The 72,089-nt window shown below is 34.2% G+C and overlaps 2 protein-coding genes and 1 long non-coding RNA gene across 4 annotated transcripts in view; 2 read left to right on the top strand and 1 right to left on the bottom strand.

Annotated features, from left to right (window-relative positions):
- The first annotated feature begins 12,483 nt into the window (after positions 1-12,483).
- LOC147398296 (uncharacterized) lies at positions 12,484-51,523 on the top strand. The gene is made up of 3 exons (XR_015180159.1): positions 12,484-12,634; positions 13,477-13,524; positions 51,280-51,523. It is a non-coding gene; the product is annotated as an uncharacterized LOC147398296 (long non-coding RNA).
- LOC147398295 (binding partner of ACD11 1-like) lies at positions 40,241-64,899 on the bottom strand. 2 transcript variants are annotated; one of them, XM_086448965.1, is made up of 4 exons: positions 64,740-64,899; positions 64,566-64,641; positions 62,950-63,042; positions 40,241-40,834 (listed from the first exon to the last, which is right to left on the bottom strand). In XM_086448965.1, exons 1-4 carry the CDS (start codon positions 64,853-64,855, stop codon positions 40,553-40,555), a joined length of 567 nt encoding a protein of 188 aa, XP_086305091.1. In that variant the 5' UTR covers positions 64,856-64,899; the 3' UTR covers positions 40,241-40,552. The 2 variants fall into 2 exon arrangements, with proteins under 2 accessions (XP_086305091.1, XP_086305092.1); XM_086448966.1 differs by lacking the exon at positions 62,950-63,042.
- A 6,314-nt stretch (positions 64,900-71,213) lies between these two features.
- The window catches only part of SNM1 (DNA repair metallo-beta-lactamase family protein), a 7,696-nt gene continuing 6,820 nt past the window's right edge, over positions 71,214-72,089 (top strand). Inside the window, exon 1 of the mRNA XM_086447456.1 lies at positions 71,214-71,690. Coding sequence (XP_086303582.1) covers positions 71,246-71,690 — 445 coding nt within the window. The 5' untranslated portion in view covers positions 71,214-71,245. The remainder of the gene's footprint in view (positions 71,691-72,089) is intronic.

Here is a 72,089-nt window from a genome sequence, read left to right as displayed (position 1 = left end):
TACCAGTTAATCGTAGTTTCTTCTGTAAAATTTTGTATATTATAAAATGATTCAGTATGCTTATTCGTTCATGTTAAGAGGGATTATTAGCAGAAATTGTTTGTTTCCCTACTGGGTAACCATTGTTACTCACCCTTTCCTTCTCCATTTTTTAGTTTCAGATCCGAAGTTTGGCGAGACAGGTATAGAGCACGAGTGAGAATCATCTGGTAGGTCAGATAGACAGCCAGAGTTCGTCACTTGGTGAGTATTGGGGTTATTATCCCTAGTGGTGTTGATTTATCCGAGAGTATTATAGATGTTGTTCTGAGTGTTAGGATTTCTGTTAGAGTGAGGAATTTTGTATAATCCTGTATCCTATTTATTCTTCCGCACTCTGATCTTTCGTACGTTATTAGACGTGTATAAGCTTCCGCTAGTATTATATTTTGTATATGTATGCAGGATTGTATGTCGTTTATCAGGTGCAGGTTGAACGCCTTGGAATGCTAACATAAACAGAGGAGACCATGCCGAAATTTCAAGGTGCCACCTAGTACCTCGAGATCTGACATGGGGATTTGTGTTAGCGTTCGGCGGGGCGCCATAGATGGTATCAGAACATAGTATTAGATCCGTATGGGATACAGATCTACTATGTTAATAGGAGTTAGCTAATACCACAGATATTAGAGTGATGATCATAAAGTGTCACTAGGAATTCGATATCCGATCTCATTTGTAATTCCGTATTGGAATTATGAGTTTTTCTGTGTCTAGAAGTCTATAGAGCCTTGTAAGCCTAAGATAGGATTCTAAGTTTATTCTGTTAGTAATGGAAATGGAGTCCATTACTAAGTTCCAAGCTATGATAATAATTCATAGTTACGTAAGAGTGATTTTGGCCGAATTCTGATAATTGCCTTGTTACGGATAAAAACAAGTAAGAGAAATGGACAAAGCAAAGGCCGAAACACAACAGAGACGAGACAGGTTATGGATCAAATCACTGATCCGATATCACAACTAATGTCATTTATCGGACAGATAGCTGAGTCTCACGTCAAGTATAGAGAAGAAATATGAATAACACAACCATCAATACCTCAAAGTCAAATAGAAGGAAGACAATTAGTATCTAAAAAGAGACAAATAATTACAAAACTAGCAAATTCATAGGAAAAATAATCATACTTGAGGAGCGAAATGATAAACATACCTACTCAATGGATGGAAGAATTTTATAAGAAACAACATATACTACTAAATCAGTTGAAAAGAAGAGTTGTGATATATTACGAATGTGGTAAATTGAGAAATAAAGGAGAACAATGTTTGAGTCAATATCAATTGATTGAGGATACGTGCCTCAAAAAGATGCTAGACAAACCAATTGAAGGAACAATAAGCCCACCAGATTTAAATAAAGTTGATAACGTATTCGTGCCATCCCGAACAGATAAGACTAGCGATCGAAAGTGAGAGATGGTACAAGACTTACCACGATTGTAAGGCATACCACTAAATCCAAGAAATGAGGAAGCGCTAGTCTTCTTCGCAAAAGGGAAATACTATTTCACCATAGAGACCATTACCACAAGGTCATGCCTTTGAAGAATAAGAGAATTCCCCAGCCCAAAGGACAAGTAAATCCAATGATGTGGTTGTAGAATTTTCAACGATTACGTTTATCAAGATTTGGAGATTTTTTCGATCTGATTGAGGTCAATAAGTGGGTTTTGAAGACCAGAAAGATTTTGAGTGACATGTAATGCCGAAGAGATCAATGGGTGACGGTGATTACATTCTAGTTGGACGAGGATACCAATCATTAGTAACGTTTTGATATGAATGTATTGGGAGATGGATTGTTTGAGTGGGTAGAATTCGAGATGATAGATTTATATCTGAGATTGCTCAAGAAATCAGCACTAAGAGTTTTTGAGATTAGTGCAGGGTAATCTATTGATTATCGACTATGATATGAGGTTCACTACGTTGTCACGATATGCGCCCGAGCTTATCCTGACAGATCTGTAGAAGGCCCGTAAATTCTTTAGAAGACTATAACCCTTACCTAAGGGCCAGGAGGTCGATGATTGAGACTACCAATTATGGAGATACGATGAGTCGAGTTTAAAGGGTAGAAAAAGGGGAGATGGAATTACAGATATCCCGGGGACATATTTAGTCAATCCCAGACGTCTCTTCCTTCTAGATCAGATCCAGCCAAAAGGCCGATGTATTCAAGGCCAATCTCCTCCGGATCAGTGTATCCATAATATAGAACTCCTCCACTATCAAGTTGTAAAGTTCCCTAATCGCCGAGTTATAAAGCAGTTGGAGCTCCAATGATGCCAACAAGGCCAAAGGAATCAACAAGGTAGGTTCAGAGCCTACAAACCCCAGTCTACCAACTGCCTACTCCACAGAGATCTACGAAGACAAAATCATTGACATTGTTACGCATATGGTCAGGTGGAACATATTAGGAAATAATGGTCTCATCACAGTCGCGAGCAATGATTGTGACCTAGGAGAAAGTACATGTCTCCGACGAAGTTTTGGAAAGTACGATTTCTAATTATAATGTTAGAAATTGAAATTATATTCAATACTGGTTCTTCTATATCATATAATTCTGTGAAGAGTTTGCACACTTGCTAGTATAAGGGTGAAAGGTTATATTAAAGAAAAATGCCCCTTGTATGAAAGTTTGAAATAATTGATTACCACACGCGCAATAAAGACTCAACTTTTAATTTTGATTAATTTTATTGAAGGTTTTGAGTCAGGCTCAAGAGTACAAAATTATTTCCTTTCGAGACTCATCATAGAATTCACCCTTATCTCCCTTGGTTCACTTGGGGGAGTAAACATTTTCAGATCGATCGTAGACAAGATACTTGTGACTTCTGAGTCTATGCCTGGTTTAAGCTAAGTATTGAACTTGGTTATTCGGACTTTTGATGTTTCAGCTCGGACCACTCTCAGCTTGGGATTTTCTTCTATTTTTTCTTTGTTGCTCTAATTTTTACCTAGATCGTCTTTTCAGATTTTCAATCTATCGAGTTTGCTCTAACTTTTGCTTAGATCGCCTTTTCAGATTTTCGATCTAACGAGCTTTTTTTCTTCTTTTTTCTCAGCTCTGATTGTTGCCAAAGTTGTCCTTTCAGATTTTCAACCTTGCAAGCTTGCCTTAATTTTTGCCTAAGTCGCCCTTTTCGAGTTTTCAACCTAGCAGGCCTTATCATTTTTTTATCTTTTTCTTCTCCTCTGAACTTCTAAAGTTATTGTCTGATCATGCTTTGCTATCTTCCTTGACTTTTCGCATGGTAATTAGGAGGACTTTCATGAGTAGGCTTACGATTGGGTATAAAAAGAAAGGAATCTTGAGGCTCAAAACCCAAATGCCCCTTATGTGGCATTTCTTTTTATTTGACTTTGAATTTTCTTCCCCATTTTGAAGATATTTGTCTTTTTTTTTTTTGTAAATTTTTTTTTCTTTGATTTTTTATTGTGTGGGGAAATAGATTTTTTTTTTATGTGGTCGGGCCTGAAGTAATTTCTCAGGTTGCCTACATACCCTAGAATTTTGGGATCAGACCAAAACGTAGTTCAATTTTTCCCTCCCCTAGGTTAGGTGAACGGGCTGAGAAAGAAAAAGGCATCATTTTTTTTGAAAAGGCTGCAAAGGGGTTGAGAAATGATATGTTGAGCTAGGTAACTGGGTAATATGAGGATTGATTTGGCCAAAGATGGCCTCCTTAAATGTAGTACCGTTTAATTTGGTCAAGGTTGGTTAGTTCTGGTAATTCGATTCCATCATGATCTTGAAGTCTGACAGCTTTTCCTGGTAATATTTCCTTGACGATTAATGAACCTCCCCAATTTGGTTTGAACTTTCCTCTAGGGTCAAAGATAGGTGCCTGATTCTCTTTGAGTACTAAGTCCCCGACTTGTAAATGATGGGCCTTGATTTTCTTGTCAAATGCACGGGCGACTCATCTTTGATAAGCTTGCACGTGATACAACGCTCTTAGTCTTTTTTCTTCGATAAAATTCAATTCTTCGTACTGTTGGCGAATCCAATCTGCTTCTGACAACTGACTTTCTAACAAAACCCTGAGAGATGGAATCTCCATTTCAACTGGTAAGACTGCTTCCATGCCATACACTGAGGAGTAGGGAGTAGCTCCGGTGGAGGATCGAATTGAGGTTCGATATGCCCATAATGCAAATGGCAATTTTTTTGACCAATCTCGATGTGATTGACACATTTTTCTGAGGAGTCTTAATATTCTTATTAGCTGCTTCTACTGCTTCGTTAGCCTGAGGGCGGTAAGGAGATGATTTGTGGTGTGAGATTTTGAACTTTAAACACAATTTAATGACCTCAGCTTTGAAGTGTGACCCATTATCAGAGATCAAAACTGCTTCAACTGTTTCATTAATCTGAGAATGGTAATCTATTTTGGTAGCTCTACCATTTTGAGAAATGTAGCACTAATACATTTTGTAACATCTTCCTTGATCTCATTTTCTCAAGCCAGTATCTATCTTGTGCCAGACAACACCCAAGCTTGCACCAACATATCCTCATAGGCCCACACGAACAAGTTTTTTGAAATTTCTGAGAAAATTTATTATCCCCTTATGTTCCTCTAGGGATAGGATGGTTTCTATTTGAATCTCTTTAGGAATTATTTTCTGTTCCAAGCCTGACTTTTATCTTCTTATTCTTGAAGCTAGATTATTAGTTGATTCGTTAATGCGCTCGAGGTAAAAAATTTTCTTTATCCAATCAAATTCGGAATGGGCGACAGACACCTTTATAAACTTGATAAATTAACTTGACTCAGTAGAAAAAGAGTAGACTCGATTTAAAGAAAATATGACATTGAAAAATTGGACTCGAGCTAACTCAAATAACTCATGAAAACCCAAGACAAGTACCTACACGAATTTGATTAGGACTGAGGGCTGAGATATTGCTTACAACCGGTAGGATTGAAACACTATGATCTTCAAAGAACAATGGACGATGTTGAGAAATTTTGAGGTCATTTCTGACTGTTGACTTGATATTGACGATTACTCTAACTGACCGGATTTACAACCCTACCTAGACGATGAACGATTGAACTTAAATACAATGATAACACTTACACCTCTTTGAGGTGAATTTAACCAATTTCAGTATCACCCCCTTAATAACATTTTAAATGAACCTTGAGATTTTATTGAATTTTGTGCACCAAACCATTAAACAATTCATCCATTCAATGATTATTCAGAAGGAAAATAATTTTATTGCACTCTATAAAATAATGTTTTTATTGAATAACAATTTTCACAATTCTGATTTTTTTTTGCAAACATTTTCTTTTTAGAAAAACATATTCTGATAATTTTACAAGGTCTATGCAAAAAACAGATTTTTGGTAAAAAACCTATTTCAAAAATTTTCCATGCAAAAATAAATCTTTTGTAAATCATTTTTCTTTTATTTTCTTTTCTTTTGGAAACATTTTCTTCTGGAAAACATTTTTTCTCTGAAAAATAGTTTTTTATTTGGAAAGCATTTTCTCTTGAAAAATCTTGTTCTTATGGAAAATATTTTTTGGAAAATGTTTTTTCTTAGAAAATATTTTTTCTAGAGAATAACACTTTTTCTGGAAAGTACTTATTTTGGAAAACATTTTTTTCTGAAAAATACTTTGCCTTTGTAAACTATTTTTCTTCTTTGAAAATTTGATTTTTATTTCGATTTAAATGGCCCAGTCCATCAGGATTGTTGGATCGAGATGGACTGAGTCATTACGAATTATTGCCAAAAATGAATTTTTTATTGGGTCGGTGCACTCATTTTAATTTTCAAAACAAAATTTTTAATCCTTGAGGACAATCATACACTCTGATCTCATCCTTCACATCATTCGCATACATTCACCAATCGAAAGGTTCCATTCAATAACAACCCGGGAATACTCACGATAAGTTCGAGTCGTGACTTACAAGGAAGGTTTCTAGACTCTATGCTTATTACATGCAATGCATTTTTATCTGGCCACCCTTGCCAAGCACACCTATATACCTCTCGATACGTGGTGAGTTGGTTTGATATACCGTATAGATGATAATCTAAAACCTCAATTCACTTCTCTGAAGCCAAAAACAGCCAGTTCGATCTCCAATTGAGAGGTGACGTACGATGCTGAGCAAGGGCCTACTTAAATACCTCTCGTTTAGAATAGACGTAGTCTATCCCCCTCGTACAATAGGGTACAACGGGGCAAGATCTTGCTTAGGCACTGGTTTTGACCAAGAAGTGCAATTGATATACTTAGATTATCTTTTATATACCTATGGGTACGATGTCAAGGGTTGTAGCTTTCATAAATGGTTTGGCATCCCACGAGGGGACCGACCACGTACTAGTACTACGTTGGCAATCGGGACATGTGACTGTATGGCTTACAATAGGTCAAAGGCTCAGGTCACTCCAGCCTGGGTGCATCAATATATCTCTCAGAATCACCTGATCAGACGGTATTAATGCCCCCAGTTTGATATACCCTAAGGTACGTGACTGGAGTTGTGGTTTTCATGAATGACGTTGCATCTCCGAAAAGACCGGGCCACGCACTAGTGTCACGTTGGCTATATGGGACGTGTAAGTGAATAAAACAGTAAACGTGCGTATGGTGTGTGCAAAACAAGGTGGGGTGTGCCCGGGGCCTTTTTCAAATAAATAGGCCCATGGGTCCAATTAAACCATCAAAATATGGATATTAGAAAAAATATGATCATAAAGCATAACAATCCAAAACAATCAAGATCAAGATTAAAGCATGCACATCAAAAATATATATCAATCAAGATCATGGCATGTTAGATAGGCAATCAATGGGTACAACACCAAAACTAATAATTAGATTCAATATTGGAACCAACACACAATTTTTAATCGAAGCCAAAAGAATTTTCCTTATTTTTTATGGTCTAATCAAGGGTCACTTTGGGTGACCCAAAATAATTCAAGATTTAAATGAATATTGAATTGAGAATAGAATGGTAATTGTTGAGAAGATAAGAAGTTAAGATCCCCCCTTTTCTTTTTGATTTTTTCAAAGAAAATAAACTTTTTTTTTTTAAACAAATTGATTTTTTTTTCCCACGTGGAGAGGTCCACAACAAATTACCTAAGAAACTTTGGGATAAGCAATTGGCTAGCTTGACTAATCCAATAAGATTTCAAAATTACTAAAGGTCATTATGCCACGTGGTTCATCATGTGGGCAATCCAATATCACAACCTTATAGATTTCAATGGAAAAGTTTAGATCCGAAAATAAAATGCACATTATTTTTTTTTTTTTAAACTTTGATCCAAGGAGCGGCCATGAAATCAAATTTAAAATCAAAATTCAAAATGAAAATCAATTTTTAAGAATTTCTTTGAATATATATATATATATATAAATTCTTAGAATTTCATTCGCCATAAACACATGGCATTGGATCATTTTTTTCGGGTGCCACGTGACAAAGTCAATGACTCTTAGTAAGAAAGTAAATCTTACTTAGTTAGTAAGACTAGCCCCACTCTTGCTGTCTTTTCAAATTAAAAAAAATAAAATAAATAAATAAATTTATAAAATGGCCTAAAACCGTCATAATTTGTGATGTTTCCTAGATTTGACAACTATCGCATTTCTCCCATCCTCCATTAATTTGATTGTTTCTGCCCGTACTGTGGCGCCCCGCCAAACACTAACACAAAATCCCATGTCAAAACTCGAGGTACTAGGTGGTATCTCGAAATCTCGGCATGATCTCCTCTGTTTATGTTAGCATTCCAAGGCATTCAACCTACACCTAATAAACAACATACATTCCTGCATATATACATTCAAAATATAATACTAGCGGAAGCCTATATACATCTAATAATGTACAAAAATCAGAGTGCGGAAGAAGAAGTTTATATACATGATTATAAATGAATTCTTCACTCTAACAAAATTCCTAACGCTCAAAATCAAAATCTATATTACTCTCAGATAAATCAACACCACTAGGGGTAATAAGCCCAATACTCACCAGGTAATGGACTCTGGTCGTCTATCTGACCCACCAGATGGTCCTCACTCATTGGTTTTATGCCCGCCTTGCCAACTGCAGGCTTTGAAGCTAAAAAAAATAGGAAGGAACGAGTGAGTAACAATGGTTATTCAGTAAATAAACAAACAATTTCTGCCAATAACCTCTTCTAGCATAAACAAATAAGCATACTGAATCATTTTAACATATGCAAAGTTTTACAAAGTAAACTACGATTAACCGGTACATATAGTCACGGATGAGCAACTAAATATTTTAAAACTGACATTACATCAATCAGCATTACTCACTATAACATTATCTTTTTATACAAATCTAATTTTGATCAAATGGAAACATTAAACATGCATTTCATTATATATATATATATCAAAATAAGCAACAGATACATAATATATAATGGTGGAGTATTTCCCTTGGGATTCACGACTGGATCGCTCCCAGTCGGGACATGATGTTACAATTCTTCTCTAGCTTTTAGTTCCTGATTTTGTGGCCGGTCGTTGCATTTATCACATTTGGTTGACCATTTATCCAGCTCAGGCTGGCCGTTTGACGTGACCATAAGCAATGGGTCTCTTTTCGATGTGTCAGAACGTTCGACTACTATACATTGTTAGTGATCACTGACTAATCATCTTCGTTTATGCCTATTAGGCGTACATGTGATTCCCAAATATACAAACCATTCGTATAGGAGCACCTTTACATTATAAGTTTACTGGTAAAGATAGAGAGGAATATCTCGAATTTCAGTTGTGACTCCACTCTCATATGCGTCACATACCACGTATGAGCCTGGTGGTCCCTACCGTACATCCCAGGATAGTACACCACTCCGGACGATATGACGCACTATCCCTTCAGGCATTCACAGACTCTTTAACAGCTCACACAATAGTATATATATAGATTATCTTAATTTGAAAACAAAAGAGAAATTAACAATACAAGGTTGTGAATGGATATCCAGTTTCCTATTATGCAAGTGTGGCCACTCGGCCTAAAATAAATAACATAACAGAAAAGTAAACAGCGCCTCGCGCTAACAGAAATTTAAATAAATATGCAACCATCAATATTATCCTTGGATATCTGTTCACCAATCTACACAAAACACAACAACGTAAAATGCAGACATCACCCCTCGGGTGTGACTCTGACATTTTATCGTTTCATACCCTTTTTCCCTTTTTCTGATTTTTACAGTTTTCAATCTCTTTAATAAAGTATTTATTTTCTGATATTCATCAACTCAATATGAGTTCATTGAATATTAAATCACATTTTCCAACTAAAGAATTTATTTTTATCAATAATATTGAAAAATAATACAAATTTTATATCAAAACAGGGTCCGAGCAGTGCACAAGACCCAATTAATGGAAATAACCCTTTAAAATATCCTACCCACGTATAATTTGTTGAAAAATACAATTAAACATATCAAACATGCAATTTCTAGCGTGAATTTTTAAATAACAAAAAAATTCTATATTTTGGAAATACATCAAAATATTTTCGATAAAATCTTAAATGCAATTTTCACAATCTATGATTACTAATAGAAATTAGAAGTTCTTTACTATCTCTATGCGAAGGAATTGAAACATGTGCACAAAAATCGAGGAAAATGTCACGGAAATCGAGGTGATTTCAAAGATCTCATGTCGTCGTCCTTTCTCCCTTCTACGACGGAGGATGGTTTGACCCCGAAATGGATGAAATCCGAGGTGGAAGTTTTGAAATCTCTGTATATACGTACGGTAGATTTTTGATGATACGGGGTAAAAAATATGAGAAAATAGAAGGAATTTGGGTGGGTTTTGTAGAGAATGAGGTTGCGGATGTTTCTCCCTTCTGTATCGGTCAACGACGGTAAGCCGTTTGTCGTAGATCTGCGGTTGAAATTTCAAGAAAAAATGAATTTTTTTTCGTTTAATTTTCGTTGGCTGTTGGACGGTTGGAGAAGACGAGTTAAAAAAAAATTTTAATTTTATTTATATAAAATTTGGGACGAAATCGGTATTTCGCATATTGTTTCGATCGACGATAACTTGATCGTCCGGATTCCAAAAATGACGAATGAATACTTTATTTCGCCTAATTTTTCATTCCGGATCTAATGGTTTGGTTAATTTCTACAAATTTTATCTCTAAAAAAATTTATGTTTTTGACCTAAGGTGACTCTTAAAATTGATGTCGTTTTCGTTTTTGACGATAATTAGACTTTCTGATCTTCAAAAATGACAAATAAATAGTCCATGCTCAATAATTTTTCGTTACGAACCCAATGATATAATCAAATCTTAATAATTTTTACTCTAGCTAAAAGTCATTATTTTAGCATTGGTCCGACTCGGTAATCGAGGATTTTACAAATTTTATATTCAAACTTGCATTTGAGTGCTTACAGGCTAATGTATGTTTTTCGATCATTTTAAATCCAATGGTGAGGTCAAATTCCATTAAAAATGATCAGAAATATCCTAAAGTTTTACCCTAAGTCCCATTTTCAAGATTTTTCTTAAAATTCCAATATTTTATTTTTCCTCGAGATACGAATTGAAATCTCAGGGTTTTACACGTACAAAAAAAATTTGACGCTATGGTCTGTCAAATATTTTGAAATTCCACGGCCTTGGGCCGTCAAATATGAGCTTTTTTCATGTTGTGACTCTTCAAACTCTTGGGGAATTAATGATCAAAAATACATTGAGACTTCTATCTTCATTGCACGAGAATTGAAAATCATTGTAATCAAGAAATTCCTATTACAAATTAGTTTGAAGGAATTTAGCATGCACAAAGTATCATGCAATGGCATTGTGGTTTTCCACTTATTTCTGCTCAATTCTATGAGAAAGTTATATAGTCACGATGAGGAGTTGTTACTATCTTAATCCATTCGTGTTAATTATAAGTTTTAGTTATTCATAGATGTTGGTAAATTTCATTTCCTTTGTAACAGGTTTTTTTAACTTCCCCTTTCAAATTGTCCTTCATAAATTGATTGATGGTTTCATATGTTTCGTATCTTATATATATATGGGTTGGATCATGAGACATATGTAAAAACAATGTTTTTTCAAAATATGGGTTAGAAGTTTCAGACTGAGCTGATTTTTTGTGAGGATGGTCTCTATAACGAGATCATCTTCACAAAAAATCAGCTCAATCTGAAACTTCTAAGTCCACCTAAAGTGGTTTAGAAATTATTGGTAAAAGATCGATGGTCTACATTCTAAATCACTTTTGATGGGGTTAGAAGTTACAAATTGGACTGTTTTTTTAGGATGATCTTCTCATCTTGGATCCTCACAAAAAATCAGCTCAATCCGAAACTTCTAACCCATACTTTGAAAAATTATTATTATTACATATGTCCCATGATCCATTCCCTATATATATATAAGACACGAACACCATTCCGTTCTCAGCTCCAACTTGCCTTAGCGATTGAACATCGACTTATCTTATTACCGTTCAATCTATCTGCAAACTCTTTATATACTGATTGCCCATCGAACCTGTTTTGCCAGTTCCTCGAGTCGTGTTCAGTCACAGCCGTAAAACACATTCTAGAGGGTGTGTATATATATATATATATATATATATATATATATATATATATATATATATATATATATATATATATATACAGGGTCACGTTCAAGGGCCAACTTTTTGGTAAAACATTTTTCAAAACATGAGTTGGAAGTTTTGGAATGGGCTGATTTTTGGTGATGATGATCTCCTCACCATAGGAGATCATCATCACCAAAAATCAGCCCATTCCAAAACTTCTAACTCATGTTTTGAAAAATGTTTTGCCAAAAAGTTGGCCCTTGAACGCCACCCATATATATATATATAGGGGACGGTTCAGCAGCCCTAAAGTTTGCCAAGTTTGGTGCCAAACATTTTTCAAAATATAAGTTAGAAGCTTTGGAATGAGCTGATTTTTTATGAGGATGATATCTATGATGAGGAGATCATCCTCACCAAAAATCAGCCTATTTCAAAACTTCTAACCCCATCAAAAGTGATTTACAAAAATTAGAAAGTCCACGTTTCTTCAACTTGTAAACTAGGGTTAGAAGTTTTGGAATAGGCTGATTTTTTGTGAGGATGATCTCTTCACCGAAGAGATCATCCTCACAAAAAATCAGCCTATTCCAAAACTTCTAACCCCATCAAAAGTGATTTACAAAAAATGTTTGGCACCAAACTTGGCAAACTTTAGGGCTGCCATATATATATATTTGTTGTTGTTTTACAATCCTTTTAATTTGTCTCCTCATTCAGTGCCTAGTCCACCACATCCTGAGCATGTGTGTATACTTGAAAGTTTGAAAATTTGCTTGTTTAACAGTGTTCTTCGATGATTCTCAGATTGTGCACTGGAGGAATCACTTAAAATTTTCAAAAGATTCGAGGTTGACACCCGAGGCGAAAGATCTTATTTGTAGGTTGCTATGTGATGTTGACCACAGGCTAGGTACTGGAGCAACACATCAAATAAAAGTATGGTGCTGAATCTATTGTATCATGTATCCCTTTGCTTGCAATTAACTTTTTTCGTCCTTCTGCTAATTTTAATTGGACTATGTCTGACCTATCCTTGGTTCAAGAATGTTTTATGGGATAAACTCTATGAAACAGAGGCAGGGTTTAAACTAGAGATCAATGGGGAGCTAGATACTCAGAACTTTTTGAAGTTTGATGAAGTATGAACGTATGAGAATTCATGCTTCCCCTTATTTTTTGCAACCTTGGAGTGGGTTGTTACTTTGCAATTGAATGTTATTAACCTGGTGCATTGACAATTTGATTTTGTTTGTAATAAATGCCATATTGCTTTCTTTTTATGATGTTGTCTGATTTGTAATTGCTTCATGGGCACTACATGACATGTTTTGATATCCAAGGATTTGTGTGTTTAACAAAATCGAAGGCTTATATGCATAAATCATGCATGTTTTAATGGAGATTGAGAGCATGTATTTTTGCCTAGAGTTGTTTTTTGTTTTTGTTTTTGTTTTTCCAGTGATTTCCTTGAATCGGCCCTGTATTTTTTATTTTTATTTTATAAATTAAATATAATCATATAATTTTCCACAAATCCAATCGCCTTTTGGAAAATTCTTCCATCTTTTCTTTGATATCGGAGTACTGTTGTTGAAAGCTCAAACTTATCCTTGCTAGCTTGCTAATCACTACAGGTATTGTCATAATTCTGTAAATGAAGGCCCGAGGATGATGATCTTTTCCCTTGTACTAATTTGTTGTTTATGTTCTCTAGATGTATATTAACTGTGATTCCATTATTAATTGCTTTACTAATGAATTCTTTGATTGTTTTATAGTTGGATCCTCTAATACCTACAATAACTGTCTCAGGACCGTCTAGAAAGGTTTGCAACTAATTGATTTTGGAAATGATATATTTCTGATTTGCAATAATACATTCAGAATTTACTGTTTTTTGGTCATACTGTCTCTAACTTTTTCCCCTCCATACATTACGGTAAAAGAATATTTACATCCATCCAAGAAATAAGTTTATGATAAATTTTAGTCATTATGGTGTATAAATTAAGAAAAATGCAACATCTCATCGTCAACACATAAATCTGTTAAATCAGACTTGTGCAAGTGAAGATATTGTGCACCAAAGCTATTGTTACCAGTGTGCAGCGTTGCTGGAATAGCAATCGCTTTGGAGCCTTACAAATTTTTTTTGATCGATAAAGATAATTTTATTAAAAATAGAAAAAAAGGGGGTCGAGGTGACCAACCTAGAACAAGGGAACCAATTGGAAAAGAAAACAACACAACAAAAGGAGAAAAGAAGACAACAAAGTGTAAGTAGAAACTTTTATGGCATCGAACAAAGCCTATCCCACCAGACAACGAAATCTTCGAAGAAAACCCCCTTGAACTCTTTATAAAGCTTGCTCCAAGAGTACATAAACTCCAAGATAAAAAGGATTAGTCCTTCCAGCTTAACAACTCTCCCTTCAAAGATACACTGGTTGCGTTCTTTCCAGATGCCCCAACAAATTGCAAATGGAGCCAAAAACCACAGAATTCGTTTAGAAGTCAAGTAAGAACCTCACCACACCAACCAAGAATCCAAAATCACCTTAATTGAGCGAGGAAAACAACCTACTAACCCGAACAACGACAAGAAGTGCGACCATATGTGATGTGCCACTTGACAATGAATGAATAAATGATCCACTGTTTCACCCTGGGATTTACACATGCAGCATTGATTTGGAGAATTGAAACCTCTTCTAATAAGTTAGTCCAAAGTAACTAGTCTCCCTAAAGACACCAGCCAAAGGAAGACCGATATCTTAAGAGGAATTTTACCACCTAAGACTAGAGAGTGAGGAAATGCCGATGTACTCCTTGGGGCTATGTCAACATACAAAGATTTAACCGTGAACTTCCTGTCCCGCGTGCCTCCCCACAACTTTTTATCTTTCGAATGGTTTTGCACATAGCTGTTATCTACCAAAAAAATAAGCCTCCCTAACGTATCCAACTCCCAATCATTGAAGGTTCTTTTAAACCCAAAGTCCCAATTAAGCACATCATTAACATAACTTTTGAAAGCAGAAATAACTTGATTCTTCTTCAAAGATACTTTGTAAAGATTAGGGAATGAGTCCTTAAGGTCCGCTTCCACACCACCAATCCTCCTAGAATCCCATCTTAGTCCCATTCCCAATCTTGCAATGCACTTTGCTCTTAATTAAATAGTCTTTTGAGAATGCCCTTTCACATACCACATCCTGATGCCCCTCTCGTCGAGCTGCTTTCCCAACCATTCTCATTGATCCTGTATTTATCCACAATTACTTGCCTCCAAAGACTTTCCCCCTTCTCCCCAAACCTTTAAAGCCACTTCTCTAACAAAGTCGAATTCATAGGACCAAATTTACGAATACCCAAACCCCCATTATTCTTAGGCAAGCAAAGCTTGCTCCAACTCACCCAATGATATTTCCTCGAACCATCTTTGCCATGCCACAAAAAATCACGACAGATTCTTTCTATTTGCACTTCCACATGCCTAGGAAAGGAAAACAAAGAGAGAGTGTAGATGAGAATGCTAGCCAAAACACTTTTAAAAAGGATAACCTTCCCTCCTTTCGATAACAACTTCACTTTCCACGTACTGAGTTTCTTTCTCATCCTTTCGATCACTGGCTCCCAAATGCCTCTGCTAGTATATCCCATCCCCAGCGGGAGCCCAAGTATGTAGATGGAAGGACCCCTATCTGGAACCCAATCGAAACCGTTGCTACCTCAAAACCTTCTACCTTACCTACCGTGTACAATTTTCTCTTGCGAAAGTTAACTGGAATACCCGAGATTGCCTCAAAACACCCAAGAATGCCACTTAAGCAACTTAATTGTCTCGGAGAATAATCCAAAAAGATTAAGGTATTGTCTGCAAATTGTAGGTGGGACACCACATGTCCTCCCACCCTTGTAGAATAACCAGATAATTCCCCCTCAACCACCGCCTTGGATAGCATCCTACCCAAGGCCTCCATGATTATCACAAATAAAAAAAGCGACAATGGATTTCCTTGACAAAGACCCCTCGAACTTCTAAAGTACCCATTTAAAGATCCATTCACCAAGATTGAAAATATAGAAGTTGAAATGCACTTCATGACTTATCTAACCCACCACTCGCCAAACCCCATCATCCTCAACAGATACTTCACCAGATTCCAGTTGACATGATCATTGGCTTTCTCTAAATCAATTTTACAAACTAACCCCGAGATTTTCGCTTTTCTTCTCTAGTCAATGCATTCATTCGCAATAATAACCCCATCCAGGATTTGTCTCCCTGCTATAAAAGCTCCTTGAGCTGGACCAATGATATTACTTAACACAGTCTTAAACCTAGTAGTCAAAATCTGTGATATGATTTTATAAATTGAGCTCACCCAGCTGATCGGTCTAAGGTCTGTGATATCTTCCGTACCCAACACCTTGGGTATAAGAGCAAGGAAAGTACAATTAGAACCCAAATCTAAGTAACCTTCCCTATATAAATCCTTGATAGTCGCCATCACATCATTTCTTACTGTCTCCCAACAAGCTTTAAAGAAATCTAGAGAAAATCCAGCCTTAGTGCTTTGTCGCTAGCCAAACCACAAACCACTCCCCAGACCTCCTCTACATCAAACGGTCTTTCAAGCCACCTCTGTTGGTATAGGGAAATGCTATCAAGCTATAAAGAATTCAACGTCAGCCTATCTACGAACTCTTCCGAGTACAGGTTCTTGTAGAATTGAACCACACCCTCTGACACCTCCTCCTCTCCTACCTTCCAAGAATCATTCACTTTAAGCTTTGAGATGAAGTTTACCTGACTATTAAAATTCATCATGTGATGGAAGAAAGAAGTATTTTTGTCACTTTCCTTAAGCCACCGCACTTTCGACTTTTGTTTCCAACATATTTCCTTCATAGCAGTTATTCTTTGAAATTCAACCTTAAGATCTGCTCGTCTTAGCCGCTTCTCAGTGCCCAAACCTTCTCTTTCCTCTTTGCCCTCAATCTCTTGCAACTCCAGCAACGCAGCACTCTTCTTGTCATGCACAGACCCAAACGTTTCTTTATTCTAGATTTTCAACTTTTCTTTGATGGCTTTTAGCTTTAACTTCAACATTTTTCCTGGCCTACCATCAAATGAAAGCTCACTCCACTAGATTCTAATCATCTTCCCAAAACCTTGTTACTCCAACCACATATTCTCGAATCTAAAAGGTGTAGGCCGATTTCTTGACACTCATGCTATTAGAGAAATAGGACAATGGTCTAATACAGGATTTGGCCATTTGTCCTTAGTAAGTCTTCCGAAATGTTCTACCTACTGCAATGAAACGAGAAAATGGTCTAATCTGCTAAGCTTTAGGTTTTCCTGATTGTTAGACCATGTGAACCTACCCCCACAAAGCGATAGATCCACCAATGCATTCCGGTCAATAAACTCCAAGAATTTGCGCATTTTCGAAGTGACTCTTGATCCCCCACTCTTTTCGAACAAAATCGAATGACATTAAAGTCTCTCCCCAACACTCATGGTTTATCCCAACGCCCCTTGATGCCATCTAATTTTTCCCAGAAGTGACTCCTTTCTTTCTCTAAAGTTGGACCATACACCCCTGAGAGCACCCAGGTAAACTCCTCACCAATCAACCTGCATAAAAGTGACATCGAAAACGCCCCGATGAGGCTGTCCTCCACAACCACTGCCTTCTTATTTTACAAAAAAATGATGCCACCTGAAGCCTCCCAATAAGGGAGAGCGCACCACCCAACTGATCGAATCCCCCAAATATCCCTGACCAACCTGTTATCTTGCTTTGATTATTGCAGGACCACTAGATTCGGCTTATGTTGATGGAAAGCTTTGATTGCTTCTCTTTTTGAGGTCGTGTTCGACCCCTTGACGTTCTAAGACAAAATTCTAATTAACATTTAAAACGACTAAGCGCCCCCAGCCTCTCTTCTCGTTTCTACCCATAAGTGGAAAATACTTTATCGATCTTTTAAGTTGGATAATTTCCTTTTTTAGTCTTTTATTCTTGTCCTTTAACATCTTATCGCAGCACGATAAATGTTTCTTGATCTTCAACCTGGAAAATTCATATTGAAATTGATCCCTTGGCGGCATCTCCCCTCCCCTATTGTACGAAGGCGTCTCCCTTGAAAGAGGCTAATGTCCCACCGCCTTCTGAATGCAAAACTCCACCCCCTTGCTAGTTTTCAAGGCTACATTGACAAGCAATTTGGACATGCCACCTTCATTCCTGATGGACATACCTACTTTCAGTCTGGTTTCCAACATATTTGCCAAAATCTATTCTGTTAAGTTTCTTAATCTCGTCTGATTCTCTTTGTTATCAAACCCCGCCTTTAATGTCATTTGAGTATCCCTATGTCCTTGCATTAATCTAGAATCTGTCTTCTTATCAGACTTGTAGGAAAACATTTGATCCCTTCCCAACCGTTGCTTGCACCATTGCTTTTTCTGCTATGTTATAAATTTACCTCTTCTACAAAATGGGATCTTACAGCCCGTACGCCTTATACCCCTGAGATCTCCTAGGCTGGACAAGGAAATACTAATCCAAGGGATCTACGACTTTTCTAAGTTTTTCACCTCAGCAATAAGAAAATTCCCCTCTACCCTTATACCCATGGCCCACCTCCCAGTTGATAAACTGACCTTGAATTGCCCTTCTGTTACTACTACTCTAGAGTTTGTTGTAACCTCCAAGGAAAATGGGTGCGGCGCAACACACTGACCCCAAACCTCTTCCTGTCGGAAGCCCAGGTTGCAACCTACCAAGGGCCCGTCTCTTACCACTGAGACCAGACCACCGTAGTTCTACTTATTCCTACCCATAACTCCTTAATCGAGATGATCCCACCCAACCTCTCTCATCTTAGTTTCAAAATCTCCCTGTATCTTACCCTTTAGACTTGGATCTGTTACAGTTTCCAAACCCTTCCCATACCCGTTACGTTATCGAGGGAAATTTCTTTCTTATCCATCTTGATCACCGTCGAGTTCGAACCAAACGAAAAAGGCAATAGAGTTGCTATCGTTGTTTGCCTGTTTTCTATCCCCCTCTTATAAGCTTTGTTTCGTTGGAGAAGAAGACGAACCTTCTTAATTCTCAGCCCAACCAACTTCGTATTCCCTTTGGGCTTGTGATTCCCATTCCAATTTATGTTTGCCTGATTGGAGACTGGGCTTTTAACCAACGAACATCACTGTCCAGCCCAAACTTATCGCAATAGGCCTCGGTGTTGAGCCCATTGTGCCAAGGGTCCTCCCAAAGCTTAGTAAAATGGCCATTGCCTATGAGGTAAGAGATTAGAGGAGTAGCTTTCTCCCTAGCTTTGAGAATTTTCCTCCAACTCTATGAAGTCTCTCTTGGCATTTTTAAAGTCCAAAAGTTCTTGCCCTTTAGAAGGTGAGTTCTTACCCATCTAAGCCGTAAAGAGTCCTTATTGGCTGCTATCATCCAAGCATACTTTGTGATGGCAACATAATTTCAATCTTTGATGCTAACGATGCATAACCCACCCTCGAAGTACGATTTGCAAATCTCTTTCCAAATGACTGCGATATTGGATTTCTGGTTGTCAGGCCCAGATCACAGGAACCGTGCACATATCCTTTCCAACTCCTTCACAACCTTGGATGGAAGGATAAAGTAGTTGCACCAGTATACTTTGATACTGAAAAGCACTGATTAAACAAGCTCTAATCTGCTAGCGTAGGAGAAAAATCTCCCCTTCCTAGAAGAGATCCTCCTGGTTATTTGATCCACAAAGGGTTGGCAATGCCTGAAGGAGAGCCTAGTGAAAAGCAAAGGGAGTCCCAAGTATCTGATCGGAAGTGTGCCTTTCCAAACTCTAAGGATGGTGGCAATCTCATCTTCCAAATCTCTATCTCTGCCAGCCAGAAAGATGGAGCTCTTGTTGTGGTTCACTTCCAAACCGGTGAGATCCTTGAAGAGAATTAGATCATCATGTATGGGCCCAAGCACATTTATAGTTGGCTTTGGAGAAAATGAGGTCATTCGTAAAACACAAATGAGTAATGTTTTGCTTATTACATTTTGGATGGTAATGCAATGGTCGTGCCTGAACTTTCTCTTGAAACAAGGGGTTGAGAGCTTCCATGATGAGTACAAAGGGTATGGCGACAGAGAGTCCCTTTGCCTAGGTGCTCTTTTCCCTTCGAACCACCCAATAAATGAGTTATTGAAAGAGATGGTATAAGAAACACTAGTTACACATTTGAGGACCCAATTGATGTTTCTCTAGGGGAACTTGAAAATTGAGAGACACGCATGGACAACTCCCGAATCGATAGTGTCTTAAGCTTTCGTATGATCAACTTTGAATGTAATTTTCGGGCTCATGTTCTTCCTGTGGTAGTTTCTAACCAACTCGTGAGTAAGGAGTATGTTGTCCGTAATATTTCGACCTTTGATAAAGGCTGATTGATTCAGCCCCACTAATTTATGACTGACCTGGCTTAACCTGTAGGTAAGGATTTTCAAAATAATTTTGTAAATGACATTACTACAAGATATAGGTCTAAAATCGAAAAAACTCGTAGGCATAACAACCTTAGGAATCAAGGATATGGGTGTGGCATTGGTCTCCCTCAACAAATTGCCACTATGGAAAAAATACTTGATAGCCTCAATCAAGTCTGTTATGATGACGTCCCATGCTTTATGGTAGAAGCACGCATTGAAGCCATCAGTCCCCGGAGCCTTGAATGGGTTCATGTTAAATACGGCATAATGAATTTTGCTGTCGCACATGTAATCAACAAGGAGGTTTTGGTCCAAACTATCGAGTTGGCTTAGAAGGTTGAGTGTTGCCCAATTGGAGTGATATCTAGAAAGGGGAGGGGAGCCCATAAAATTCTTGAAGTGTCTACCAACTGCTTCTTCGAGCTTATTTTCATGGTGATAAGATACCCATTCCTGTTAAGAATATTACGGGCCCTTTTAGTTACGGTGGTTTCGAAACTTCAACCCTAGATTTCATTTGTTTTGAGGCCAAACCGTCTTCCATAGTAGAAGGGAGAAAAAATGACGGCATCGAGATCTTCTAAACCACCAGGCTAGATTCAAAAATCAGCAGGCTTGAAGTTCGATCCATCTCGATTTCGATATCGATCGTCTCGATTTTCGCGTACACGCTTCGATCCTATCTGATAGAGATAGAAAGGAACTCTCAATTTTTATTAGTAATCGTAGATTGTGAAAATTGTAGTTAGGATTTTATTAAAAATTTGTGATGTATTTCCAAAAATATAGAATTCAATTAGTTATTTCAAATTCACGTCAGAACTTGCATATTTGATATGTTTAATTGTATTTTATAAAAAATTATGTGGGTAGGATATTTCACTGGGTTATTTCCGTCAATTGGGTCCTATGCACCGCTTGGACCCCATTTTGATCTAAGGTTTATATTTTTTCAATGTTATTGAAAAAAATAAATTTAATAGTTGAAAAAATGATTTAATATTCAGTGATCTCATATCGAGTTAATGAATATTAAAAAGTAAATATTTTTTTGAAAGATTGAGAACTACAAAAATTGGATGAAACGGTAAAATGTGAGAGTCACACCCAATGGGTGATGTCTGTATTTTACATTGTAATGTTGTGTGTGAGTTGGTGAAGGGATATCCATAGATAATGATTAGTTGCATGTTTATTTAAATTATATCGGTGCAGAGGCTTCAAGTTCTATTATTTATTTTAGGCCGGATGGTAACAATTGTATGGTAGGAAACTGGATATCCATTCTCAATCTTGTATTGTTAATTTCTCCTTTATTTTTAAATGAAAATAATATATATATATATATATATATATATATATATATATATATGTGTGTGTGTGTGTGTGTGTGTGTGTGTGTGTGTTGTGTGTGTGTGTGTGTGTGTGTAGCTATTTTGTGAGCTGTTAAAAAGTCTATGAATGCCTGAAGGGATAGTCTGTCATATCATCTAGAGTGATATACTATCTTGGGATGTACGATAGGGACAATCAAAACTCATATGTGATATGGGACTCGTATGAGAGTGGAGTTACAACTAGAATCCGGGTTTATTCCTCTCTATCTTTACTAGTGAACTTGTAATGTAAAGGTGGTCGTATACGAATAGTTTGTATATTTGAGAATCAAATACATGCCTGATAGGCCTAGACGAGGATGATTAGTTCGTGATCACTAATAATCTATATTAGTCGATCGTTCTAACATATTGAAAAGATACCCATTGCTTACGGTCACGTTAAACGGCCAGTCCGAGTCGAATAAATTATCCTACAAGTATGGTAAACAACGACTAACTACAAAATCAAGAACTAATACTTTATTATGAAACATCATATCCTGATTAGGAACGATCCAGTCGTGAATCCCAACTATCTAATTTCACTATTGTGTATTATGTATATGTTGCCTTATTTTGATATATAAAATGAAATGCATGTTTAATATTTCCATTTGGTCAATTAGATTTGTATAAAAAGAAAATATATAGTGAGTACTGCTGATAATGAAATGTGAATTTTAAAATGTTTAGTTGCTCATCCCTGACTATATGTATCAGTTAATCATAGTTTATTCTATAAAATTTTGCATATGTTAAAATGATTCAGTATGTTTATTCGTTCATATTAGGAGAGGTTATTGACAAAAATTGTTTGCTTCCCTACTGGGTAATCATTGTTACTCACCATTTCCTTTTCCATTTTTTTAATTTCAAATTTAGACCTTGGCAAGGTAGGTATAAAACACAAGTGAGGATCATCTGGTGGATAAGATAGACAACCAGTGTCCGTCACCTGGTGAATATTGAGGTTATACTCGATTTGTCCAAGAGTATTATTGATTTTTGCTAAGTGTTAGGACTTTTGTTAGAGTTAGGAATTTTTTAATAATCCCGTATATAAATTTCTTCTTCTACACTCTGATTTATCGTATGTTATTATATGTATATATGCTTCCACTAGTATTATATTTTGTATGTACCTTGTGTCTCGAGATCTGACATGGGGTTTTATGTTAGCGTTTGGCAGGGCGCTACGAAATAGAAATTGCATTACAATTTGGAGGACAAATCAAGCATCCTAACCTAATTTTGAGAACCAAGGTTTCATCCCAACCATGGCATAGTGAGGTAGTTGGGCGACTTAATAGGTTTCCGTTGGAGCATCCTAAAATCACGGGAGTATGCTTTACATGTGATCTTATTCACGATAGTGAAGACAGCTAAGAATGAATCCTTTCAAAGCTCAGGATTTCTATAAATAGAACATTTCTCAATGTAAAAATGACCTTTTTCTTTGGCCTCTCTTCCTTTAACTTGAGGCCCTTGACATTTTTTTCCAATATTTTCTGTTTTAGCTTAGGTTTTCCTTTAAAATTTTGTAATTCTTATAAGTAAAAGTGATAAGAGATTATAATTATCTTTGTTTAATGAAGTAAGACTTGTTCTTCTCTATTCATCTTTCTCTATCACATACAATGACTTTAGGCTAATATTCCTCCATTGGAGAGTGGAAAAGCCTAGAGCAAGATTATTATGTTATATTTAATTTCTTTATCTCTTAATTTTCTTTAATGTTCAGGAGTACTCTTCAAGGCTTATCCAGTCCTATGGATTAAGGCTATAGATGAAGTTTTACACCTTTTATGCTTAATCTAAATGCTTCATACTTAGATAAGATCAAGATGTAGCATGTTTAATTTAGATATTTGATAATAAAAGATTCACATATTACAGAGTAAAGGAATTCTACTTTAGTGTTCTATAAATTTGATTTTATCTTGATAAATGTTCCGATCTAAGGAGTTAATATAAAGCATTTATGATTTAGTTACAAAGAGATTAGGAGCTAGATTTTGATTTAATAATTTGCTCTAGATGGATCCCTTTTTAATGATATTTCCCTCCATAATTTTGGCTTTATTTTATTTTTTATTAGTTTAATTTTCAACAAGTTTTATTTTTCATTTGGTTACTTCAAAAATACAAAAACAAATTTAGTTGTAGGTTTAAATTAATTTTGTAATCTTAACATGATTCTTCTACCCTTTTTCTTTAGGATTTGGTCCCTTATCCCACATGTCAAAAAAATTTATATATATTTTAACTTTTATAGGAATGACAACGATAGTCTCATCAATATGGAGTGGGCTTTACTTGATATTAAGAGGAAGAAGGACCACTACCAGACACACCCTACAAAAAAAATGAAAAAAATAAAGCAAAGAGAAAAAAAAAAAAAAAAAGAAGAATAAAAAATGGAAATTCAAAAAAACCAAGTGAGAAAAAAAAATCAAAGTAAATAAAAAGAAAAAATAAAATAAATAATTAAAGAAAAAGTCAAAAAGATAATAAAAAAAATTCTAAAATTCAGAATTCAATAGAAAATGAGAGGAAAAGTTCAAAAGAAGAAGAAAGTTGAGTAAATGTCACAAATATCCCCATAAGCTTTTTCAAGGGTACACTTTAATTTTTAGCTGCTTCAGTTCATTTGATTACTCATGCTTATTTGAAAGCATTATTACTTTTAGGATTTGGATCTATCAGATTCTCGAATAACACACAAGTACACACTTCAAGGAATTGATCTTAGAAACACTAGTAAGAAATGATTACAAAAGTCAAGTATCAAAGTACAAGAAATGTGACAGAATCAGACAGTAAGAATTTTTTGAATATAAATCCAAGATCATCTTACCCACCGAGGGTATAACATAGTGGTAAGAGCTTGAGGTGCCCCCAACGGGGCATGTGTTCAAACCACAGCCACCTTTACAAGAAAAGAAGATTATGATGATTTCGATACAAATATTCAAGAAGCCAATGTAGTCTTATTGAAAGCATGTAAGAACTGAAGTCATCTTTTCAACATTTACATCTCTTTTTCAAATGATCTCAAAGCCCTACATCATGCCAAAAGATCAATTCAAGATTTTCATAAGCCATACATCGAACCATAGAGCCAAGAATAAAGAGGTACCTCATTCTATAAGACCCAGAACTTAGGAAGATCATCTCTTACTCATACTTCAATGTTCCACTTCAATTTAAGTTTGCTTAAACAAGGTTGGAGAAACGTACATGCTCGAGCTTATCCGATCAAATAGGTGTTTGAGTCTACACATTTGTGGGTCATTGCTCACAACTCTCACAAATAAGGGTAATTATAGATACCCCAATTAATCGAAAGAACCTGAGAGCTCGTTCTAATCCAGTATCAAGGGTCAAATCGAAAGAACTTCGATCAATTAAGAAGACCCAAATCAAACCAATAAAAAATTATGAAAAAATTGATTTTTGTCGTATTTTGCTCAAAATCTTATCTTATATCTTTAAGCGCTTGGTTAAAAAATTGTAAATCAGTCTTTGGTTGGAAGCTTTCCTTTGGAGTCCCCATTAGTATTTTTCTTTAGAAAAATCTAGAACAAAGTTCTCTTAAGTTTTGAGTTAGTTCAAATAAGGTTATCGAGAGTTTAGGTTGTAATTAAGTGAGCTTTTCATCTTTTTTCCACCTAAAATATTATGAAAAAATTGGATTTGATGAACTTTGAATTCCTTGCTCATTTGGTTGGTTGGTTAAAAGAAAAATATAATTGGGTTGATTATATCTTAATAGAAACCATTGAATTACGCTAGGTACCTTGAAAAGAGCTGCCTACTTTTCCTTGAAAGTGTAAAAAAGAAATAGAAAAAAAATATATATAAAAAGAAAAAAGAGCAAGAAAATAAAAAATCCCTCTAAACGAGAAATAATTTTTTTTAAGAAAATCAAATTTTAAGAGTTTAGAGTTTCAATAGGGTGAAAGCTGTCAAATTTAAAAATGTGAGTACATTGGAATATCACAGATAAAGATCCTTAGAATACTAGAGTGAACATCTACACTTGTCACAACCCTAGATATGATGTTAAGTTTAGAATTGAACTCCCAAGTTAATTCAATTTTTCCTCGTTAGATTGAATGTTAGAACTCACTCTAGGAAACCAAATCTCTAAAAAAATTAAATTATAATTACCATTTCTCAAATGTCAATTTAAGTCTAATTTTTGTCATAGAGAAATAAAGGTTAGGACTCCATACAAGTATTACTTCCAATTGAGTGACAAATCAAAATTGACATGTGTATTTCAATATAAGTTTTGATTTTGATTATTTTTAATTTAAAGTTGTTTTGAATTTTGTGGGTATATTTTCTATAAACTCTCTCTTGTAAAACTTGTCCACTAGGAGAAATCTAGCGGTTTAAGGGCTTACTGCATTTGTTAAATGCAGTTGAGATGTAGGCAAAAGTGGTAATTTATTTTCTAAGGATTAGAAAAAGGTAAGTTTGAAGGTGTGATCAGTGTTTTGAAACATTGATTTATATGTACTTTTTCCAGACATTTATCTCGATTTTCATTCTTATTTTTGTAGATTAGATAATTAATAATGTTAAGTTTCAAAATATCACATTGCATGTTCTATCATATTTATTAGGCTTAATTGCATGAAAATATTTATAATTGTAGGAAATCCTGATTACGCACATGTTCACTGTGCAAGACAAAGATAAAATCACTAAAAGTGCACACAATATCAGAAACATATACCTTGCATTATCATATGGAAGTCAAAAGAAGCAAGTCAGCCATGTTTTAGCACAAAAGGAGCCAAAAGACCTATGACAAAGGTAGCTCTGCCTACGGTGAACATAAAGTTGCTTGAATCGCCCTAATTTTTTGGGAATAGTTCCCTCATGTGCTCTTATGCATAATCACGATGGCTACTCGAAATGGATCCTTCCATAATGTCATTTTTCTATAAATTACCTCTTTCCCAATTAAAAAATGGTTCCTTTCCTTTGCTCCTCTTTCTTTACCTAAAGCCATTGACCTCTTTTCTTGTAATTTTTCATTTTTAGAAGTAGATTTCCATTAAAAGGTCCCTTGCCCTGGCTCTTTTTCCTTTAATCTAAGGTCCTTGGCCTATTCTCTTGTAATTTTCCATTTTTAGAAGTAGATTTTCTATTAAAGTTTTGTAAATTTATAAAGAGAATAGTGTAATCTTTGGTTTTCAATGAATACAAGTGTTGTTTCCTTTACTCATTCTTGTTTTCATGTAATGTTCATGGGCTAAACTCCCTCCATTAGTTAGTAGAGGAGCCTAGGAGCAAGTTGGTAATTGTTGTATTTTTATTCTTTATCATTCATTAATGATTTAATGTTTATTGGGTTTACTTCAAGGCATTGTCCAATTCCATTGGATCAAAATTTAAGTTGAACCCTTACACCTTTTATGCTTAAACTAGATATTTCACAAATGAAATATGCTAAACTTTGATAACTAGTTGTAGGAACCTCACACATCAGTGAGTAAAGGAACCCTAAACTCAATTGTTGTTTAAACTTCCATATTATATTTTCCAACCAAAGGAGCTAACACCAAGTCCTTTGAGTTGTGTTAAAAGAAGGATATGACATAGATTTAGCTTTGAGAATAGTGCTAGGGGACTCTAATCACTAATAGTAATTCTTTCCTTGTTTTTAGTCTATATTTCATTTCTATTAGTTTAAATTCCTATAAGTTTTATTTCCTTTTGGTTACTTCAAAAATACAAAAATAGATTTTAATAGTTGGTTTGATTTAACTCCATAATCATAGCTTGATTTTACCCCCTTTTCTAATATTTGACACTCACTTACCTCTCAAGTAAGATTTTTTAAATTTGAATTATGTCCCAATCCACCTTACACTTATATATGCATCACATAGCAAGAGTTTAAGACTTTAGTTCTACAAAAACAACCAACAATAGAGGTGAGGAACATCTATAGAGCATGCTACTTTGGTGTTCAAACTCCTCAAAAGCAAGCTACCTTTTTCTATGCGAGAGCACTGTACACATGCCCTCGGATCACATAAAGGCCATTAAAGGGGAATGAATATCGAGTAGAACCACTGTTCGAGAACAAAACCATAGTTTTCATGATATGTATCGACTAGTTGTATATATAGAAAATCAGAACACCTTGTTTCCTTATCGAGATCCCTCCATACCCCTTAACTATCTAGAACAAGAAGTTAAACTCTTCAACCCCATTGGTAGCATAAAAATGTCATTGAGTGGCAAGACAATTTAGGTATGATCAAGATGTACCCATTCAATGGCTTCCTAAGAATTTAGATCTTTGGAGAATGTCATTCGATCGATATTTCTTCAAATTCCTCTTAGCAAAAGTCTTTTAGTGGTGGATGAAGACATAAAAGATAGAACCATAGAAGAATATAATGTCTACTACACTCAACATGTTCAAGCAAGATGCGCAACCCTTACATAGATATTCTTGGAGTTATAAAGAAACAATTGAAATCATCAATGTATAAATCCGAAGAATAATCATGACATATGGTTAAGTTGGCTTAAAGAGGGAAAATATTTATCATTAGAACATTTACAGGGCAAAGCTTTTGATGTAATAAGTGTTGGAAAAGCGAGAAAAGCTTTGATACTGTAATACCTTGAGTTTTCAATTAGTATCTTGAGGAAATAAAATTGTAAAATTTGGAGGAAATTTTAAAAGAGAGACTTAGGGTAAAATCTCAAATTTTGTTCTGTTAATCTTTCATGAAATCTGATTTCATCATTAGATTCAAAATGATAGAAAACATACTTTAGCCTATAAGCAAGCTCGAATTCGAGTTCGGGTGAAAAAGTTATAAAATCCTCGAATTTTGAGTTGGATGGGACTTAAAAAGGTGAATTTTTGTTAGAGCAAGAATTAATAAAATTCGATTACACCAATAAGTCCGCAACGAAAAATTATTAAAAATAGAGTATTCATTTGTTAATTTTCGAGTTCGAGAAGTTGAAATATCGTTCATTATCGAAACAAATGGAAAAATACCAAAATACCCCTTCAACCTTTTTTATAAAAGAACAAACCCATTCTTTTATTTCATACTCTTCTTGTCTAAAGAACTAAACCCCAGTCGATTGAACCAAGGGTTTCCACTCTTTGTCATCAAGATTTGTCATAATGGAGTCATAGTTGAGCCTCGACGAAAGAAAGAAAGTTGTTGGCATCAATAAACTCTACAATTCTTCCACTTATGATCTTCTTTGTCTTTTCTTTCTTTCTATCACTCATCAAAAATAGCGAGTAGGTTTCGATACCACTCACTCGGAGTTTCATTGAGTTAGAGGAAAGATTGGTCTTCATCGTAGAAGGAGGAAGAACATTGTCACAGAAAGCTTCGCAAACCTTCGCTCGTTTTGCACTCAAGTCAGTCCAATCTCGAGATTTGTGCTATCCATCCTTGATTTTGATGCTAACTTTTTATGTCTGACAACCACGACCTTTGGTAGGGGACTCTCAATTCCAATTGGTAATCATAGATTTCGAAAATTGCATCTACGACTTTTAGCAAATGCGTTGTGTTTATAAATCATAAAAATTCTTTGTTGTTATTTTTAAATTCATGTTAGAGCTATTTATTTGATGTGTTTTTATTTTAACTTAACAATCGAATTATTGGTGGGATAATGGACTGAAGTATTGTCGAAAAAACCCAAAAATTTGACGGCACCACCGTCAAAATATTTTTTTGACAAAAAATGAGTTTTGCTTTTTGTTTTGTTTCCCCTAACACTTATATGCATTTTTGAACCATTTATTTCATTAAAAACATTTAAATACTTTAAGTTCTATAATGAAACTAAGGTTTTACCCCCCCCCCCATTTCGAAACAGTGTGAATGGTTTCAAAATCTAAATCTCAAAAGATTAAATTCTAATTTTTGATTTCAAGAACAAAACGTGAATTTTGACGTTTTTGTCAGATTTTAAAAAGTGAATATCTTTTGTGTTACTTTGAATTAAGCTATAAAAATTATATGATGTTGAATCTTATGTTCAAGACTTTTATTTTTAAAAATCTGTTTTCAATTTAAAGAACTTAGAACATTATGTTTCCGACATTTAGTTAAATTTCTACCAGCATTCCTAGTCTTGGCAATTTGACTTCGAGCATTTATTGAGACCTCATTTTGACTAAATTTTGATTGTTTTTCTATTGACTGATCAAAATGAATTTGAAAGTTTGAAAAAGAAATGTTGTGCTTGAAAAGTTGAAAGTGAAAATAATAGAAAAAGGAAAAATGGATGAAATGATAAAATGCTAAAATCACGCCTGAAGGGTGATGTCTGTATTTTACATTGTTGTGTTGTGTGTAGGTTGGTGAATTAATATCATAGGATAATGATATCGGTTGCATGTTTATTTAATTAATGTTAGTGTGAGGCGTTAGTTTATGTTTTCGCATTGTTATTTATTTTAGGTCGGTGGGCTACACTTGCATGACAGGAAACTGGAAATCCATTCTCAACCTTGTAATGTTAATTTCTTTTTTACTTAAAAATAAATAAAATATATATACCTATTTTTTGAGCTATTAGAGAGCTTGTGAATGCCTAAAAGGATAATGCATCATATCATCTAGAGTAATATGTTATCTTGAAATGTACGGTAGGGACAACTAAGCTCATACGTGGAATGAGATGCGTATAAGAGTGGAGTCACAACTGGAATTCAGGTTCATTCCTTTCTATCTTTATTAGTGAACTTATAATGTAAAGGTGGTCGTATATGAATGGGTTTGTATTTTGGGAATCACATACACGCCTGATAGGCATAGAAAAAAATGATTAGTCAATGATAACAAATAATTTAGAGTAATTGAACATTCTAACACATCGAAAAGAGACCCATTGCTTACGGTTACATCAAACTGTCAATCTAAGCTCAATAAATGGTCAACCACTATCGTAAATTGTAGTGAGTGGCTACAAAATCAGAAACTAAAAGCCAATAAAGTATTGTAACATCATGTCCTAACTATGAGCGATTTAGTCATGAATTCCAATTCTTTAATTCCACTATTCCACCATTGTGTATTATGTGTCTATTGTCTTATTTTGATATATGAAAAGATATGCATGTTTTAATGTTATAGTGACTACTTTTGATTAATGTAATGTGAGTTTTAAAATGTCTAGCCGTTCATCCCTGGTTATATGTACCAGTTAATCGTAGTTTATTTCGTAAAACTTTGCATGTGTTAAATTGATTCAATATGCTTATTCGTTCATATTAGGAGATGTTATTAGTAGGAATTATTTGTAGACCTATTGAGTAACTATTGTTACTTACCCTTTCCTTCTAATTTTTTAATTCTAGAACCAGTAATTGGTAATGTGGGTATAGAACCAGCAAGCGAGGAGCATCTGGTTGGTCAGATCGACGATCAGAGTCTGTTACATGGTGAGCATTAGGGCTATATCCACTAGGAGTCAATTTCGTCTATGATGTATATAAATTTTAGGGTCGAGTAGTAGGTTCATGTTAGGGTGATGGTATATTTTTGTAATCCTGTATATTATCACTCTTTTGTACTTTAATCAATCTACGTTGCTCGATGTATTTTCGCTACTATATTTTCTATTTTTATATATATAGGATATTGTGTTTATTTTTACTAGGTTTTCGAGTGCCTTGTAATGCTAATATAAACAAAAGAAATCATGTCAAAATTTTGAGGTGCCACCTAATATCTCGAGATTTGACATTAGGATTTGTATTAGTGTTTCGAGGGTACTACAAATGCACATTGACCCAATTATAGAAGCATTAATAAAAATTGATGAATAAGAAGAAAATCCCAGAAAAGGGAAAAGGGTCGTGATAGAAGAAAAATAAGTAGAAGTAAAAAAAGAAAAACTATGACTAACAATCCAATAACAAGATAGGTATCAAAAAAAACAAAATAAAGAAAAGACATCATCTCCAGAATCATCATCAGAAAGGTTAGAGAAACATACTAAGAGGAAGAACGAAATAGCACAATTGAGTGATGAAACAATTGAAGAAGGTAAGTAATAAGAACCTTAATGTAGGTTAAAGAGAAAAACTCTTAATTTCATTGTTTCATCAACATTTGTTTTGTGTAAGGCCAATAACTCTCTAGTTCTTGTTACTTTAGAAACCAAACTAAACAGGAAACCACGATTTTAGTTGGCATAAGTAGAAGAATAGGTTGACCTAGGGAAAGGAATGCAATGTCCCATAATTGATAAATCCTTATTTTAGTTGGAGAAGAAATGAAAATTTTTGTGGGAATAAATGAGGTGTTTGTTCCATACAAAGAAGAAGAGCGGATTTTAATAAGAATTCGATTATTGGTTCCACATTATGGGCTCTAGGGAATAAAAAATGGTAGAAAGAAGATGCATTTGGGATAAAACGCACTGAAACTCACACTCATACATACACAAGGCAATATTGAGTATATTTTTTGAAAAGGGGAAAAAGAACTTGAAAGAATCTCAATATTTCTAAGTCACGTAAAATAGAATTGGAAAAATATTATTTTACAAACTTAAGAATAAGCAATGTTGAATGAAAATGAAGAAGTTACATCCGTTAGAGGGGAAGAAAGCAAAGAAGAAGACATCTGGTAAACAATTTTTGGGACTGAAGTGGAAGAAAAAAAAATAATGAAGAGACAAATTCTAACAAAGAAGAAGAAAATGATGATGAAAACATCACGTAAGTATGAAGTAGAAGAAGAAGAAAAAGATGATGAAGAAGGAGTTGAAGCAATAAAGACAAATGAAAAAGATAGTGAAAGAAGTGATGACACAATATCGGAAGAAAACAAAAATAATATAAGGGGAGAATAAGACGAAAAAGATGAAAGGACAGAAACAAGAATAAAGGTGGCATCCCAAGATGGACAAAATATTGGTAAGTGAATTACAATTCTCATGAGTTATGCATGCATTATTATTATGGTTGACTGATGGATAAACCTAGTGTTAATGATTGGAATGGGGAAGAATGAACAAGCATGCTAGTCTTACCTATCCTTGGTACATCTAGACTAGAAAGCTATGATAGAGAATATCCATTTGGGTTGATGCCTTTAATTGAAAAATCAAAGAAAGTAGCAAGAAAAGCAAACAAAGTGAAAGAATAGAACAACATGCGATGGGTCAAGATGAGTTAAAGAAAATAGAAGTACATGACATCGATAAGATGAGTGCTTTGAAAATATGCATGGCCAACAAAGTGATATTTGAGCAAGATGATCCCTATAACCTGACTTTACTGACTTGTATCATACTTATAATTGAGAAACAGGAAACAATCGTCACAATGCACACATCTGCGATGATAATTACTAAGGAAATACCAATAATTTCAACTGCAAGTAGGATCCACTTTTGCAGAATAAAATGATCAATTGAACTTTGTATCTTACCAAAGTAATAATGTGCTTTCAAGTTCCATACAGGTGTTAAAGGGTAAAATTGGCACATGCATATTTGATATGTAATTTGTGTATTTTTACACTTTCCTTAATTGTTTTGGAGTTTATTTGTAAATAAAAGGGGTAATTCTATAATTTTTCTTGTATTTTGGGATATTTTTTAGATTAATTATAATTAAAAGTGAAAGGGTCTTATTTTGTAATAATTGTAATTGAGAGACAATGATTATTTTGTAATAATGGTAGAAGAAGAATTACAGAGGTTGTATTCTCTAATAAGTGAAAGTTGTAAGTAAGAGATGGAGTTTTCCCTATTAATTGTAAATTGTAAGTGATGGACCTAGTTGTAATTTCGAGATTCTCTCTCTATAAATAGAGTATAGGTCTTAGAAAATAGGTATAATTTATGGAGATATTTCATTCTCTAAGTTTGATAAAGTTCAAAGAGAGAGATTTGGAGAGAATGAGAAAGAAGAGAGAGAAAAAGTAGATCTAGGAGAGAAGAAAGGGAGAAGATGAAGAAAACTCTATTAACGGGGTCCAAATTTGTAAATTGCTTACTCTTTCTTGATGAAAATTTTCAATTCTAATTGCAAATCTCCTTCCCATTTAATTTTCTTCTTTCAATTTCTTTTTTCTTTGATTCTTTCTTTTTTATTTAAATTTGTCCATAAGGAACACCTAAAATAAGATTTAAATGTGTGTAAAATTAGAACCGATCCCCTTGTCGTATTATGAGGTTGGGTTCCCAACCCTTTTCGTTACGGTAGGGGCGAGTTCAACCAAAAATCATCACTGTTCCCCCAAATCAGACCTGAGAAACACCTAGAGTAAGCGCTTACCAATGATTCTAGATCCGAAAATCTAATAATCAATGTCCAACCTATTAATGGGAGAAGCAAAATGATGCTTTCATTGAGAAGATCTTGATTGTGGTTGGTTCTATTTTGAGTTTTGTTAGTTTTGTTTCAGGTCTGAATTGGTGGTTTTAAATCCATTCTACTTTTTTTTCCTTCAAATTTCTATTTTTATTTTATTTTGATCTGTTTTTCTTTTATTCTTTCCCATAATTTTACTTTAAACGAAGTTTGATTTATTTGTTCTTGTTGTGCTCTTTTAGTTATTATTCTTCAATTCATTCTCTTAGAGTTGTTTTTTATTTCAGATTTGTTTTGATTTCCAATTTTGTTTTGGTTTTCAATTTGTTTTTATTTTTAAGATTCATGATTTTGGATTTCTTCTGTGTTTTATTTTTATGACTCATCATTCTCATTATCCCATTCTCCCACCTCTCCATCTGCCTATTTCCACTTGTCCACTCGCTATTTTTTCTCTTCAAAACCGTTATTTTTTATCCCACAAATCCATATTGTTATTTTCTTACTCTAAGTCAACGTCGTTATTTTTCCAACTTATTCAATATCGCTGTAACTTAACAAATATTTTCTTCCAAAAATAACACTTTTGTTTGATACCTACATATCGCTCTCTCAATATCGTTCTTTCCTATTATCGCTCTCCCAATATCACTCTCTCAATATTAATCTTTCCCAATATCGCTCTTGCAATCTCGTTTTCTTCCAATATCGCTTGTCATTGCAATATATATATATATATATTATTTTAGAAAATGTGTTCAAAATATATATAGTGATTTTTCATATATCACACAAAGCAATTTTTCATGTGTAATTTTGAAGCGATGTTACCAACATTATTCTAAAGAGATTATTCATGTGTACTCATAAAGTGATTTTTCATGTCTTCCTTGCTCATATTTGTACTCCATTTCTTTCTTATGACCTATTTCATTTTCTTTTCTTCCCCAATTTCTTTTTGTTTATTGCTTTGTGATTTTGGTTTAGGGGACTATTGAAGATCGTCTAACACCCCATATTTTTCTTTGAAAAAATATTTTTACTTATCCCTGAGGAGTATATACTGTCAAAATTTCTAAAAAAAATGTGTTTTCAAAATAGAATTTTGAGTTCAGTTACACCTACATTTTTCTTTGGAAAAATATTTTTACACATCAATGTGAGGCATTATGCTGCTTAATTTTCCTAAATTTTTTTTTTCAAAATAAGACTTGAAGGATTGAGTAGAGTAATACCGCACATTTTTCTTTGAAAATAGTTTTTACACAGTAATGTGAGGCGTTATCTTGCTCAATTTTCTAAAAATATTATTCAAAATAAGACTTGAAGGATTGAGTAGAGTAATACACCACATTTTTCTTCGAAAAATGTTTTTCACACATGAATGTGAGGCGTTATACTGCCCAATTTTCCTAGCCATTTTGCATTTCAATGTTCTTTTATTCTTCAATTTTTTTTAAAAAAAATGTTGCTCTTACAATTTTGTTTGTTTCTTAATTTTTGTATGTTTAGAATTGGACAAAACTTTTTGTTGAAATATCATCATTGTCTATGATCACCTCTTTATGATTCTCATATTGTCTTTGTTTTGGCTCATTCATTGTCTTCGAAATATTTGGATTGTTGTTTAGACCAATTATTGCGCAATGTGTTAATGTTTTGTCATGTTGTCTTTGTTTTTGCTCATTCATTGTCTTTGGAATGTTTTGTTACTACACATGAATGTGAGGTGTTATGCTACCAAATTTTCTAAAAATATATGTTCAAACTAAGACTTGAAGGATTGAGTAGAGTAACATCAAACAGTTTTCTTTGAAAATATTTTTTACACATCAATGTTAGGTATTATGCTGTCCAATTTTTCCTTAGCCATTTTCCATTTCAATATTCTTTTATTCTTCGAATTTTAGAAAAAAAAAATGTTGCTCTCACAATTATGTTTGTTTCTTAACTTTTGTATGTTTAGAATTGGACACAACGTTTTGTTGAAATATCATCATTGTCTATGATCATCTCTCTATGATAATCATGTTGTCTTTGTTTTGGCTCATTCACTGTCTTTGGAATGTTTGGATTGTTGTTTAGATCAATTCTTGCATGATATGTTAACGTTTTGTCACTTGACTCAATGATATGACTTGTTCTATATCTTTGGAATATTTGGATTATTGATTCAAATAATTCTTGCATAATGTTTTATCGTAACATTTTCCTATCTTTATGATCACACTTATGATGTTTTCCCAATAAACATATATTTGCCCCACTAAGGGGCTTTTAAAAAAATTGAATTTCCTTCATTTTCATAAACAAAAAATTGCATGATTTTCAACATAAATTTTCAAACAAAAAAATTGCCCAATGGTTTTTTAATCATTTTTGTCCAAAACAAATTTTCATATCTTTCAAAATATTTCAAAAATAAAAATAAAAATTGTTGGTCATTTGTTGCATAGTATATTGTTCTGGCTTGTTCAATTTCTTTGAAATGTTTGGAACATTGATTAATTTGTTCTTCTGCAAAGTGTTTCAAAATAATTTTTACAAAAAATATTTCAAAATGAAATTTAAAAAAAAAATGTGTTTCAAAATGAATTTTTAGAAAAAAAATATTTCAAAATGTGTTGATGTCCTCAATGTATCTATTTCAAAATGATTTCAATGATTCGTGCACCTCAAATGTTCTGTCATAGCTGGGTGCATATGCAATGTATAGACTGCTAATGCCTGCAATGTATAGGACATTCCAACATTTGGCCAACACCATCAAAGGTGTCTCAAAATGAAAATGATTTGTTTAAGTAATGTTTTCAGCGTTTAAAATGTTATAACATAGTTGGACGCATCTATGTTGTACAAGAAGCTGGTACCTACAATCTATAGAGTATTCCTACAATTGGGCCAACATCATCAATGGTGCCCAAAATATTTGTTGAATATTGAAAAAAATGTGTTTGTTGAATTTTCAAAATGATTTTCCAAAAATTCGAATTTTCCAATGTGTTCAAAATTTTTTGAAAATAATTCAAAAATGAAAATGATTTGTTTTGGTTTTTCACTATTCTTTTAAAATAAAAATAAAAAATATTTTTTTTTTCTAAACAAATTTTATATTGAATGGGTTAATTTGTAAATTTTTTTGCTCCAACTATCTTATTATTTACCAATTTGAACCTGAGATGTTGATGCCATTAGGGGCTTTATGATCTTCTCTTTTCTTTGACAAGGGGTTTAGTGCCTCAATCCTGATTATGTTCAATTTTTCTTTCTTTTATGAGAAAGATATATCCCAAAACCCTTTAATGACAATCTTAGGGCATTGATATTTCTTAGTTGACATCCAAAAAGAAAAAAAATCTTTTGTTGAGTGAATTTGAAGCACACATACTGTGTTATACGTCCTGATCACTTCAATTCCTTAGTAGTAGTGGTATTAAAGAACGTTATCAGCCATAAACTGAATCTCCTTTTACAATTTGAAGCATTGATAATTTTGTCCTATTTTTCAAACCCCATTACCAAGTGTTAATTTATTCTACAATTCTACAATGGATATTTTGCCACAACGAGGGCATTATTTTAAATCCAATTTTTTCTTCAATTCAACTTTTTTTTTATCACCCATAAGAGCTTGCAATGTTGATGCTATGAGAGAAATCTTTATCTTCTTTTCCACTTTCTTCACAAGGGAATTTTATCTCCAAGTCCCCAATTTTCCATTATTTCAATTCACAAAAAGAAGGCACTCCTTATTTTATCTATAGCAATTTCTAGACATTGATGCTTCCCTTTTTGTACCCCCATGTTTCAAAAATATTGACAAATGAGGTTAAGGCGCATTTTTAATTCTTACTTATTTTGTTTATACTGGTATTGAGGATATTAGAATGCACTATTGACTTAAAACCTATCTTGATTTCACCTTTTGAGGCATAACTTTCAATTTTATTTTAAGAATCCTCAATACAATTTGATAATGTAAACATCGCCCACAACTTTAACCTTATTCCCTATTTTGGTATATTTTGGGCCATAAACATGAGTTTCAATATTAGCCTGCATAATTGCATTTTAGTGATTGTGTGTTCATATTGATCTATAATTGTTTTGCATAGATCAATTTTGAACCCCATTGATTGAACAAAATTTTTACCTTAGTTTGTATTTAAGTATTATATTTTTCTTGATTTTGCATTTTATTCTTAACACCCCTATGTAGCATATTCTTTCAAAAGCCAAATGCATGCATTTTGTATGGTTTCATTGTATATTACAGTATAATTTTTTGGATTTAATTGAATTTTCTTATTTTCCTCAAGAGCCAAGGTGTTGAAACTACAAAGGGTTCTATGTTTTTAACCTCACTTTCATTTTTTAGATAGTTTGATGCCTCAGATCTAATATTGTGTTTTTTCATTCTTTGAGGAAGAATCCGTCCCCTTCCTTAATTGTGGTGACCTCAGGACATTGAGAGCATCCCTGTTGAAAACCAAAAAAGTATTTCTCCTTTTTCATTTGAGTATCACTACTCACATGATTTCTTCGGTGATAAAGACATTAGATTGCGTTATTGGCTTGAAAATCTTTTTATTTTCATATATTGGAGGCATACCTTTTTATTCTATTTTATGAAGTCTTTATCACCATCTGTATTCCAATGTTTTCAACAATAACTGGCTTCATTGTGATGAAGATTGTTCTTATGAAGACTATATATAGTTTTGCCACCCCTTGAGCTACTCTCTAGCGGGGTAGCATCAAGAGGGGTTTTTACGTTATAAGGTCGAAATGGCACTCAATAGCCTTTGTCAATCTATTTGAAAAAACACATAGAGATCTAACCTAGGGATGCTACTGTGAAATTGTTGTAAAGAAGATGATTTTGTGATGATGATTGCTTTGATGCTAGTCCTTGAGTTTTACTTTGGCATGCCAACATTGAGGGGGCTTTATTGTTATATGATAAATTTGGAACATGCATATTGGATATGTAATTGGGGTGTTTTTATACTTACCTTAATTATTTTAGGGTTTGTTTATATATAAAGGGTGTAATTCTACAATTTTTCTTATATTTTGGGGTATTTTTGAAAATAATCGAAATTACAATTGCAAAGAATTTATTTGGTAACAAATGTAATTGAGAGAGAGAGAGAGAGAAAGAGAGAGAGAGGGACTATTTTGTAATAATGGTAGAAGAAGAATTACAGAGGAAATGCTCTATAATAAGTGAAAGTTGGAAGTGAGAGAAGGAGTTCTTCCTAATAATTGTAAATTCTAAGTGAGGGACCTAGTTGTAATTTCAAGATTCTCTCTATAAATAGAGGAGAGGTCTTAGAAAATAAATATAATTTATGGAGATTTTTATCATCTAATTTTGTTATAGATCAGAGAAGGAGATTTGGAGAGAATGAGAAAGAAGAGAGAAAATAGATCTAGAAGATCTAGAAGAGAGAGAAAGTAGATCCTGGAGATGATGAATAAAACTCCATTTATAGAATCAAGATTTGTAAATTTCTTACGCTTTCTTAATGAAAATTTTTAATTCCAATTGCAAATCTCCCTCCAATATAATTTTCTTCTTTCAATTTCTTTTTTCTTTGACTCTTTCTTTCTCTTTCAAATTAAATTTTTTTAAATTTATCCATCAAGAACACCTAAAATCATATCTAAATGTGTGTAAAATCGGAGTCAATTTTCTTACCGTATTGCGAGGTTGGGTTCTCGACCTTCTTCCTTACGGTGGGGACTAAATCAATCAAGAACTCATCAATATTCTCCCAAATCAGACTTGAGAAACACCTCGAGTAACTGCTCACCAATTGTTCTAGATCCAAAAACCTAAGAATCAATGTCTGACCATGAGAAGGGAAAACAGTTGGATGATTAGTAAGGGGTCGGGTCTCATAGGAGGCCAAACCTCCTTGGCTAGCCGATATGAAGGGGTAGGCACCTATAGGGAGCTCGATATGTAGGGGTTGGCTACCATAGGGAGGCCAAACCTCCTTGGCTAGACAATTTGAAGGGGCCGGCTCCCATAGGTAGTCTAAACCTCCTTGGATGAAAGGTTTTCATGGGTTGGATCTTCTAGGATGAACAAAATGGGTTATGGGTTGGATCCATTCAATTCGGTTTGGATCGTGTTGAAATGTTATCTTTACCAATCCCTAGGATTAAATATTTTTGGTTCCTACAGTAACCATCCAAAGTATATGGTTTGCATCTGTCTGTGTATTTTTGCCTAAAGTCTAAACAAGTATGTATCATATATAAGAATATTATTATAATTCAATCAAATTGAGTTTCCATTAAGTGGCTCATCAACATGTGTGCTCAGGCCCTCTTGACCCTTTACATAAGGCCTCACACAACTACTACAATTGTACGACCTAAGAAATTTATGTTTTGGACGATTCGAATTTAGAGTCAACCAAGTGGGTGGTTAGGATTGATTACAAGAACACATGCACATGATCACCTCAATTGAATGGTGTTCAAACCACTTTTCTAGCGAGTTGAACCTCTCCATCAAACACACAATTGATAATTTAACCAAACGGTACCATTAATACCACTAAGTTTGAGATAATTTAATAGACGTAATTAATTTTATTACGATTCATTTCTGCTTCCTTGAGTTGGGGTTATTTCTCTTGTTGTTGTGGTTACTAAGTTGGGCTGCACACTTGGTTGCCTTGTCAACTACACCTGATATCCAACGGGCACCAGCCGATACGTATTGGTTTGTCATCATCATCTCTCTTACACGCCCCACTGTCTGCTCAGCTGTGGAGATTGCCATTTTCATCTGTTGACTCAGCACCTTTCCTTTATCATCAAGCTCTTCTTTGGCTTTGTTCAATGTTTCATAACCTTTAGAAGTCATTGCTTGCACTGAAGACTGTGCCACAAGAATGAAACTAGGCTTTTCATATTTCTATTGAAGAGTAAAATAGTAAATATTCATCATCAGGAATTGATAAACACAAGAACTTTGCTTTACTTGATACACATACATAAGATCACATCCATATAAATATTGCAATGAAAATAAAAGAAGATTAGAGACGTTAAACACTAATTTTTTAAGGGATTCCTCTCAAATCCAGATAACATCCTTGCATAGGTTCTAACGAGCTATATTTCCAATATATTCAACACTACAATTACAACTGCATCACAGGCGGTCGAACAAATTTCAGGTCAAACCTCTTCAGAAGAAATAGTGAAAATATATAAGTTCGTTAATTTTTATCTACCAGCAATCAATCCCTGGAAGAGGGAATCCGCTCTTTGGCCATGCCTTTTTGAGGTTAGTGAACTTTATTCAGTACTATCATTATGTTTGAAATCTAGGTTGGGTACTACCTCCATAATGAATTCGACCTTTAGTAACTTCACCACTTCTTCCTTAACAGTTTTTCTCAGCCTTGGTGCTAACCTCCTAGGTTTCTGTTGCACATGTCAGGACCCAGGGTCCATGTGTAAGTTATGACTTGTGTCTGTGGCTCTATGCCGAGCATGTCTCCAATGACTATGCGAAGATATTCTTATTTATTCTTAAGAATTCTACCATATTTATTGTTTCTTCTTTCCCCATTCCCGACCTGATAAAGGTCTAGTTTATGCCTTTTTCCCCAAGTCTACATCCTTCATATGGTCTACTACGGATGCTCGTTCTACCAGCAACTCTTTCAATGCTTATTATTGATTCCCATCCTTAGATAGATCAACTTTCTCCTCCTCAATCTTATCTTGGTGTTCTTTTTTTCTTTCTTCTTTCACCGCATTAGCAAAGTAGTTCTGAGCTACTACCTAGTACCTTTTGATTTCCATAGGTGCCTCAATGGTCAAAAAACGTATGACTTGGTGGTACGTTAAAGGCATAACCTTCATGGCATGTATCCACCTCCTTCCCAGTATAGCATCGTATGCCGAATTACCTCTACTACCACAAACCTGGTCATTACTGTTAGTTCCATATTTTATCAATCTCGAGACTTAAGTTGAGTATCATATTGGTTTATACTTGAAGACGTATGAAGACTTCAGTAAAGTCACTCAACCTCAAACACCTCAAGCAAAACCTCCAATGTGTGCACAAAGCCTATAAGGTAATGAGACCACTTAGACCTGTCCCATACACTTAGATAACTATTAAGTAAGATCATATTTGGTAAGACCATCATTTTCCTCAATCATTTCTTTCATTAGAACTTTCGGGAGTCAAAAATGGATTGTGAGGGGTCAAAACGACTATAAGGGCATTTTGATAATTTTATCACCCCATGGTTCCTCTCCCATCCCTTGATGAGTGTTTGGGGATTTTATATTGGTAATATCTTCAAAACCTCCAAACCATTTGATTAGCGAACCTCCCGGGAGCTCAAAATGACCCAAAAGAGCATTTTGGTAATTTACCCGGCACCACCGGGTAAAATGACCAAGGCCCCCGGTAGCAAGTATCATGTTTCACCAGGGCCATCGAGGTGTCTACTAGGGCCACCAGTAGATTCACTCCAATTATCCAAAATTTTGAAAATAAGACCATTGGAGCTAACGGTTCATTCTTGGGTTAACTCAAATATGACCGTTCGAAAAATTTTGTTTCCCAAATGGCTTTAAAACTTTGTTCTTGAGTTCATTCTTGGGTAACTCAAACACTAGAGAAGACTTGCCCTCATACCATATTATCTAGAGAGTCTCCTCTAGCCATAGAGGGCTCAAACCTTAGTTTAACCCACCTTCAACCTAACTCCTTCCTTGTTTGACCTTCTTCATCTCTTTATCCTTGCCTTGCACACATATTGGAACACATTAATAAAGCTCGAAGCATCCTCTTGAAATAAGAAATACAAAGTAATGAAAAAGAAATCCTCAAGAACATAAAGAACTTAAGAACATAATTAGAAGATCAATCAAGTCCTTGTAAGTTCGTTTTTAGTTTTATTTCATTATATAAAGGTTCTTGGTTCCTAGTCATAACCAAGTTCTTGAGAAGACTTGAGGATTCTATATAATAGAACTAGGTTATGCATTCCTTAGGGACAAAATCTACAAGTTTGAGGAAGAAGCATTCTTCTCAAATCATAAGTTTAGATTTAGCCTAGAGAAAAATCTAAGTTGTAAGGTTTTGAGGTGAACCATAAACCTCATTTGTTAGTGGATCCCAAGACCCTAGAGTAGGGTACTTGGTAATAGATGTAGGCAAGGTGCCGAACCACCATAAATCTTGCGTCTCTTTTACGATTATGTTCTATGCTTTATTTTGATTGAATGACATGAATTCCTTGACTTGCATATCAAATGTTTGCTAAAATATGTACATCATATTTTAAAGTTGTATGTTTTGCCATGAATGACTTAAGTTGAGCTTGTGTTTCTCTATGTATTAACTTGCTTTAGCATAATCTTGAGACTTAGATTAGCTTCATGTGTGGTGTATTTATCTTGGTTTCTTAATCCCATCAATTGACTTACCTAGATAATCTAAGAGAATTAAAAGAATCCTATTTACCTCCCCTCTAGGTCTAGACAAGATGCAAAGCCTGAAATTTCAATTGGTATTAGAGCAGATTGTTTTAGAAAGGTCTAACAAGTTTGAGTTGACCCTATTGGCTTTAAATTATGTCTAAACCCAAGAATTGGATCTCCACTCACCCTCCCATGTTCGATGGTGCCAAGTACATTTTTTGGAAAAATAAAATGATAATATACATTAATTATCTAAGTAAGGATGTATAGAACATGATTGAGGAAGGTTGAGAACCTCTCGTTGACACCATAGAAGTAAATGGTGTTTCCACTATGATTTCGAGACCATCAAAGAATTGTTCCAAACAAGATAAAATCGACAGTAACAATAACTTCAAAGCTCTTAATGTCATAACTAGTGTCATTTTTTATGACGAATATCAAAGGATATGCATGTGTATGTTGGCCAAACAAGCCTGGGATATCTTAGAGACTTTAGATGAGGGAATTAGTATTGTGAAAAAGTATAAACTCTAATTCCTTAGAACTCAATTTGAAAACATTAAAATAAAGTAGAGTAAAATTGTCTAGGAATTTTATGCACGGTTAAGTAATATATGCAATTCCATGTTTTATGTAGGGGAGTCTGTCCCATAGGGTAGAATTTGTGCCAAAATCCTTAGATCCCTACCTTAAGAGGTTTGCCTCTAAAGTCACCTCGATTGAGAAATATCGAGATGTGGAGATTATGATAGTTGAGGAACTTATGGGTTTCCTCACCCCTTTTTAGCTCCATCTCGAAGATCCTCCTTCAAAAATAAAGACATCGGTACTTAAGACCTCTTCGTCTAAGGCATCCTTTACATAGTCATCCCGTCCCCCTGTTGAATCCTCATCTTAAGATAATAGTAAAAATACTAATGAGGAAGATGATGAGAATGACCTTGAAGAAGAGGACTTGGATTTGCTTGCCTCAATATTTCATAAATTCTTTAAGAGGAAAGGTTCCAATAGCATCAATAAAAAAAGTCAACTTATGGAAAGACGACCGATAATAGGAAAATTCTCATCCAAATCTAATGAAGACACTGAGTGATACAATTGTAGTAGAAAAGGCCATTATTCCATCCTGTGTCCCTTTAAGCCAAAATCTAAAGGTCTTCAAACGTCTAAGTCTAAGGAAAATACTATGACTACAAAAGCCACATGGGATGATGACTTAGAAAAGTCAAGAAGTCCCTGATGAAGATGAAGTTGAGGAAGAACAAGAATTTAAAAATCAGAGTCCTCCTCAAAATATTTCTTCCTCTGATGAGGAAAAAGAAGACGTCTATGACAATGAACTTGAATTTTAGTCAATGTTTGATAAACTATTCATTAGTCATGTGAAACTAACCAAGATACATGGTCGAGATAAACTTCAAAAAGAACAGTGGCATGTTGAATATAAGCAAGTCAGTGAGGAAAAATGTTCTTTAGGACTTCAACTAAAAGATATTAAAATTTAACTCGAAACAATCCTAGAAAAATAGTCTAACTTGCTCTTAGTTTTTGAGAATGCTATTAATGAAAATAATGAGATGCTCACCAACTTGTAGCAATTGAAAAATCTTCTTAATATGGCAAACTCTACAATAGCTTGTTAAAACTTAGAATTATCAAACCTTCGTGATGAAAATAGAATTATTAAGTTTTTCATCTATGAATTGCAAAAACAAAAGGCTAGACTTGAGCGTAACTACATTCAAAGAAGTTTGAATTAGAAAAACTTCTAGGAGTTCAAAAGCCCTATGTTGATAAAGAAGGTTTGGGCTATAATAAGTATACTTTTATATCACCTCCATCTCCCACTGTGTTTGTTCATGGAGAATCATCTGATTCCAAGAAAGTCATTACATGCAACTTTTGTAATGAAACGGGTCTCTTAAAATTTGAGTGCATCAAATAGAAGACCGTCTACCACACAACCTCAGAAGCTCTTATCGGTAAATCTTTATTGGTTGAGAAGAAGGAGCATGATAAAAATAAGTCTACTATACAAAACAAAGTTGAAAGTAGTAAGAAAAAGAAGTCTCCCAAGTTGAAGGGAGTAGTGAATCCATTTCCTTTCAACCAAGACAAAAATATTAGGGAAGTCTACAAAAAAATTGCTCTTCTAAACTTAACTATTAGAGAACTTGCTAAGTCAAGTAGAGGCAATAAAGGTACAAAAAGGAATCCAAAGAAGAAATTACCTTCAAGATCACCCAAGAAGAATAAGTCTCCTAAGAGGAATTCACCTGTCATTAAGAGAGCAGAGCATAACAGGAAAATTCCTTCTCCTCCTAACCATAATCCTCAACCCCCTAAGATGATCCTACAATGAAAAGTAAAAAATAGTGATAACAAGTGCCTTGTAATTCACATAACTCTCAAAGTTGAAAATTTTACCCGATGGTATCTTAATAGCGGCTGCTCCCGACACATAACTGGTGACCGAAGTTAGTTTAGTCACATGGTTGAGTTTGATGGAGGGTTTGTTACCTTTGGTGATAACAGCACAGCTTGGATTATTAGGCGAGGTATGGTCAGTAGACCAGGATTGCCTAAGGCTTTGTGTTGATGGTTTGAAACATAAGCTTCTAAGCATATCTCAAATATGTGACAAAGACCACTTGATGAGTTTCAACCATGAAGTTTTCGAAATCTCGACCCCTAATGATAAGATTATTATCAGAGGTCTTCATACTTTTGATAACTGCTATGTTATCGAAAACATAAGGAAAACCACCATCTCCTATGTGAGTAATGTGGCCCAAGTTGATGAAGTCCAACTATGGTATCAACAACTCGGTCATGTTCACTACATAAACTTGTCTTATCTTGCCTCAAAAGGTTTAGTTAGAGGATTACCCAAGCTGGGTAAACAAGTGAGAATTGTCTGTGGGAAGTGTCAAATTGGTAAACAAATTTGAAGTACCCACCAAAAGACAACCATTTTTGCCACCTCAAAACCCCTAGCTCTTTTACACATGGATCTTGTATGTCCCACTAAAGTTAGAAGTCTAGGAGGTAAGAGACACTTTTTAGTAGTTGTTGATGATTACTCTAGATTCACCTGGGTAACTTTTTTAAAGAAAAATTTGATATTTTTTATGAGTTCCAAAAGATCATTAAGCGAGTTTAGACAAAAAAAAGAATATGTTGTAGGTAGAATTAAAAGTGATCATGGTGGTGAGTTTGAGGATGGTTGGTTCATACAATTTTGTGATGAAAATGAAATCCGACGTGAATTTTCAACTCTTAAAACCCCCAAGTAAATGACCACAATTATGCTTCATAGTAAAAAAAAAACTTCCTAAAAATCTATGGGCTGAAGTTGTAAATACTACTTGCTACATTATCAATCGAGTCTATCTTCAAACAAGGTTAAACAAAATAGCTTATGAACTGTGGAGCAACAAAACTTCCAAGTTCAAGCACTTCAAAGTCTTTAGAAGTAAATGTTATATCTTAAAAGATCGTGATTACTTGGGAAAGCTCGATTCAAATAGCAACGAAACAATCTTCTTGGGATATTCTTCAAACAATCATGTTTTTTGAGTTTTTAATCAGAAGACCTCCTCCATCCAAGAGTCCATAAATGTGGTGATCGATGATCAACCCATTAAGGACAATGGTTCCTCTTATCTTGAGGTTGAGGATGAGAAAGTATTTTCTATTTCATCCTCATTTTCCTCAACGTCTCAAGTTTCGAAGACATTACCTGCTGTCAACGATCATTCTGCCAATCCAATTCTTGGAGATCTTAGCATCGATGTTAAAACAAGACAACAACTTGATACGTTGAATAATCAGCTTTTCTTCACATCCAAAATAAAGTCCAAAAATATGGATGAACTCATAATTGATGAATATTGGCTACAAGCCATGCAAGAGGAACTTCTTCAATTTACTCGAAATTAGGTGTGGTACTTAGTATCCATATCATCTGATAAGAATGTCATCAGAACCAAATGGATATACAAGAACAAATTCGATGAACTTGGCAATATTGTCCGAACAAAGCTCGTCTAATAGCTCAGGGATACTCTCAAATTGAGGGTGTTGATTTTAATAAAAGTTTTGCCCCTATTCTAAGACTTGAGTCGATTCGAATTTTAATGTCCATAGCATGCTCTATGGAATTTAAATTATTTCATATGGATGTAAAGAGTGTTTTTCTAAATATGGCATTCTAGATGGGAAAGTCTATGTTGAGCAACCCAAGGGTTTCATTAACCCTAAATATCTTCACAAAGTCTTCAAACTTAAAAGGGCACTCTACGGCCTTAAACAAGCACCTTGTGCGTAGTATGAACAATTGACTCAGTTTTTTATCAACCATGACTATTTTAGGAGAAGTGTTGATCAAACACTATTTGTTCAAAAAGTCAAGGGTCATAACCTCATTGTTTAGATCTATGTGGATGACATTGTATACAAATCTACTAATGAAGAGATGGATTACAAGTTTGCCCACTTGATGCAATCTGAATTTGAAATGAGCATGGTTGGTGAGCTCAACTTCTTCCTAGGGTTACAGGTTAAACAACTCAAGGATGATATGTTTGTCTCCCACACAAAGTATGCGCGTGAATTAGTAGGTCATTTTAGTCTCAATCTAGTAGAGCTCACCACATCCCTATAAGAACCACACTCAAGCTTTTTAAAGATATATCTAAAAAAAATGTTGATCAACACCTTTATAAGAGTATGATAAGGAAGCTTCTTTACTTGATAGTTAGTCGGCTAAACATCTCCTACTCTATTGGAGTTTGTGCCCAATTTCAAATGGAACCTAAGGAAATGCATTTAACGGCTGTCAAACGGATCATCCATTATGTGGTTGGCACCTCCGAATATGACCTTTGGTACTCTTTTGATTCATCTTCAATTATTGTTGGGTACTCCGACGCCGATTGGGCCTAAAACATTGATTATTGAAAGTCTACTAGTTGCGATTATTTTTATATTAGAAATTGTCTCATTATTTGGTAAAACAAGAAACAGAACTCCATTTCCTTGTCCACAGCTGAGACTGAGTACATTGTGGCCAGAAGTTGTGCACAACTACTATGGATGAAGTAGATGCTTCTAGACTACAAGTTATTTAAAAAAATGTTGAGTTTATTTTGTGACGATACTAGTGCCATCAGTATCTCGAAGAACCCTGTCCAATACTCTCAGACCAAACATATCAATATTTGGCATCATTTCTATAATACTCGGAGATTCCAATTCATATCTCGAGGAAACCAAATATTGAAAGTTTGAGAAAAAATCTTATAGAAGAACTTAGGATAAAATACTCATATTTTATTATGTTCATTTTTAACGAGATTTAACTTCACCATTGAACTCAAAATGGTCAAAAAAATATATTCTAGCCTGTAAGCACTCTCGATTTGAGTTCGGACGAAAAAGTTATAAAATCATCGAATTTCGTATTAAATGGGACCTAAAATGGTGAATTTTCCTTAAAGTGAAAATTAATAAAATCTGATTACACCATTAGATTCACAATGAAACATTATAGAGAATGTAGTGTTCATTCATCAAATTCCAAATTAGAAAAGTCAAGTTATCATCGAAAATAAAAACAAATGAGAAATACCAACTTTGCCCCTCAAGCCTTTAAATAAAAGAAACCTGATTTCTTTTATTTCACTTTTCTCTCTCTAATAACCTCCAAGCCCTAACTATGGAGAACTAAGGGTTTCCACCCTTTTCTTCCTAAATTCGTCGAGGTCAATTGGTTATTGAACTTTGACAACAAAGAAGAAGTTGAAGGCGATGTTGATCTCTACAATCTCAAGGTTTTTGCTCCTATTTTCTCTTTCATTCTCTCCGCCTCTCATTAAAACTCAGTGAGTAGGTTTCGATACATCTCACTTGGGGTTTTTATCTACTTGGGAGAAGATTCGTTCTTCGTCATAGGAAAGAAAATGAGGGTTGTCACTAAGAGTATCACAACCACCCAATCATTTTGCATCCAAAACCACCAACCTTGACCTTCATGTCATTCCTTGCCTTCAATCAACTATCAAAATGTATCCAGGTAGGATATCTTCCCTTCTACCCTCAAGTTATACAAGATTTTCATAGAAAATGCATTAAATCTTGATTATAATAGTTGTTCTCACATTTAAGGTTTATTTCGGTGAGTTTATACATGTTTGAATGGATTGAATTGTAATGTCGTAGTTCTTTTCCATAGATTTTAGTTTATTGGGTGTGATTTAAAGTTTTTAGGAATTGTATAATGTTTGAAAAACAATTTGAAACCTTCTTTAATGATTTTGGACATTTTTCAGCGAAAAAAATTTGAAAATAAGAAAAAAGTTCAAAGCCTCTCGTTTGTTATTAAAAACCTCCTGTCAAACATTAGAGGTTGGCGCTTAAAGTTGAAAACTTTAAAAATGATTTTGAAATTCAAATCTCATCATATCAAAATGTAATTTTTGGTCTCAAGAACAAACGTAAGTTTTGATGTTTTCGTCTAATTTTCAAAATGTGATATCTTTTACATTATTTTGAATTAAGTTATGAAAAGTACATAGTATTTCTCATGTTGTCAAGAGCTATTAATTACAAAAACTCATTTTCAATTTCGTCAACTTTGAAAAATTATGTTTTCCAACACTTAGCCAAATTTTGACAGTTTTTCCAACTTTAACGTCTTATGATTTTATCGTATTTTTCTGAGTCTTTCAACTCAACTAAAACCATCAAATGAAATTGATTGATTTCCTATGGGTCTAGAATAACTTTAAAAATAAAGATATATTGATAGATATATAGGAAGTTAGATAAAGATTAATCGATTGATTGATGAATGAATGGAGAGAACGTATGTTCTCAACTGAATAATGGGACAATGCATCCAATCTTATGCAGTGGCCATGCCACATAAGATATAATAGATAGATAGATAGATAGATGGGTTGATAAATTGATGGAAAGACAGATAAATGTTACTGAAGGACACTATCGAACTTGCTTGTATTTTCTATAAAAAGAAACTAGTATGTAGTATACAAAATTATTTTGTTTGCTAGAAAAGAGTTGTAGAAAATCTAGAAAAAGAGATGTGTTGTTGTACAACCAGAAGTGGCAGGTCAATCTAGGATTATTGCAAGATGTTATATGCTCTTCGATAATATACGAAACCTTATAGTATATTACAGCTTCTAAGATCTGAGAATTTCTCTTATTTATTTCTTGGGGAGCATTGCGTGTAAAGGCAATCTCTATATAATGTAAAGGTATGCGAGGTTCACATGCATTGTATCTTGATAGGCTTCGATGCGAGGGGTCTCCTGGTCCAGTTAGTGATCATTGTTAGTCTATAGTCGTCAAACGGTCCACAACACTATTAGTTGAATTCAGTATTGGGTTTTTGGTCAACGACCAGTCTAAGTTAGATAAATGGTCGTCCAATCGTGGTATACTAGGCCGGCCACAAAATCAAATTATAATGATGGGATTCAACATTGGATTTGAAACTTGAAATATCGAATTTGTCATAGTCGAAGTAGTTATATCGACATGGTCCTCCACTTTCTTAACGACTACACCGCCTTGTTCGTATTATGTACATTTTCGTTATTTATAATGTTAATAGATGATTTCCATTTAAAAGTTGTTTATGTTACTTTAAATGATAGATTGAAGTTTATTACAATTACTTACTAATTATGTTTAGACAATTCTCGTAAATTACATTATGAAAATTCTGCATTATTTAACTGTTTAGATGATTACTCGTGTATATATGACTCGTTGTTAGAACAACGTTAATCCTGCTAAGTAACATCCTCCTATTACTCATCCTATCCTTCACCCTTTCAGATTGCTCAGTTTTTTAGGAACTTGCTTACGAGGAGCCCTTTGAGGAGGTCTTCGTAAAAGGTTATGTTGACGATTTGCAACCCTCGTCAATTTAAGGATCACTTTAAGGGTTTAGATGTTGTGTTGAAATTTTGAATTGTGATAAATAATGTAATTTTTTGGGAGTTGTATTTTAAGATATTGGTTATGATGTTGAGTATTGTCATTGATTATGATTATGAATATTTAGTTTCTGCTACTCTGATTTGAGGTTATTCAGTATAGTTTCTACTTCGTATATTTTCATCTCTTAGCATTATTATTCTTGTTTGCTCTATCAGATTGCGTGTATGTTTACCTCACACCTCGAGATTCTAATTGATGAATCCTAGGGATTCGTGTTTGGATTTCGAGGCGTGACAATTTCATACGTAAATTTATTGAAGACCACGTCATAGCTCCAAAATATGTTCTGACGTAGAGTCAATTTGTTGATATTCTCACAGAACCCTTAGATTCGATGCACTTTGAATATCTTCAAAATTCCATTGGAGTGTACTCATTGTGAGCCCTAGGTTTGGGATATTGTCGAGGTGTTAATTCTATATTTTGTCAATCCCAAGACTTTAGTTGAGTGTTAGATTGATTTACACTTGAAGACATATGAAAACTTCGGTAAAATTGTTCAATCTCAAGTACCTCGACAAAAAGCTCTATTGTATGTGCACAAAGCCTAAAAGGTAATGAGACCACTTAGACCTTTCCCCAATACCTAGATAATTGTTAGGCCTACTCATATTGGTAAGACCATCCTTTTCTCTGATCCATTTTTTTATCGAAATTTTCGGGAATTGAAGATGGCTTGTTGGGAGTCAAAATGGCCATAAGGGAATTTTGGTAATTTACCACCCTTGGATCCTCTCCCATCCCTTAGCAAGATCTTGAAAATCCCCGAACCATTTGATCACCGGCCTTCCTGGGAGCTCAAAATGACTCAAAAAAACATTTTGGTAATTTACTTGGTGTCATCAGGTAAAATGACCAAAGTCACCAGGGTGTCTACCAGGGCCGTAGTTAGAGTCACTCCAACGGTCTGAAATTTTGAAAATATGACCATTGGAGTTACCGACATCACTAGTAGGTATTTTTTATTTCCCAAATGCCCCTAAACCTTAGCTCTTGAATTCATTCTTAGGTTAGCTCAAACACTGGAGAAGACTTGCTCTCATCCCATATCATCTAAAGAGTCATATCTAGCCATGGAAGGCCCAAACCTTAGTTGAACCCACCTTCAACCTAAGCCCTTCTTTTTTTGACCTTCTTCATCCCTTTGCCCTTGCCTTGCACACATCAATGGAGCTTGGAGCATTTTCTTGAAATAAGGAATACAAAGTGATGAAGAAGAAATCTTCAAGAACATAAAGAACTTAAGAACCTAATTGGAAAATCAATCAAATTGAATCAAATCCTTGTAAGTTTGTTTTTAGTTTTCTTTCATTATATAAAGGTTCTTGGTTCCTAGTCAGAACTAAACTCTTGAAAAAACTTGAGGACTCTACTCAATTGGACTAGGTTGTGCATTCCTTAGGAACAAAATTGACAAGTTTGAGGAAGAAGCATTCTTCTCAAACTATAGGTTTAGATTTAACCTAAAGAAAAATTTGAGTTATAAGTTTTGAGGTGAACCATAAATCTCATTTGTTAGTAGAGCTCATAACCCTAGGGGTACTTGGTAGTGGATGTAGGCAGTTGCCAAACTACTATAAATCATGCGTCTCATTTGCGATTATGCTTTGTGCTCTATTTTGAATGAATGTCATGACTTGCATATCAAATGTTCGCTAAAATGTCTACTTCATATTTTAGAGTTGTATGTTTTACTATGAATGACTTAAGTTGAGTTTATGCTTCTCTAGTATTAACTTTCTTTAGCATAATCTTGAGACCTAGGTTAGTTTCATAGGTAGTGTATTTATCTTAGTTTCTTGAGTCTATCAATTGACTTACCTATATAATCTAGGAGAATTAAAAGGATTTTTTATTTTACCTATTCACCCCTCTCTCTAGGTCTAGACACAGTGCAAAGCCTAGAATTTCAATTACCATTTGGGGTCCTACTGCAATGGGCAATGTGTTTTCCCTACTGAGGCTACCATGCTCCCTTTGAATCCATACACGTTGACCTGAGCCTGTTATAGTCCTCTGAGCACTAACATCTACTTGATAGTAGAGAGCAACAAAATATCTACTACACTCTTAGAATCAATGAGTATTCTTTTTCAAATCAACTATCCTTATTACCAATGTGCTGACTAGGGCATTGTTGTGCTAGCTGGTTACTCCTTTCAGATCTTCTTGAGTGAAAAAACGGTTGTTTTACTTCCCCAGATAGATTTGGGTACCCGAGTCACGGTTGCCCCCTCTATAACCTAAAAAACCTCCCTATTATGTTGTGACTTTCTAACCTTAGTACCATGTGAGATTCCAATCCTTTATCATAATCAAATTCCTCGATGATCATGTTGACTACTCTCCGATCCTATCTGCATGTTCTAGAGGTCCTCTAGGAGACGAAGGGCGAAGATCTCGCTTATTGGGTTCCTTAGTCACTGTTTCCACATACCTTTTGAGCTTCCCCAAATCTATTATATCTTGGATGACATATTTCAACCTCTAGCAATCATTGGTCAAATGATTCTCTACACTATGGGGCTCACAATACAGCTTTCTAGGTCAACATCGATAGTTCGAGGGTGGTATCACAAAGCTAAGATCATTCGTTATATGTTTTTAATATTTCCGAGGGCCTTTCTGTTAGGGGCATCAGGTCCCTTCTTGAGTTCCACAAACTCCGACCCATAGCCTCCCTTGCTCTCTTCCTACCCAACCCCTTTTCTTCCTCTTTTATTTATTTTTTTATTTTTTTATTTTTTCTGCTTTTAGTTTCATTTTTGGTCGCAAAACAGTATGCACTATTGCTCCTACCTCCCGAGTATTGCTCTTCAAAGTTTCCTCCAAGCTAATATATTTTTTTGGTAGTAACGTACAGATCCTCCAACCTTTCTGGTGGATTGGTGATCAGCTCCTCAAGCGACCATGTTCCTAGTATGACTACATCAACATAGACCTAAATAACCATGTCATCATCAAGGTTTTCAAAAAATAATAGCTGAATGTGAAATCGAGTCATGAAGGCGAGGTTGTTCTCGCTTTCTTTTTACCTCAAGTAGAATAACACGTTAACCTTGATGTCTTTGTGCCTATTATGGATGTATTGAGCTACGAAAAGCTCCTCCAACTACTAAAATTTCTCGACCGAACCTTGTGGTAGACTTTGGAACCAAGTAATAATGCCTGACCTTAGAGTAGATGGGAACATTTTGTAAGTGAGCTCATCATTTACTAGATAAAGAATCATCAAGTTCTTGTGGTGCATGACGTGCTCTATAGGGTCCTTTGTTATATCGAAAGAATCAAACATAGCCAGGTGGAACTTCCTCGGTGGCTTGGAGTTCTAGATTGCCTCTGTAAACGATGATGTTCTCAGATCCTTGACAACCGAGCTCGCAAGGCGTCCTACTTGCCCCCCTAACCGTAACATCTTCTCTTCATCTCAGCAAATCCTCCACCTCCCCTAGAGTCAGTGGGTTGAGTGGTACATTTTACCCATGGTTGACCTGATTACCTTTCAAGCAAACCTCGGGGTCATGGTTCCTAGTTCAACACCCAACATCATTATTGTTGCTCCCTCTGTTCTCTGATCCTTCAACCTTTTGTTGTCGCAACTACTCGTTCTCCCTTCTGGGGGCTTGGATTTCCTCTGATTGTCGCTCTATACTTTATTGCAATTCCATCCTTACTTGTGTCAGCAAGTTTCAGACATCCTCCATGGGATTTTGGTTTCTTTGCACTCCATGGGCTGTAGGAGGCAATTCTTCCCTAGATACCTCTGTTGCTGCAACTCCTACAACTTCTTTTGCCCCTTCTGCTTCAGTTCCTGTTGCACCCCTTTGACCATTATTCTTATGTTTGTCATGTGTTCGTCGTATTTTTGTTAGTTCCTACAGATAGTACCAATTGTGGAAGTATTTTTGTGATTACCTCGAGATCCTCGTTCTCCTAATCGAATGATCTATTTCTCCTTGAATCCTTCCCTGTTTCTTGTTCCACAAATCCTTCAATGCTTCCAAAGAAAATTTGATAGACTTTTAGTGTAGAAAATTGCATACCTTTGATGTGAGGGTCCTCCTCTATTCATAGAGATGAACTTCTATTTTATATGTTTCCTTCCTCGTCTCCTTTTATTTTTGGATCAAAATCTTGTGAGATTCCCTTTTTAAGAGCCATTCCCAATTTAATTTTTTAAATTCTGAAATCTCAGGAATTGCCCTTTCCATTTACGAAATCCTATTTCCCCGACCGTTGTCCGAGCCCCTTCCCTCAGTGACCGATCCGAGCAACTATACCGATTGAATCAAAAGAATATTCCCTAGTGAATTTATTATTCCTAATTGACTCATGTCATTTCCTCATAAGTCGATGAATTTATCTCTCCACAAGGATCATTTACTCTATTTTCTTCTTAGGCAAATCCTTGTGAGATTCTCGAATCCAGTGACCTCATCTCACATTGTTACAAGATCAAAAGTCCAACAATTTCTAGGCTATGTTATGACCTATTATCTCCTTTTCCACAACCTAGTACGTAACATGGAAGTTTGGCCATTTGCTGGACCTTAATTATAGACTTTACATCCTCTTCATCGTCTTTCGATAAGGTGTTATGGCTATTGACAAGACCCTTGCACTTAGCTGGGCTTTTTTCGTCTCTTGGACTTGAAGAGGATTAATTTGAAGCATTGACTTAATTATAACCTCTTCCCACCTCTCGACCAACCTCAAAAGCCACACTGAGTGAACCTTTAGGCACTAACTAACCTCTTCTGATCTCTCAATGGGTTCTGATGGGACAAACACCAGTTTGTGGCATAAAGTCTGAGATGTTGAATCCTCCAGATCTTTCCCACGCACCCACAAACGACTATGCTTTTCTTGATGCACAAACATATATACGATCACATCCATACAATTGATCTAATGAAAATAGAAGACGAGGCCAATATACACAATTTGTTGACAGATTTCATCACAAATCCCGACTATGTAATCAGGCGCAGGCACTAGCGAGCCACTCCACTATTACAATATTATTCTGATATATAGAAGTAGCCTCCATGACCATCCTTCCCTCCTTTACATGACAGCACCTTTATATAAAATTAATCCTAAAAGAAAGAAATCAATATATTCCCCAAATTAAGAAATTTTCCATACTAAATCAATAATTATACTGATATAAAAGCTCCCCAATCAATCAGGATATTTTTTAGTTCAGGACAAGATTCCATTTTTATAAAGATAAAATATAAGAAAAATGTTGAACTGACTGCTTGACACTGCACTAGACACTATGCTTGATGTCGTAGTATCTCCAGAACTATAGATTTCTCCTTAAATATCTATATCGAGGGAAAAAATCTAGAGCCCCCACGTGGAATACTCAATCGACTCCCTTGACGTGACAAATTCGGGAATCGTAGATCAGTACTCCTTGGGAAACACAGCTACACTTGCCCTTAAAAAAGTCCAGTTGTGTTTCCCTTGGAGTATAGATCTACGATTCCCGAACTTGTCACATCAGGATTATCGAATAAGTATGCCAAGTGGAGTAGTCATTTTATCACGATTCAAAAATCTATGCTTCTGGGGACATTGTCATGTCCACACAATGACTCGAGTGCCTACAATCACTCTAGAATGACTCAAATCTAATTTTCAATATTTGTTAGTTAATGTCATAGGATAAGTATTAAGTCTATCATGATCGAGATACACATTATTGGAGCCACATATCTAATACCAATTTTATCATATCTACGCTAGTGCTTGTGTAACCATGGTTCAGAGATTGTCTATATATATATAATGGATCTTGTTATCATGTTAAGGGCACATGTTAATACTTTTGGGAATGTGCATCCGAGGTATTTTGGTAAAAAAAATCTTTTTTTGAGGGTATTTTCAATACAAAATTCAATTTCTTAGGTATATTTATTGCACTTTTACATGTGTCCTTAGGGCACATGTTAATCAAATCCCTATCTATATATATATATATATATATATATAGATATATATGGGGGCGGTTCAAGGGCCATATGAGAAAACATATGAAAAAACTTTCATTTTTCAAAATAAGAGTTAGAGGTTTTGGATTGAGCTGATTTTTTGCAAGGATGGTCACTATGATGAAAAGATCATCCTCACAAAAAATCAGCTCAATCAGAAACTTCTAAACCCATCAAAAGTGATTTACAAATTAGTGATAAAAATTGGTAAAAAATCGACGGTCTACATTCTAAATCACTTTTAATGGGGTTAGAAGTTTCAGATTGGGCTGATTTTTTTTTTTTTTTTTGGATGATCTTCCCATCATAGAGATCATTCTCACAAAAAATCAGCTCAATCCAAAATTTCTAACTCATATTTTAAAATTTTATTAAAAACAAAAGTTTTTACATATGTTTTCTCATATATATGGCCCTTGAACCTGACCCTATATATATGGGAAATATTCAACAACAAACATTTTGGCAAAACATCTTTCAAAACACCGTAGAGATCATCCTCACCAAAAATCAGCCCATTCCAAAACCTCTAATCCCATCAAAAATGGTTTACAAAAAATGGACGGTCTACGATATTTCAACTTCTAAAATGGGGCTAGAAGTTTTGGAATGGGCTGATTTTTGGTGAGGATGATCTCCTCACTGTAGAGATCATCCTCACCAAAAATCAGCCCATTCCAAAACCTCTAACCCATATTTTGAAAAATGTTTTGCAAAAATATTTGTCAAAATGTTTGTTATTGATACATAGGGTCCCGTTCAGCAACAAACATTTTGACAAACATTTTGGCAAAACATTTTTCAAAATATGGGTTAGAGGTTTTGGAATGGACTGATTTTTGGTGAGGATAATCTCTATAGTGAGGAGATCATCCTCACCAAAAATCAGCCCATTCCAAAACTTCTAGCCCCATTTTAGAAGTTGAAATATCATGGACCGTCCATTTTTTGTAAACCATTTTTGATGGGGTTAGAGGTTTTGGAATGGGCTGATTTTTGGTGAGGATGATCTCTTCACTGTAAAGATCATCCTCACCAACAATCTGCCCATTCCAAAACTTCTAACTCATGTTTTGCCAAAATGTTTGTTGCTAAACATTTCCCATATATATATGGGTAGTGTTCAATGGCCAACTTTTTGGCAAAACATTTTTCAAAACATGAGTTAGAAGTTTTGGAATGGGCTAATTTTTGGTGAGGATGATCTCTACAGTGAGGAGATCATCCTCATAAAAAATCAGCTCATTCCAAAACTTCTAACCCATGTTTATAAGTTGAAACATCGTGGACTGTCAATTTTTTGTAAACTGTTTTTTATTGGGTTAGAAGTTTTGGAATGGGCTGATTTTTGGTGATGATGATCTCCTCACCAAAAATCAGCCCATTCCAAAACTTCTAACTTATGTTTTGAAAAATGTTTTGCCAAAAAGTTTGCCATTGAACATAACCCTATATATATATAATAAAACATAGCTGAGTTGGTATAGTTGTCAGACATAAAATTTTGTGTGGGACCCACATTAATCACTTTATTACTTTGTCCCTTTATTTCCTCAACTTTATTTTCATTTCTCTAATTTTATTATATTTTCTCATTTTCTGATTTTAACCTATTTTATCTTTTACTCTTTTAACTTCAAAATTCTTTAATAATACCCTACCAACTTTATTTCTTTCACTTTTATGTCATAAACACTCCCATTAAGCTATAGTTCTTTTTTTAACGATAAGGATAGGAGGTAGCATCCGAACAAAACAAAAAGGAAGAGGAAACATAGTCTCATTTTTTTTTTGCTTTACTTGTTCTAGGTATACTCTTTACCTTTCCCACCTACAAAAAAATAGGAGGGATATCTCTAGACACCCAACTAGATAAGTATTATCATGATCTAGACTATTATCTCTTTTAAAAGCATTTGGAAGCACAAAGATTCAAACTTTCCCAACACCTTCCTACCATTTTGATCCAGTAAGATATTTCAACAAAGCAACATCATCTCCACATCATTGATCCAGGTATTCTCTTTTACTTGTTGATTAATAAGCCATGAAAAAAACCCAGAGTCGAGATCATCTGAACCCTTTGAAGGGAAGATGATTTGCGAGAAGAAGAAACAAAAAAATAAGGACCGAAAATATCTTGAAACCCATTTAACGCAGTTGGGTTTGAATAGCTAAAACTTGAAGGGGATAATGGATTTTTAGGTCCAACATGACCCAACAGACAAGATTTATCCCATAATGATATGGAAAATCTCTCCCATATCATTCGATGAAAGGGGGACGAATATCTTGCACCATGAACACCAGGTGAAGAATCCTTCACCGGGGAAGAAGACCAAACATGCAACCACCGAAGACAGAGGCATTGAAAGTGAGAAAAAAAAATTATTTAATCAATAAGAAGAATGAATAATAATGAAAGGTTTTCCTTTTTTAGAAAAAACATGGGTCCATGCTATTCAACAATTCCAACGATCAATCATTGGTAGGTTGTTTGATTGGCAAGCATTGGAAAGGGAGAGTGTTGAACAAGTGCTCCTCCTAGTAGTAACTAGATAAAATTGGATCTCTCATCGATGGTTCTCTTCTTGAGAGCTATCTAATAGAGACTATAACATCACTGAGATGTGTTTCTTCCTGCCTCAAAGTACCCACTTTATTTCTTTTACACTTCAACCCCCATGATTTTACTATATTTCTTGTTTTACCTCTTTAAGTAACTTTATTATTTTTTATCTTTTACCATTTTGACTTTAAAAATTTTCAAAAATACCTCAAACCCAATTAGGCTTGACCCAAACTCACTAATTTCGTGTCTTTTCCGAGTCGTGCTCGCGGGTCATGTTAAAATTGCCACCACCTACTCCAACTTTATGTTTTTCGCTTTTACCCCCTTAACCTCAAAGAGGGTGTTCATGTTGTAGGCACGGATGAGCTTTAGTATATATATATATATATATATAGGACAACATTTTGTAGATAAATTATAGACCACGTTCTAGACAAAGGTTTTTTTCTTATGACTTAAAAGTTATAGAATTTGCTGATTTTTGTATGTGGAGATGATCTCTATGGTGAGTAGATCATCCTCACAAAAAATCAGCCCATTCCGAAACTTCTAACCCCATGAAAAAAAATTACAAGTTACAAGCTAACGGTAAAAAATTGACTGTCCACAATTTTTTAACTTGTAAACTAGGATTAAAAATTTCAGAATAAGTTGATTTTTTGTGAGGATGATTTCCTCACCATGGAGATCATCCTCACAAAAAATTAGCCCATTCTGAAACTTTTAACCCATACAGGACAAAATGCTTTGTCTCAAATTAGTCTCTTGAACCCAACCCTATATATATTAAGAGAGAGAGAGAGAGAGAGAGAGAGAGAGATGGGGTTATATGGACTGAAAGACCATCCATCTCTATGGATCACATGTAAACGTGGTGCCCAAATACACCATTAGGTGCCACATGTATGTAGAGCATAAAATTTATGAACTCTTATAATTGAAAAAAGAGATTTTTTTCACCGTTGAATTAAATGTTAAATCTAGGAGTTCAACAAGTGTCAATGTCTAAACTCGAGATCCAACACCAAAAAATGCTCTTTTTTAGGGATTATTATTTCATGTCGAATTTTGACAGCAAACAAGATCTTTAGTTGTCATTTGGGCCAATACGGTAGTTCACGTGGCCCAAATGTACACCGCAGTCCATCTTCTACAAGATTCCTTGTGATCCAAGCAACCTTTTCCCATGTATATATGATCTCATTCAGGAGCCAACACCTTTGTCCTATGGGTTAAAATTTTGAATTTGGTTGATTTTGTGTTACGATAATCTCTAGGGTGCGGAGATCATCCTCACAAAAAATCAGCTCAGTCTTAAACTTCTAACTCTGTCAGAAGTGATTTTAAAATGTGGATCATCAATCTTTTACCACTTTTGATGGGAGTTAGAAGTTTCATATTAGGCTGATTTTTTGTGAGGTTGCTGTCCTCAATGAATGGATCATCCTCGCAAAAAATAAGTCTAATCCAAAACATTTAAGCCGTATAGGACAAATTTTGACTCCTAACATTGGTTGTCAAACACTCTCAACGATGGGTTTATATGGACCAAAGGACCATCTATCTCTATAGACGGTGTCAATGTGGTGCCCAAACACACCATCGGTTGTCACATGTATGTAGAGAATAAGATTTTATGAACTTCCAAAAATATAGAATAGAAAAAAGAGAAATTTCTCCATTGGATTTAAATTTTAAATTTGGGAATCCATTGGCTGTGCATTTTTCAAATCATAGATCTAGCTAAAGAAAAATTAATTTTTTTCTGATTTATTTTCTATACCCAATCTAAGCCTCAAACAAGACGGCTGAGTTGTCATTTGGACTAACAGGTATTCCACGTGACCCAAATTTGGCCCTCAATACACACTCTACATGGTCCCTTAGTCCATACAACCTTTTACCATCTATACATTTTAAAAATTAGTTATTACTCTTTTATTTTCTAGTTACAAACTAAGAGAAGTCTTTGCTACAGATACGAATTAGCTTCGGTGGTAAAGTCTTTAGGGGGATGATACCAGAAACTTGGATTCAAATCCTACTAGCACCAAATTATTGAACTTGTTAAAAACAAGCTTACCAATAAATAAAAAAAGAAAGAAGTCTTTACCTCATTTTACACTCTAAAGATTTGAGTGATTCTCCTTTATGAATTTACAATCCAATCCGTGACAACGATACCTTAATGTATTTAGCATCGAAATTAGACAACTTAAAATTTAAAACACCAATAATTTTGGAGGTTCCTAGATTTTTGACATTCCTATCAAACATATAGATGTTTCAAAAGAGCCTGATTTCCATTGGAAGAATCACTATAAATTAAGATTTGTTTCAGTTTCCAGATAGATAGTTTTGGATTGAAGAAATCTATAATTTATGAGTCCCATCCTTAGCCTAACCACGTAATTCTTGTTTTTCTTTTTTCTTGATTGTCTCCAAAGAAATTAGCCTAAATTTCATTGGAAGAGTCTTTAAATTATAGAGTCGTTTGGCTTTCAGGAGAGTTAATTTCAGATTGAGAAACTTACAATTTTATTACATCAGTAGATCGAAGGATTCATACACACAAAAGTAATAGTGATTAATTAGAAAGGTAAATTACCATTTTGTGAGTTGGATATGACTAAATTCTGATTTCAGATAACCGTTCAATCTAGTTCCCAAAACATGAAGTACAAGATCTAAGGCTTTACAAAGTGACAATCACTGGTTTATTTAAATGGCCAACCTGTGAGATCGTCACTTGAAAAAGTTGCACACTCTGGCACTTCATGTTTTGGGAATTAAAATGAATAATGAGCTGCAATTTGAATCGGAATTTTGTCAAAAGTTGATCACATTTCTGAAAATTTCTCTAATTAGAACAATAGATAATCTCACAACGAAGGCACTAATTATGAGCAAAGAACATAGTAGAAACATTACCTTGTTTTCATGGTTTGTGTCGTTAGAAACAGGTGTAGAAGTTGGATTTTGTAATGGCAATATGTGAACCCGACGATCTACAATCACAACATCCTATAGACGTGGGTGGAGTTACAATGAGTGAGAATTTTAACTTGGACAATTTGCAATTAAAACAGCCTTATTACTTTATTGAAATTAAACCAACCAAAATATGAAAAACAACATAAACACTATTCTTATGATATATTTATGATTTTATTATTATTATTATTTTAAAAATCAAAACAATCTGAACTTAGAGGAATGCCATAATTTTCCGCTACATGCATGATGACACATAATGTGTTTGAAAAAATTGAGTTTGATACTGAGTAATTTGTGAATATTTGAGAGGCCTCCTTATATGTTCAAATTGATGGCTCGCCCCTTAACTTCGATCATCTGTGATGGATTAATGAAAATTGGCCTAAGCACATTTAGGTGCACTGAACATAGACTCTGGGTGCAGATAGCCTGGGATCTTGAATCAAGTTGATGGCATGTCCCTTGACTTATGTCATCTGTTAAAGACTAATGAAAAATGACTGAAACCTCAGTTTTTTTCTTCTCAAAAACTATAATCAAATTTTGATGGCATGCCTCTTTCACTTCGATCATTTACTAGGACTAATAAAAAACGACCAGACCAGATAACTTCACCTATTGAATAAGATGATGATGATGATGGTGACGATGATGATAATAAATCATGATGGAAGATGAAGACAATGATAAGGGCATTGAAGTTTATTTTTCATTGATTTAATAGAGAAGACAAAATCAAAGGTGTTTATAAGTTATTTTCTATAACAGATGACCAAAGTCAAGAATATGGCACCGGTTTAAAAATACAAAGAGGTCTCTCAAATATTAACAAAAATACAGGGTGAAACGCCTATCCACTTTTTTCTCTCAGGCTACTTGTTTTTGGTTTTTTTTTTTTTTAAAAAAAAAAATATTGAGTATATTCCAATTTTCATAAAATTATATTTTTAGGGAAAAAAAATAAAGTAATTGGTGAATTCGTTAATTTAAGAAGCAATAAATTCACTGTTTTTTTTTTTAATATATATAATAATAATTTAAAAGTGGTAAAATAAAACCCTATCTTAATCAGGACAAAGATGTATCCAGTTGGAGTGTGAAGCAATTAAAACATTTTCATAAAGAATTAAAAGTTATTTACGAAAATGTATAAAGATCCACTTTTACTATAATAATAAATAAATAATCATATAGTTGTGTAATTTTTACAAAGTTCTTACACGTTTTCATGAGACGCCCTTAATTATAAACTTCTTATTGATCAATTTAACGATCATGAACCACATTAATTAAGGACGCCACTTTAGAAGGAACTTCAGCCTTCAAAATATTATGAGCTTATAAGAATGATCATCAAAACTCACCTTTAATTATGACCAATCCTTAGGTGAAAAGCTAAATCTCTCCAACAATCTTTCTCAAAACTCTAATTATTTAGGATTTTAATCATAGTTTTTAACAAAAAGAAAGGTTTGAAATTTTATATTAATTAAAGACCTGAAATGGGTCTGCTAATACTGACCTTGAAATATCACTTCTATATAACTTACATTCAGGAGAAGTGCAGTTTGCACTGCATAAGGTTGCTTGAAGGTCACAAAAGCAGATTGTGATTGGTCGTCTTTCCTGCCAATTTCCACAAAATCAAAACCATCAAATACATATAGAAGCAATCGAAATTCAAAAAAAACAAAAAACAATAAAAAGGTATTGGGTTTTAATACCTCTCCAGTAAGATCTTGTCAACAGGGCCACAATAGGAGAAGAAGGTATTGAGATCAGTAAGGGTCACCTTGGGGGACAGGTGAAGCACCTGTATGGTTAGAGCCAATGTAGACATAAGAGGCTAAAACTTCTACTTACTTTACTTTATTTCTGTGTAGAATTAAGTTGAAGAAACCATTATAATGTTTAAATAAAAAAGAGACTCAGAATCTCCATGACAAGGAATTTTGAGAATAAATTAAAGATAAGGGAAAGGGGAGGGGGGAATAAAGGAGTTATTGAATTTATTCTCATCTTACTTTTCATATCTGTATACTTATCTGATCCTTCGTACAATGTTTGATGTGAGAGAGTTGTGTGGGATAGTTACCAACCGTCGCGTGTTTTGTGTCTGGAAAACCAAACCCACACGAGTTGTCTACTCGCCAATTCTCAAAATGTTGTCTTTTTTTCTAGTTGAACTGTCATTGTCAATGTGAAAACAGAAAAATTCGACGGTCTTGGCCCGTTAAATACGGTTAAAATCAGTCAGGATGTTTTAATTTGATAAGTGGGGGTAAAGTGCTAATGATGGTCAACCTATAATCTTGAATTACTTGAAGCCAAAGTTGGTTTTGTCACTACAAATGATGATTAGCCAATAATCTCATTGATAAAGTTATTAACGTATGGGATAAATCTTGTTTAACCTATTCAATCACATCTTTAATCCACTCATCTTCAATGTGTTGTATAATACCCTTGATTTTCTACCCCAAAGCCATGAATTTTACTCTTGATGTTTGAATTTGAAAAGAGATATATAAAAATTAAAAATAAAAACAAAAAAGGTTGAAGATTTTATCGTAAATTTTTTTGTTTATCTTCAAGTTGTTAATCTCCATGGTAAATAATTTTTTAACCTATCGATCTCATCTTAAACCTATAATCTTCAATGTCTTGAAAAAGTGTGATTTATCTAAAAATATCATGTACTTCTCTAAAACTCACATCTTGTTGTTAATGTTGATAGTTGAAGAGGAAAGACATTCATGGAGGTATAATGAAAGGCTTTAAAGTAGAGATTGAAGATTGAGTTAGGTTAAAACATCTTCAATATCATGTAGAAACCTTGGTTTTTCTACCTAAAAAATATCTTGTACGTATTATTATATATATTTGAAGATTGAAAAGGAAAGACATTCAAAGCAATAAAAATGAAGGTAAAAGAAATTAAAATTTTAAATAAAAATAAAATCTTATCATAAAGTTGAAGATGACTAGTTTTGAGGATATAAGGAAAGGTTTTTTAGTAGAGGTTTAATATGAGGAGGTTAAACCTATGGTCGTCAATGTCTCATAGAAACTCTTTATTTTGCTACATACAAAAAACAATCTTATTCTTGAGAACTGATCAATAAGTGGATGAAAATACATATCATGCTATTGGAGATAACTAGTTTTGGGATTAAGAACAAGAGTTCTTGAGACTAAATAGAAGTTGAGGTCTTTTAAGACATTTTTCATTGACACAAGTTGGAGAAAATCCAATTCAAGATATGCATATACAATCAATTTGAAAAACATACGTATCCCTACATGATTCATAAGAATTATTTTTTGAAGCGACCAATTCGCTTCAAACTGTCAATTGAAAGTTTTGGAGGAACTTTTTCCTTCACATGACACATGTTTGCTCCATGTTTTGGTGAATTTTTCAAATACCCTATACTTTCACACTGGTGACATACCGTTGACCTCAATCTTCAATTATCAAATAAAGAAAAAATTACCTTGAAACATTTGATTTTTCTTCCCTAAATCAATCATCTTGAACCTCTAGGATATAATGAAGATGATGACAAGAATGATAGTGCTGAGATGATGGTTGTGATAATTGTTCAATAATGTGGATAAAGTCTTTAATAAATATTTGATGATAACAATTACAAAGACTCCAAAGTCCCACTAAACTCATAAAGTAGTTGTGTATACTTTGTTATGTTCAGACAAAATGAGGAAAGGTATTACAATGATGAATTATGCATGAGTATTCAACCGCTTTCAATGGTAGCTTGTATAGTGGGGAGGAGAAAAGTATCTCTTCGATCACAACCACTCTATCAAGGTGGTTACTACTTGTCGTCGTGGTTCAAGGTAAGGTTGTACTATTGCTTATGTCACTAGCCTGAAATCGATAGTGTTGTCAGCTTCTATAACATGTTAGTCATCCACCCTATAGCCAAAGGGTCTGATGTTTTCCCTTTATAGATGACTATGAGGGGACCATATTTGAGGTGTCAGAACGTACTCTTCTTTTGTATTCCAATGGTTAGACCTATGATACCATGTGGCACCCTCAAAAGTGACACATACGTGCTTGTAGACATCCATTTTGTGCCCACCTGATTCGACAACACATCACCTGATTGTTGTGAATCCTTAAAGATGAGCGCAAAATATATGCAAAAAGTCGATAACTTGTAATAGGTCACCCTTCAATTTTATCAATTCTAATCAAATTCTTTTCTAGTCATTCCTCATTCTCTCTCTTTTTTGCAGGTTCAACTTAGAAATTACACACGTTTAAAATCACCGCCATTTTATCCTTAGCGAGTACATACGCCTAGGATTGCTCCACATTTTAATAATCTAAAAACCTCACAATGCTAGAAAAATTAGACATCAAAACCAACAAATAATCACACCATGACAAAATGAAATTCTAGTCGATTTTTACATAAATTAACAAAATAATTAAAATACCCCTGCGGGTTGACAATTACTTAGAAAACACGATTCACTAGGAAAATATAATTCCGAAAAAAAATAAACCTTTTGACAATATTCTCACACATCGATAAAATTTAGAGACCCCGACCTTTTAAGGAAACAAAATTTTACATAAAATTGATAATGAAAAACTGATCACATGAAATAATAAATTTTCTATGTAGAACAATACCCCTCGAGTCACATGAAATAACGAGAGAGAGAATCCTTCTTTGACTCAATTTCATTGCTTATAAAAGTTGCCCTTTCCCCACGTCTTACATCCATCGAAATTCTAAAGCAAAAAAAGAAGAAAAAAAAGAAAGAGAATAAAAGAAAAAAGAAGATAGAAGAACACAACTCTTACTTTCTTCCTCACGCCTCCATCGTTCTCATTCACCCTAGCGCCATTAACTTCCTTATTCATGCCTCTATCACCATTAACATGCATCAACACAAACCTTTCTTTATCTCTCTCAATCACTTCCACCTTTTTTTTTCTTCTCACAGACCACTCATGACTGCATACCTTTGATCTTCTTCAAACCACATACTCCATTAACACCCTCCACTTCTCTCTTCTTTTTTCATCCCCACAATCTCACCTCGACACTAAAACAACCCTCTCTCATACACACCCATAGTGTATATCATATTTAAGTTTGGGAGTGTATGGGTTATATTTCTACCTATTTTCTTTTGTTTTATTTTCTATTCCAAAAATCATAAAAGTTTGAAAATTTTGAAAAAATTTTAATAGCAACTTTGTTGTATTTTATCAAGATCTTAGCTTGTATCTTTAAGTACTTAGTTAAAAATATAAAATCAATCTTTTATTGGAAACTTTGTTCTAGAGTCCTTATTAGTGTTTCTCTTAGGCCAAAATTAGACCAAAGTTACATTTCATTTGTAATACTTCTAATAAGGTTATCAAGAGTTTAAGTTGAATTAAGTGAGTTTTTTACCTGATTTCTACTTAGAATTTAAAAAAAAACTAGGTTTGTTGAACTTTGACTTTCTTATTTATTTGTAGTACTTCTAATAGAATTAGATTGAATATGTCTTGAACAACAACCATTGAATTAAACTGAGTACCTTGAAAATGACTACCTACTTTTCTTTAAAAAAGACTAAAAATGGAATACAAAATAAGAAGAAAAACAAAATAGCAAGAAAAGAAAATGACCCCTCGAAGCGAGAAATAAATAAATATTCAAAGTTTAACAATTTAGAATTTTAGTAGGGTGAAAATCGTTAAGTATAAAAATGTGAGTACATTGGAATATCACAGATAAACCCTCTTACATGTATTAAAGTGAACATCCACACTTCTCATAATCCCAGACATGATGCTAAGTTTTGAATTAAACCTCAAGTTAACCAAACTATTCTTGACTAAATTGAATGTTTGTTCGAACTTATTCTAGGAAATCGAATTTCTAAAATTTCTAAGTTAAAAAATACTATTTCTTATAGGTCAATTTAAATCTAAGTTTTGTTATAGAGAAATAAGAATTGGAACTCTATACCAAATATTACTTCCAAATGACTGACAAACAATAATTGACTTGTATTTTTTAATATAAATTTTGATTTTGACAATTTTTACTTCAAAGTTGTTTTGAATTTTGTGGGTATATTCTCTGCAAACCTTCATGAGTCAAACTCATCCATTAGAGGCAACCTAGTTAAATACACGACTAGTAACTTTATAACATTTATAATAAAATTAGTAGTCTAATTAAATAATTATAAAGAAATATCTTAAAGTAAATGTAGTTGAACTAAAATTAAGATAAAATTAAAAAGAATTTATGTTTTTAATTTTTTTTCTTTTATCTCTACATGAACGAACTTCTATTCATTTTTCACTTTTTTATATTAGGATTACCCAAATCGTTAAAGGAGTACTGAACCACAAATTGATTTGATCCAAACAAGTTTGCGGTACAATTCGCTATGGGTACATGAAACCTAGCGAACCAAATAAATTACTTTTTTTATATACAAAATTTCTTTTCACACCTCTCCACATGTTGATATATTAAGATATGCCCTAAAATTTTAAATTAATAGAATACTCTATGACTTTGGTTTTTATTAGTAAATTAATGAAAAAATGACCAAATACCTTCATCTTTTTAGTTATTCATCACTTCATCCTTCAAATGCCCTCATCTCTGTCCAACCTTAAAAATTGGGTTCTTCCTTTTAAAGTGGCAAACCACGAACTACGAACCCAAATTCGAACTAGGCCAACCAACGAATCAAGTAACATAGTTTTATACAATTTCAATGACAAATAAATGGTTTATACTGTAATTTTTTATGACTTTATTCACAAAAGTTTGATTTGCTCAAAGAATTTATTGTTGATCTTAACTTTTCCTTGAAAATTTACAAGTTAAATTATTACATTAATAATACAAATTCTGTTACATGGATATTTATATTTTTTTCATTAAAAAAATAGGGAAAATTACTTAAAGGACCCTTGCGAAAGGGCATCTTTCTAAATAGTTCCTAAGTTTTCAATGGTTGCTTAACATGACATTTAATAAACTTTTTCTTTCTAAATGGTCTCTGGTCCTCATCTCCCACATTTCTCATGATTGAATGCTCAAATCGTTTGAACTCATTGTTTTTATCTAAATATTGGATTTTTGACATTTCATTTGAGTTTTGGAGACTCCATTCCTTCAAAAAAGATTTAAAAAAGAAGAAGAAGCTATTTTCAAATATTTTGAAAATGTATGTAAAAAAATGAGATTTTTTTTTTTTTCAATTTTTTTCTTCTTTTTTGGATGAAGATCGACCAAGAATGGTTCTTTTGGGTTGAAATCATCTAAACTAATATTTAGCTCAAGTTTTTAGTCGATCTTTCCATTATTTAAGTAAAAAAAAAATTCGAAAATTGAAAATGGGTGGGTTTTACTAGTGTCGAGTTCACCACTTTTTATTTAATAAGTGGTGAACTAAATAGTAAAAAGTGGTGAACTCGATAGTAAATAGTGTTGAGCTCGATAGTAAATTTTTTGAACTCGACACTAAATTAAAAAAGGATCGAGTTCGACAATAAAATTTGTGAATTTGATGGTATAAGGAACTATTTAAAAAGAAAAAGTTTACTAAATATCCTGTAAGCAGCCATGCAAAACTTAGGGACTATTTAGAAAGAAACCTTCCACAAGGGTTGTTTAAGAAATTTTTTCAAAAAAATATTATCTAAGTAGGTACTTGACTGGTACTCGATGGGTGTCAGATATTTTTAGGGTTAATTCTGAGTCCAAGGATATCATACTTCGAAATCAAAATTGACAAGAATCATAATCGAGATTTAATTTAGTTTTCAATTCAAGGTATATTATTTAAATATAAACATATTCATCCCGCGCGCACACATGTACAATGTACATTTTAATGTTAGTTTAGCAATATCCTTTGAAAAAAAAAAAAAAAATTCGTGCTGGGGGCAACACAAAGGTGACAAAAACTCGTGTGTCGTGGACATTTCCGTAGATGCTTTTCCGTGAGTTAGGAGTAAAAAGCATGTACGGTTATGTGCGCGCACTCATTCCAGCAATTAAAAAATAAATCCATCCGGACCAATTTGACTCGCCCAACACCAAAAGGATCGTCCGCGTCAACTAGGCCTTTGGGGGACGAGAAACTGGGTTTGAAAATTGAAAACCATGATTATAAAACCTATTAGTCTCATTTCCCGCGTTTCAATTCGAAGAGTCAATCCTCTCAAATGGAAACTTCGACAGACCAGGAAGATCTCTCCATTTCTGAGAACCTAGACGAGAACGGATTTCCTTCTCTTCCATTCTCCTCTGAAATTGAAGAAGGAGATGAAGATGGACGGATCGGATTCATCGAAGAGAGCTTCGCTTCGGATTTTTATCGCAGCGGAACAGATTGGTCGAGCTTGTTGGGTAGAAAGAATTCGGATAAATTGGGATCTTCAGAGCCGAAACTTAAACAAACAGACCTTTTCCAGATGTGGGGATTTAAGAAACCCAATGATTCCATCTTGAATTCTAGGGTTTCATCTTTGCCTGCTTCCAAGGTGGAGAGGAAAACGAAGCGACCAATGTCCAATAGTATGAAATCCAAAGTTCCTATCTTGGGGATGAAGAGCAGTGGAGCTCGAGATAATCAGCGCCGTGTTTGCCCATTTTACAAGAAAATTCCTGGTGAGTTTTCTTTCAGAGGGATTTTTTTATTGTTATTGTTATTTTGACTTTCAACCTGTTTTCAGTTCTAAATTTAAATATTGTATGAAAATACATCTAGAATTCGTTGTGAAGGTATTCGTTCTATCCAAAACATTCAATTTTTTAATGGGTAGAGTGGAATTTTGAAGAATTTGATCATATTGTTTAGGATCAATGTCATTTATGTAAATTAGTGGCAGATTTTATGCATTACTGATTGAAGGAGGAAACTTTTAGAAGTATTCAATTATCAAGCTTTAAGAGAATCACTTGTTTTCACGAGATTCCCCATTTTAAGAAATGCTGAAATTTGTTCCTAAAGGAGATGCTTTGTTGATTCAGTGAATAATTAATAAAATAGAGTACTAAGTAGGTCCA

This window comes from Akebia trifoliata, chromosome 7 (assembly GCF_017979445.1).
Source record: "Akebia trifoliata isolate Shusen 1 chromosome 7, ASM1797944v1, whole genome shotgun sequence".
NCBI classification, from domain to species: Eukaryota; Viridiplantae; Streptophyta; class Magnoliopsida; order Ranunculales; family Lardizabalaceae; genus Akebia; species Akebia trifoliata.
The sequence above is the reverse complement of the archived record's forward strand: the minus strand, read 5'-3'. Positions and strand labels throughout refer to the sequence as shown.

What these genes read in the sequence shown, in the direction of transcription:
- LOC147398295 (XM_086448965.1), bottom strand. Translation starts at nt 64,855, where the DNA reads ATGTCTACATTGGCTCTAACCATACAGGTGCTTCACCTGTCCCCCAAG. An exon ending in GACAAGATCTTACTGGAGAG is followed by an intron (nt 64,642 to 64,739) that starts GTATTAAAACCC and finishes GGAAATTGGCAG; the next exon opens with GAAAGACGACCAATCACAAT. An exon ending in ACACAAACCATGAAAACAAG is followed by an intron (nt 40,835 to 62,949) that starts GTAATGTTTCTA and finishes CTTGTGGCACAG; the next exon opens with TCTTCAGTGCAAGCAATGAC.